Source organism: Phragmites australis, chromosome 12, assembly GCF_958298935.1.
Source record: "Phragmites australis chromosome 12, lpPhrAust1.1, whole genome shotgun sequence".
NCBI lineage: Eukaryota > Viridiplantae > Streptophyta > Magnoliopsida > Poales > Poaceae > Phragmites > Phragmites australis.
The window spans coordinates 27,451,855-27,523,943 of record NC_084932.1 but is presented as its reverse complement, the minus strand read 5'-3'; the positions used below and the strand labels follow the sequence as shown (position 1 = coordinate 27,523,943).

Here is a 72,089-nt window from a genome sequence, read left to right as displayed (position 1 = left end):
TCTGTTTAGTTTGTGACCTAGAGTTTGCAATTTTGTCCAGATTGCAGTTTCTCATACTTCTAAAGCATACTGCAGGGGAAAAGGCATTCTATTTGTTGCTATTGATAAAAAAGCGTCCACTGTCAGATCAAGGCCCATTTGACAATGTTCTACATAAGGTTAGATAATATGGAGTAATCTAATAGCTTTCTATATTACAAGTCTGGAGAATACTGAAAATTTGCCTAAATTGTTCTTGTCTAAGTTTTTCATTATTTCACTAACAACAATATGTTATAACTGTAATTTCTGCAGTTGACTGGAAAGGGATGGCAGCAATTGCTAGAGATCAGTAATCAAAAATGTGTTTAAACAACTCTTAAAATTTCTCTTTGGCAACATGTTTCATATATGTTTTTGAAATGACTGGTTCTTTTTCTGTTTAATGTTTTACCAATTACTTTTCCGCATTTCTATAGGAATATAGGGAGACACACCCAGAGGTTACTGTCCTTGATCCACCTGCTGCGATAGCACATTTGCTCCATCGCCGGTAACATGAGTTTTCGTATTTAGATTATAGCAAAATTTAATCTTTTTTTAAAAAACTAATTATTTAAACCAACATAAAATTAAAGAAGTATATATCTGAATATATATATATATATACATGTATATGTATATTCAAATATATTATTTTGGCTAAGTATTTCAAAGAGCACCAAATTAATTTCTAAATTAATCCCTGCAATAAAATTGATCATATGCATTTTTGGTTTATTTGTTTTTATGGTTCTTTGAGTGGAGATTTGAATTTGAATGTCTCTCAAATTCAAATCTAAATCCTTAGATTCAATTCAGTTGAAATCTAAATAAATTCAAATCCTTTGAATTCAAACCTCTCCCAAAAACCAGGGCTTCAAATCCAAATCCTAATTCAAGTAAACTTATTTGAATTAATACCAAATCCAAATCCAAATTCAAATATTTCTATTTGAATTTAATCCCAAATCCTTTTTCCTTTCCTTTTTTCTTCTCGGGCCTCCTTTCTCCTTTTCCTTTGTGTCGACCCAACCCGAGAGCCAGCCCAGCCAACCTCTCCCTCTCTCTCCCTCGCGCTATGGGCCGCAACGCTGCATGACCCAACACGTGCGTACAGATGCCAGCTCGGCTGCGCCACTCTAACTCACCGACGGACGGGACCCCGCCGTCCACAACCTTCTCCAACCTCCAGCGCATTGGCGTTGCACTGTGCTTAGTCGTCGCCATCGCTTTCCCTGCATTCAAAGCCGACAACTTTCTCGCCCTCTCTCTCCCTCTCAAAGCTCTCAGCGTGCGCATGCCAAGAGGTCTGACAACGCTGCAGAAATTTAGGTGGACACCGTCTTGCCACCCTTCTGCTAATCGGGAGGACAAATCCGACGCCACGTCCTACTTCCTCTCCCTCTATAAAATGGGCACGCTGGCCCATTTTTCCCCTTCTCCCCATCTGCATCCCACCACCGCCCAAATCCATCGCACCATCTCGCCATCGCCACCTCTCTCCCGTGGAGCTCGTCGTCCACCTTGTGCCGCCCTTCTTCGTCCAGACGCCAAGAGGGAGCATGAGGACGCGAAGAACAGCTTGCTGCCACCGTCGCGCATCCCTTCACCGCCGGCCACCACACCCTCTCTTCGCATGCCGATGAGCCTCCCCACTCCTTGATTCCCCCTCTCTGTAGCTTGTTAAGTTGTTGTGACCCGCCTTCGCGCGGTAGAGGATTGGCAGCGGAATTTTTCCCCGCCATCGCACTGTGGTCGCCGCCAGTGACCCTCGCCCCACTCTGTGTGCTAGCTGTCATTCCGTGTAGATGTAGGCTAGCCTAGGGAAGCTTGCAGGTAGCCTAGAGCATGCTAGAATAGGGGAGGTGCTGCCCTTTTTCTTTTCTGCCGCCGTCCCCATCTTCGGCCATCATCTGGGAGTGCTCCAACATATGCTTGTCATCAGTAAGCACCAAAATGGGTTCCCGACCCTTTGTAGACCCCCAGGCACCTAGTCTCAGCCAAATCTGTTGCCGTTGAGCCAACTCTTGCGAGTCTCTAGCAAGGTGCCACCGTAATCCCTCAGCGTTGGCCTTTATCTCTAATCTGCTCCGTCCAGTAGTATGCGCATGCGCCGCTGGCCTCTGGCCCTGCTATGGAGGCCCGGCCAAGCACAGCAAGGCCGTGGCTCAGCCTGCTAATGGGCCAGCCTGTTGGCGCAGCCCAGTGGCCGAGACCATTCCCCGATGGGCCAGCCTAGCTGCCTTAGCCCATTAGCTCGATTGGCTCAGTGCAATCCAACCCAAGGCCCAAACCTAAGGCCCAATCCAGCCTAACCTAGTACTATTTAGTGGGCCCCATAGGGCATTGTTCAATGGCCCCCACTTGTGGGCCTCACCCATGAATTTATCGATTTAATTTTAGATTAAATCTTCCGGGAGTCATAACTTCTCCATTCTAACTCCTATTCTAACAATTCTTTCACCTAAATTCATCTAAATTGAAGATCTATCTTTCTATCATAGTGTGGTATCCATTAGAACTCATTTGTTTTTCTATTTGGTGTTATTTTATTCTTCTATAGCATAGGTCATCTTTAATCGTAATCGTGTTTGCAGAACCGGAGGAATTAGTGGAGGAACCGAAGAATCCTGACTTCGACCAAGGACTAGAAGAAGACTTCGGAGAAGGCAAGTCCTATCTACTTGATCATTTTGAACCCGTGTTTTCAATAATCTAATTGATCAACTTAAGACTTAACTTATCATCGCATGTGCTGTATATTGTGCTATTTCAAACTGCTTGTAGTGATTAAAACCTATCAAACAATTGCCATACCTTAAATGTTATTATCCTAAATCCATGTCACCCTAGGATTACCTATCATTATCTATATTAACATTGGATGACGTCTTGATATCTAGCATGCTTAGGATTGAATACATCTCTTCGGAGATGTCGCTTACGAAATACATCTCTTCGGAGATATCGCTTTACTGAACATCAATTCAACTCGTATGCCATGAATCATGGGTGATTGTGGAATCCTTGATATCATGTGGGATATGGCGAGTGGTGTGTAAAAAGGGTAAAAACTATTTTGGTGGGGGCAAGTAGAGTAGTCCTCCTGTGAGGGTGCTCTTGGAGACTTGAGCTATTTGAGTGGTATTCATTGCCAGCTTGAAGAGCCTGCCCCGGTCGTATAAGCACCGAATAATTGTGCCGTCATGCTAAGCCATCCCAGTGCAACCATGGATCTTGTTATGGGTAAGACTTAACTTTTCTATCTCCCGACCAAGCTGGACATTTTACTAGGCCAGGGGAGCAATGAGAACTCAAGTGTCTTTCAGGTGCTTCGCTTGATGTTCATTGAACCAGACTCTTTACGAAGGTCCAGGTGGTACCCTAGCATCCCTTACATAGGCCTAGAGCACATGGGGTGTCTTGTAGTATAGTCCAACAAATGACGGTGATTGAAGTATCTCAATATAATTCACTCCTCTGCTTGCAACGGTTGGAGGTCGAAAATATTACATGGGTACATTGTACAACCTCTGCAGAGTGTAAATCTATTCGAATAGACGTATCCACAGTCATGGACATGCAAAGCAATGACCTTACTTGTTTAGAATTGGGACGTGTGTATCTTTGATGAGTGAGTGTGTGGACTAGATGTTTATATGTTCCTGGCTCAATCCGCTAGGAGCTGAGCGGTATTGGAGGTACACCAAACATATTGATAAGGACTGTGGAGTGAGGTGAAGCTCCTCTCAAGATCAAAACCCCCCAGATATGCCTTGTTACCTTGTTTAAATCGTTTCAAAGTTAACATTAGAGAATATAACTGGATATCTGCATGAAATTGCTTTACGCTTAAAACTAAACAATAAAGCATTATCTTTGAGTAATTCTTTATGCATCTAGCAAATCCCTTGCGATAGTATAAGACTTGATGAGTACCTCCTATCACTATGTAAGAAACGAACACAGGAGCCACATTAGTGATGGCCACTTAGAAACCGTCACCAAAGTTCTATTAGTGACGGGTCCAGTGATGACACGTCACTAATGTGACCCTGGGCTGTGACCCGGCCAAGTCCATATCATTAGTGATGGGAGAGGAAACCACCCGTCACTAAAGACAGCAGTGACAGCTCCCATGAAAGCCCGTCACTAATCACATCTGTCATTAGTGATAGGTAAACACGGCACATGTCACAAAAGATAGTCTCTGGCTGCATAGTGCCAGGGCCACTCATTAGTGATGGTTGAAAACTACACCTGTCACTGATGAGTGAGTCATTAGTGATGATTTTTTAGTTACCTGTCGCTAATGAGTAATTCCTATTTTAGGGTTTCTGCACTGAGCAGCTCGCCCAGACTGATTAGTGACGGGTAGAGATGGCACATGTCACTTATGACCTATGTATATATAACGGGCTTGGGAATCCTAGCCCCCGATTTTGCCTAAGTCAGGAGATGCCCGCCCCCTCCTCCAGGGATGCTTCACCTGCCCGCTGTGCGGTGCCGAACTGGCGGCCTCCCCGGTTGCCCATGTTTTGGTCGTCACGCCACCCACAGCCATCCCAATCCCTCCTAGCTGGGCGATGCAGCCCTCCAAGGTACTACCATTCACCCTCCTCCTCGAACTAGAACTGAAGCAAATTCATGCATCCGAGTTTACAATGAAGCTTGGACTAGAACTGAAGAATAAAAACACACTTAAAATGTGACCCATCTTAATCGGTACTCTCTAGCCGTCAGAGTTAATAACTCAAGTATTTTTTTATTGCAGAATATTATTATACTTGCTCATGTATTTTTTTATTGCGGAATATTATTATACTTGCTCATTTTATCACAATTTTATCTTTTATACACTCTTGATGTTCAATTCTTTCTTTACACATGATATTCAATGCTTATCTCTGTGAAATGTTATTAAATCATTGTAAGGTTATGCTTATCTGTTGCGTTATCCATTTTTGCTTTGATGATGAGATTTAGGAAATTAAAACTACATTTGTAAGAAAAATCATAAAAGTGAATTTAGTTTGCATCACTACGTCTCCAGTTTGAGAGTGTTTGATTGTAAATATGACTTGGCAACATGTCATATTTATAAGAAGATGCTCCCTAATTGTCCATGAATTTTGGACAGTTCAAGGATATGTAGCCCAGTAGGTTTCTGTGCTATTGTATGATTCTAGAGAGAATTTTGGTGGTAATCTCCATGTTGTTCTCTGGATACACACCTCTTGGCTCGTTGTCGAGATGTGTATTTGGAGAAAAGCGGGGAGATGCTGCTGAAATTTTCTCTAGAATCGTACAAGAGCATAGAAACCTACTCAGACCACATATCCTTGAATGGGATTAGGACCTATCTTTTCCTATATAGAAATTAGGATCATTGGCCATATATAACATGTATCATATTTTGATGTTAATTTATATTTATAAGAAAATCCTAAAAGTGAATATAGTTGCTAATTTTTGGATGTCAATTGTATCTGCTCTGTCTTTCTATTATATGTATGTCAACAAGTCTTCATCAGGATCCTCTGACGAAGGACAATCTCCCAGTCAGACGTCTACACAAGTAGGTGCTAGTGGTGCTCGAGTACAAAGGCCAAGGACACAAGCAAAGTGGTCGACAGACAAGGTTACCATTACGTAAATCGATGATGATTGCATGCCTACGGAGAAGAAGGCCCTGCAGAGGTTGTGGAAGCTTGCAGGCCTTAATGCTCGGGAGAGGGTATCATTGATCCTTTCGAAGTTCGATGGCCTCACTGTGGATCAACAGAACGCCTTGTTCAATGATGGCGTTAATACATTTCTGGAGTTCCCAGAGAATATAAAGGCGAAGAGGTTCAAGGTAGCTATGAAAATGATCACCAAAATTTAGAGAAGCCACAAGAGCAAGCTTGTGAACGAGTATATGGCAAAAGGGTTGCAACCCTTCAGCAAGTACCCATATAGATTGGGAAGCTTGTGTGGCATCGAAGAGCTCAGAGTCGTTTCAAAAGGAGAGTTCAGGAAAGAAGCAGCTTCAAGCAAAGAACAAGCAGAACCACAACATCAGCGCAACCGGGTACGTAGGGAAAAGCAGTGGCGGACCCAGGGATTTCAGGGAGCCTGGGCTGAGCGCAGGCCGTGCCTATACGAGCTAGATTTTGCCCAAAATTTGATCGGCTCAATTTACGAATTTCCTCATAACCTATATAGAAGTATAGAGGCGGGTTGAGACGGAGCCCGGGCGGGCGCCCAGGGTCGCCGGGCCCTGGGTCCGCCACTGGGGAAAAGGGAGAAATTGCAGGCGGAGGATGAAAAGATAGCCATTGAAGGCTGCGAGAATCCTTATTTGTAATTCCCGGAACGATCATGATTGTATTTGCGAGGGAGGGGTAACCTATCAAAAAGCAGATAAATCACCTTCAAAAGTTGCGAAACCCAGTCAGTCGCTGAAAATGTGAAAGAAATAGTAGCCCAATCTACTGAAGGTTCATTCATTGGGGTCAAGGAACATGATGAGCTCTCCACGACGTTGGAAAACCCTGAGCACCCAGGTCGCGTGCGAGGCGTGTCCAGTTTCCAGGGCTAGTATATAGGCTTCCCCCGGGATGTACAAGAAGAGGAAGAGGTCGGGTACAATTGATTTGCAAGCATTCACCCAGACAATCATGAAGAATGTTTATCAAGACCTCCTACAAAGGTTTACGGCACATGAAATCGTAATTCCAAGTGCACTAGCATCTGATAACCCCATTACTAAACTGAAGAGTAGTCAAGCCTCCAAGAAGGTCGAACAACCTGCCTTCTGTCCATCTATGGAGTCGGATACGATAGACCTTCTCGATGGACCCACGCCATGCTCACTGGTTATATGACCTGGTGGGTAACAAATTGTGGTTGCAAAGGTACAAGTGTATCCAAAGGTACAAGTGTTACATACGGTCCCGATATGTCATGGTTATGTCATGGTCTTTATGGATTCTATACATGATAATACCATAGACATAGATTTGCCCATCCTCCAATGATGAGATCTAAAAACTGGGTCAAGCTCATCTTCAAAGGATCCAATGGAAGAAGGGGGCTATCTTTGTGCACTCGGAACCATCTAGGAGCGATTCGTTTGGACGTTCAAGTGCACCGCGTTCCCTACCCCAACCTCAATCTTTAGATGAGCCAGTTGCGTCGCCTTTGCCAGCTCCGCCGTCTCCAGTTAGGCAACCTGAGGCCAGCACAGAGAAGAAGAAGAAGTCAAAGCCAGGGTCTAAGAAGCAGCTACCAAAGAAGTCCAAGCCCTCTGGTAAGGACCCAATCGTCGAGAAGCGCGAGGTAGGAGCAGTTTGGACTAAGGCTAACCCAAAATTCCAGCTTGGGAAGCCCTTGCAGCCAGCATATCCACTTCGGAGGGTGAGACAACATTGTGTCAAGTTGTATAATTACTACCTGCGAGGTTATAGAGCGAGGAAGACTTCCATTGTCGTCCAATACCAAAATCATCACTTCTTGAATGGGGACGATACTACTTCATTGTGGGCTTTAATGACTTATACAACCTCTTCAGCCTCGATGCTCTGGACGTGGGGTTATTACGATGCTTCACATTATAAGTCCTTTCAAACTAGACGTTCATTAATTATTACCACTAATTGTCTAATTGAACTAACTTCTTATCCGTAGACACTTGGTACAAGAAACGAGGAAGAAGGAGCCCTTCAGATTCCTTCACCTCCAAATTATGATGGTTTTGGTGATGGAACAAGATCGAAAATTCGTTGTGGGATATGTGGCTAGGGAAATGAGCCACTTTTTGAAAAAGGACTACCTAATGGCCACCCACAACATGGGTAACCATTAGATCTTACTAGTTATTTTCCTCAAGTGGAACTTGGTCTGGTACCTCGATTCAGCAATATCAGTTGTAGGACTTGACAGCAAATGGGGAGAACGTCACTATACTTTGGTCAAACGAATCCTCGACAAGTTTTTCATGACTTAGGTTTTATATTGAAATTTTCAAAACTTTTTTCAAATGTTGACTAATGGATTACTCTTTGCATGTAGGGCTTTTGACAGGTATATTCGTTGTGATCCTGAACATCTCTAACAGGTAGAAAAACATCTGTAATGGTACTGAACATCTCTAACAGGTAGAAAAACTAGCAATTGAATATTGAGTTCATGAAGCTCACAACATACTTTTTGGAATTTGGTGAACGACAAGAATATAATCACTACCGGAGACAGCTTCTTTGCCGAGTGCCTCAGGCACTCGGCAAAGGACGATATACACTCGGCAAAGGCTTTGCCGAGTGCTACACTCGGCAAAGGGCGCTCGGTAAAAAAATTGTCGGCAAAGACCTCTTTGCCGAGTGCACTTTATCGGGCACTCGGCAAAGGCTTTGCCGAGTGCTAAGCTGACACTCGGCAAAGGCCTCCGCTTTGCCGAGCGCCAGTGAATCAAACACTCGGCAAACAGGCCATCTTTGCCGAGTGCCTGGACCGTGGCTCTCGGCAAAGCATGTTGTCAATTTGCCGAGTGTCATGGCCATTGCACTCGGCAAAGTGACTAACAACAGCCTTTTTTATTTGTTTTTGACATCCCATCCAAACAAACAGATATATATATAACAAACATCACCAACATCACATATATATCATCAACAGCACATATATATCACCAACACCACATATATATCACAAACATCACATGTCTCACAATATATCACAAATAAGTTCACAAGTAATCCAAGTGCTCCATCATCTACAACCATAATTGCAAATAGAAGTACCATTAACAACCACAAGTATCATCACCAAGATGGTCAATGAAACTGATTTGGTGAATGATTCGCTGAAGCATGAGGATCGTTCGATGCCGCCGATTGATTCTGCACAAAGGAGAAGAGATTGCATGTGTGAGACAAGATAAATATATACCATACATGAATAAAACTTTCATACTCCACTAGGTTTGACCGTAAGCATGAACATACAAACTAAAATATTTATACTCACAGGAGTAGAATAGTGAGGAGGTGGAGGTGGAGGTGGAGCGAATAGCGAAGGTGGCGGAGCCACACCTGTAGCGGCGCCAATACTTTGCATGTACTGAAGAATCTCCACCATCCTCCGCTGCTCGGCCTCCATCGTCGCCTGCATTTGCTCCCGTATCCTCCTCTCTTGTTCCAGCTGGGCCTACAATATATTCACCCTAATGTTACAATAATGCAAAGGAAAGGTATGAAAAAACCAATGAACGACGAATAAACCAGGAATAACCTCGAGTGCCTCCACCCGGTGGTGTGAAGTGTCCTTCCGAGGTCGTATGGCCGGGCTCGTGCTCGTGTTGCTTGCTTGAATCTGGGAGAGACTGGGAGTAGCGGCCGAGTCGATTGCGCCGTCGCCAATCCAGTATCGCCCATGCTTCTTGCCTCCTCCCACCCTCATGACGACTTCTCCATCAAGGTCCTCGGTGCTCGGATCGTACTCTGGCCCATGGACCTCCCTTGCCATCGATGTGTACTCACTAAGGCGGTTGTGGATGGTCGCATTGCTGTACGCCTCGGGCCCGTCCTCCGGGTTGTAGTCGACGTCGGACGTCGCCTTGCCCTTGTGGGCCATAGCAAATGCCTTGAAGATGGAGCAAGGCTGGCCACCATGTGACGCCGACTGCGAGAAAAACAGCAAGATGATTAGAAATCATGCAGAATTGAGCGTTAGAATAAATAAATGAATTCGCGTACCCATGTTTGTGCGTATCCGTTGAGGTTGCGGCTGCCTTGATGGTGTGCTACACCTGGCATCATCAAACGCCGCTCCCGGCACAAGTTGTGCGTCTCCTCCCACTCGCGTGAGCACCACTTGTCCACCATCTGTTCCCAGCACTGGGGATGCGCGGCGCACCAATAAGGAATCATCTACAGGCCATCAAGTACATGACATATCAGAAGATGAAATTAAGCCTACTTAATCTCAAAAGGAATCAGTATTAATGTTCTGTATTTACCTGCAGGTACTGGTCCCGGGTCAGCGTCATGGTTCTTGCGTCCCTTTTGGTGACCTTCGTTCCAACAACGGTCCCGTGGTAAGTTACGACGGCCTGGATGCGCGCCTCGTAATGCATGTCCACGACGAGTTTTTTGCAGCATTTGGTAGCCACCGCATCCGCCCTGGCCTCATGTCCGTCCTGGCATCTAAAGAAATCCTGCATACAAACACGATGTATCCATTCATTATTTCAAGAATGTCCAATAAATACGATGTATTGAGCAATGTAGTGCGAGGAAGACTTACCCACAGCTCTTGCTTCACCCGCTCCGCCTTGTTGTTGAATACCCTGCGGGCCCGATCTGCAGCATCGGGGGCGGCGGCGTAGTGGTCAAACGAGTAGGCCGGCCCCGTCACTCCGGCGTACTCAACCAGGCCAGGGAAGTGCTCCTTGCACAGAAGACCGAGGATGCCATTGACTTGGCGTGTGTGAGCACCTCCACTTGCCACAATCGTCCAGTTCCTGCCCAAGTGATTAACAATCGTCCAATTTCTATTTTGATATTCAACATATCATATAAAGTAGTGATAACATCTAAAGTTACTTACTTTTCCCCCTCGGGTCGAATCAGCGGGCGTCTCTCACGAGGTATCGGTCGCTGAGGGAGGCTCGCGGGACCTCGCAAGTAGACGCTGGACGAACTAGAGGAAGCGGAACCCCCTGCTGTCGCCTCCTCCAGCGCGTCCTCCTGCGCCTCCTCCTGCGCGTCCTCCTGCGCCTCCTCCTGCGCGTCCTCCTGCGCCTCCTCGGCGTCCTCCTGGGGCACCTGCTCCTCCTCCTCCTCCTCATGCGACGGGGCGGCAGGCGACGACTCCCTCCTGCAGCTGCTCCTCCTTGTCCTTCGGTACAAGGACGTTAGCTTCCTCATCCCACCGCCCACCATCTTTGTTCAATCACCTGCAATTAAAAAGAGTAAACCAATAAGCACAGATAAACAAGAAGTACTTAGAAAGAGATGCAAAATAAACAAAACGTAATTACAAAATAACATAGTATTACATGTATTAGAAATAATCTTCATGATCGGGATTAGCTGGATCATAAGTCTCATCATCACTATCAATCATGTCGAAATAATCAACACTATCCGAATGAGCAATGTTGCCATTGTCATTGTCTAAATGTAATCGCTCAAGCATTTGTAAGTCCTTCACATTTTGCACCTCATCTCCAACGTCCTCTTCAATAACCGTTTCATTGTCTACTTCCATTCCGATCGCTTCGGTTAAGTCTATCTCAAACCTCCCTTCTAGTCCCTCTTCTTGAAAGAACTCTCCGTCATATGTGTTTGGGTCTAAGTTGTAATCTTCATCGTTTGGGACAGGCACTTTACCGTGTGGCGATACCCTGTGCACAATATCCCAACCCTTAAGATGCCTTATGGTTTGACACGCATATGGGAGATAATAAACTTGCGTGGCCTGTTGGGCCACAATATAGACATCGTCTCCTGGTAAGACGGAATCCTGTCGAATTTTGACTAGCCCAAGATTACAATATGTCCGTCTCGTTACTTCAGGATCAAACCAATGGCATTTAAATATGACGGGATTAAAAGGTTTGGAACCATGAAACTTGAGTTCGTATATTTCTTCAATTCTTCCATAATACTCGACCTCATCAACGCCGGGCGTAAAAACTCCAGAACTTGTGGTTCTTCGATTGGGCCGACTCTGCTCGTAGCTTGTTGTGCGAAAGCGATATCCATTCACGTCATAACCAGAAAATGACCTGACCCTATAGGCAAAGCCCGTGTACATCCACTCACGGTCCTCCATCCTCTAACATATATAGCGGCGAGTAATATAAACATCAATTGCATCTACACGACGTTCCTACTATCTAATAGGTGAGGATAGGTCCTAATCCCATGCGAGGATCCGTAGATGAGGTTAGTTTCCATGCTCTACTCCTATTCGAGACAGAATTTCGGCAGCACCTCCCCGCTGTTCTCCAAATACACGTCCTGCTAGGGAGAGTGTGTATCCGGAGAACAACAAGGAGATGATGCCGAACTCTGTCTCGGATCGGAGCAGACCATGGAAACTAACCCCACCTACGCATCCGCGGGCTGTCCAAAAAACGTGGACAATTCGAAACAGATACGGTTTTAGATATGGAAATATCTGCATATTTCCAACCGTATCTCTTTCGAACGGGAGACGCCTAACTGGGTTACGTGATCTACGACCATGATACGGAAAGAGGGGTTATACCTAGGGTGGCGGTGGAGTCAGGCTAGCGGGGCCGTGGCGGGTCGGTGCAGTGGCGAGGCGACGCGGTGCAGGCAGACCCGCAGCAGCAAGGAAGGCGATCGGGGTCGCCGAGGTACTCCGGCGCCGCTCCGACTGGCTCTTCTCTGCAAAAAAAGAAACATAAAACTGTCAATACAAAATTTCGGCAGCACCTCCCCTGCACGGTGAGGTTTCCAAAACCTGCAAGAAATCCAACGGCACGATGGCCGACATGCACATATATATGAACGGCACGATGGCCGACATGCACAAGATTATATCCAACCACATATATATAACAATGTCATCATTCTTTTTCCCTCTAACTATGGTTCTAGCTTTATCCACGATGTATTGCAAACTAGGAAGGTAATCACACTTCTTCCATGAGCAGTCTCCAACCAAAACTACCGACTACCAAGGTCTTTTTTTTATACAGCACCAAAGGTTTAAATTATGCATTAGGACAGCAGGACTCTATCGCCGTACCTGCGGCGGACGGAGGAGGCGAACGCCGAACCGGTCTAGGGCCCGAGCGGCAAGGCCCGAAGATCCGTCGGTGTCGCCGGTGAAGACGGCGCAGGGGAGGCCCGGGCGGAGCACCTGCACGGTGCGCACGGCGCACCAGGGCGTGGGCGGGCGCGGGCGTGGGCGGCCCGGGCGGAGCACCTCCACGGTGCGCACGGCGCACCAGGGCGCGGGCGCCGCGGGCGCGGGGCGGCGCTGGCGCGGGGTGGGCGGCGCGGGCGCGGGCGGCGCGGGCACGGGGTGGCGCTGGCGTGGGGTGGGCGGCGCGGGCGCAGGCGGCGCGGGTGCGGGGGCGGCTGGCGCGGGCGCGGGCGGCGGCGGGGCGTGTGTGCGTGTGTGCGGTGCGTGGGCCGGCCGGGGGTTAAATCCCCCCTTTGCCGAGTGCCCCCGATCTGGCACTCGGCAAAGAGGGGTTTTCTTAAAAAAAAATTAAAAATCTTTGCCGAGTGCCCCCGATCTGGCCCTCGGCAAAGAGGGGTTTTTTAAAAAAATTTTGAAATTCTTTGCCGAGTGCCAGACGTCCTGGCACTCGGCAAAGAGGCTCCTTTCCCGAGTGTCATTTTTTGACACTCGGCAAACCCTAATTTTTTTTTCACTTTTGACCTCCAAACTTTTTCTGCAGTCCTCATACAATACCTGGTACTCCATGTTCCAATGTGGCACATTTCTCGAACTTTTTCTATATTTCTTTAATTTATTTCAATTAATTGAATTTTCTTGGATAATTCAAATTATAACTGCTAGTCATTCGAATAATGAAAAAAAAATGAATGGAAAAATGATATTCATGTTATTTAGTATAATGTGAGGCCGTATCCAGGAACAGACCACAAATTGCGAACATCTTGTTCACGAAACATGACCACGAACTTGCGGTCGAGTTGTTTTTAAATTGTATAAAAAGCAAACGAAGTCCGAAAATCATGAAACTTGTCAAGATGTAATGATATCATATGTGGAGGCTGTGATAAAAATTTGAGAAGGTTTTGCGCAAGTTGTCATGTACGATGCTTGTAACCGTTGCAAACCGAAGAAGTTTACCCAGGTTTCTTCGTAGATTCTTCGGTTTGCAAGCATCGTACGTGACAACTTGTGCAAAACCTTCTCAAATTTTTATCACAGCCTCCATATATGATATCATGACATCTTGACAAGTTTCATGATTTTCGGACTTCGTTTGCTTTTTATACAATTTAAAAACAACTCGACCGCAAGTTCGTGGTCATGTTTCGTGAACAAGATGTTCGAAATTTGTGGTATGTTCCTGGATACGGCCTCACATTATACTAAATAACATGAATATCATTTTTCCATTCATTTTTTTCATTATTCGAATGACTAGCAGTTATAATTTGAATTATCCAAGAAAATTCAATTAATTGAAATAAATTAAAGAAATATAGAAAAAGTCCGAGAAATGTGCCACATTGGAACATGGAGTACCAGGTATTGTATGAGGACTGCAGAAAAAGTTTGGAGGTCAAAAGTGAAAAAAAAAATTAGGGTTTGCCGAGTGTCAAAAAATGACACTCGGGAAAGGAGCCTCTTTGCCGAGTGCCATATGTTTGCCGAGTTCTTTATATCTGGCACTCGGTAAATTGCCTCTTTGCCGAGTTCTTTCTCTGTGGCACTCGGCAAAGAGCCTCTTTGCCGAGTGCCAGATGTTTGCCGAGTTCTTTCTCGCTGGCACTCGGCAAAGAGGCTCTTTGCCGAGTGCCCGATAAAAAGCACGCGGCAAAGTCTGGGACACTCGGCAAAGAAGCCGTCTCCGGTAGTGAATATCGTTACCAGCTTTCTGTATGGCAATGATTTCATGAATTTTCAATGTAATATAAAGAATCTTCACCCACTTCCTGCTTTTGTACTTTAAAAAGATGGATGGGATGCTTAGAACTTTAAAGGCAGGCTTAAAATAGGTGTTACTTGTAGTCACACATTAAGATGGAGACATAAGAGCAGTTTAGAAAAGAAATGCATAGTATCAGCTCAGAAAAGAAATGCTTAATAATCGATTTTGTCATGACCTTATCATTTGTGCACATAAATGCTTGCCTCACCGATATTTTAATTGGAGGATTTTAGAGTATGCAAGATTTTCTGTGATACCTCTAATTTTATATGGTGTCATAATTTACATGATGAACTGAATCTATATTATTACGTTTTGAATTTTAGTTCTATAGGAAAAAAAATGAAGACTTAATGGATAGCTTTTCTTTGCTAGGGAAAATGGAGCGGCTGCAGTGGGCACAAGATTGGTCCTCCAAGCGTCATTTATTGGTGGCGGGAGAGGGGTGATATGCGACGTTGATATATAGATGATATGACTTTAGTGTAGAAGTATGGTAAACCATACATCTCCCTCACTATGACTTGCAACCCTAACCGAAAGAAATAACCAAGGAGCTTGAACCCAACCAAACATCATAAGACCGTCCTGATCTTGTTGTCTAAGTATTTAGAGCCAAACTAAAGGATCTCAAGTTTCAGCTCATTCATAATCACATCCTTGATGTCGTGGCAAACATGTCCATGTCATCGAGTTTAAGAACTTCCAAACATGTTTGTATTCATGTTATAATATTTGATACCAAATAATTTAATATTTTATTTGTAATCATTTTTATAGCAAAATAATTGAGAATATCACTATGATATATGTTATCTTTGACTAAAGTATATTTACAATCACATTCTTTTTTTAGTGATATGCTATTGTAATAGTACAATATGTGTTTGAAATATTTAGGTATCATTGCAACACACGGATATTGCACTAATCTATATCTATACCTCTATAAAATACACAAATTATAACAAAACTAGACAATCTTTATTATATATTTTACACAGTCAAACGATCCATAATCAAATATTCTTCCCGTCCCCTATCCTCCCCTCTGATCCCGATCCAAATAGCAACTACCCTGCTGATCCTGTATCTCCCATTCATCTATCGCCTCCTCATGCCGCCCGCCTGCCGCCTCCCGTTGATGTCAGATGATCTTCACACTTCAGTGGCATTGGCTGCTATTCCGAGCCACTAAAAGTTATGAATGATTTGTTGCAGGGGTGAAGCCATATCCAAAACGAGGGGTGACCGCACTCTTACTGTTCAAGGAATTACTGTTCATTATACCTATGCTTAGTGGTGGTTTTGGATGGGCCCCTCCCATAGCGTGGCATCACCACTGATTTGTTGCACACTCGTAAGGTAATGATGAACTCATGGAGATACAGTTTGAGCAGGAAAAGAAGCGGAAAAACGATTGAAATCTCTTTCTGTCTTAGATTGATTCATTCAAGTTATCATGAGGTAAGTGCAATGTTCTGTTAACACTGTCTAATTAATTTCAATATACATTATTGGCATGTATACAGCTTGTTCTGATGCATAACAAATTTGATTCGACCCGAGAGTTTCATTGTCACAACCTCTATATCATAGTGTATTAGTGTTTCAGGTTGGCCGTTGTAGGAAATCTGAGTTCGGTATAGTTAAAATATGATAGAGGCCTAACTTTCTGCCGTATTCAAGTTTGAATACAAAAAGGCATCCTCAGTTGAATAGCCAGATCAAGCGGCCCTTTAGAACTTCTAGATGATGAATATAGGGGGGGGGGGGGATGAAAAAAACTTATAGTAGCGATTGCTGCTTATGGGAATACAAGCTTTAAGCAGGGAATGCAATGCAGCTTAGAAACTTTTTTAGAAGTAATTTAGATTTTGGACTAGCTAATTCAATCCAATTCGGACACTTTCCTGAAGTTAAGCTGCTCTTTCAAGAATGAGCTTGTGTTATCAGGATCTGCAATAGCTGCACGGAAAAGCACTGAGATGAGCTTCCATCACTGAGGAGCTGACTTCATGTGTATGCTCTCATCGCAATATTATTAATTACACGTGTGTTACATGTGCACGAGTATGTATAAAACATAAGTTGGTTCATATGTCACTCCCTCCCTAACTCCCCTCCTATCGAATAAAACACCTAAAGTTTGAGTAATTTACATGCTTTTGCCATCCGCTCTTCTCCTGACTGCCCTGCTCTACTTTCCTGCACCTGACCGGCCCGTTTCTTCCTCTCTGTCGCTCTGTCTCTCCCTCCCCCTGCTTTCTCTCTTTCTCTCCCTAACTTTGGGGCATCTTTGTTGCCACATCTGCCGTCTTTACCATCCAATCATCATTTGCAATTCATCCACAATCACCTCATGAATCAGTTTTATCATTCAATCATTAAAAGAAACTCCAAATCTGCGCAGGAAGAAGTTTTACCTCGAGAGGTCCGGGTGACGTCAGGGTCAGGTCGGGCAGTGGATGGGTGACGAGCGGTGGCACGCTTAGGGTTTTATAGAGAGAGAGAGTAATATCGGGCGACGGAGGCGATCCAACTATGGATCGGGGCCAAATTCGACGGTGGAATAAAATCTCAGGACGGGGGAGTGTCGATCTGTGGCAAAAGCCCCTTGCCCAGGCGGATCTAATGGGGGCGAATTGGGATTTCATCGACGCCAGGGGAACCAAGGGTTTGCTCTTTCTGATATTTTTCCGAGTTTTGTTTCATTTAATTTTTGTTTTACTCATAGACATAATAACAATGATGTTCATGCACGTGCGAAGCAAGTTTCTTGCAATTTACTCCGATGTCTGTGGCTCAATGAGACACCGACATTCTTGCAAACCAATTGTAATCATGCTCAATTTTTTCTTTACTTGAACTAGCTAAGAGTTTCATTGCCTTCTTTGCGTGATGCAGCTTTCGATGTCCTAAAAGCTTTGTATGTTTGTTCCAACTTGTAGCTTATACATGTCGTGTGGAGAGCTTGTCCTTTGCTTGGTTGCGTCGTGTATGTTGTGTCTGTTATGCCATCTTGTTTTGGCGATGCGTTGGTTGCATTTTGCCTATGGCTAGACTTTCCTGTTGTGGTTGGACCATTGGGCGTGGAGTTCTTGTTTTTTAACCGTCCAGCTGACTGAAATTATCTGCCTTAAATTTATTTATTTTTCTTGAAGCTTTTTCCCCTCTTGTGACAGTGTTATTGATTCGTGTGTTTAAATCAAGACAAATGACTTCTTCTTTGCAAGGAATTTATTGCCTTTCTCATTTGTTTTTACTTCAATTCAACTAGGCTGTTTTTGTCTTTTACAAAAAAATGATTCAAAATACACATCTGAAATAGGATTATTTAGAAGTGTGGCTCAAAACACTACTGATGTAATTGTCATAGGGATTAAATATTATATACTGTTGTTGGCTTCTTGCTCTGTTTATTTTGTGAATGACTACTATAGCATATTGGTTACAATGGGGGAGTTGAGGCTCTCAAAAGTCTATGTTGCTTGTTGCAACACACGAGCAGCATGGACTTGGTATACAGTTACGCTCTCCAGCCGAGACTTGGAGGGCAATTATGATTGGCCAGGAGTGTTGAATATGTGCCGAATAATTGTACGGAGTTAGTTACGTATAAAGCTTTGAGTTGTATTAGTGGTAATAGTGAAATCCTAGTATGACTCTAGTGGAATTCTAGTAGGACTTCTGTATCCAGACCTCCTTATAAATATGAGAGGAGGGTTGTTGTTTATAACTATGACGGTATAGCGATAGGTTCGCAGGGGGCAGCAAGTCTGCGGGAACCCCGGGAAGCGGCCAGTGTTGCTAGTTGGGGAGGAGCGCCTGTAGTCATACCTTGAGGATGTAGGTTTCAGCTGAAGCTCGTTAACAAACATCGTGCCTCTAATGTCATTTGTGATCGTGTGCATCATCTCTATAGATCAATTCGTTGCTTCCGCTGATGGCTAATTTCCTAACAAGTGTTACCAGAGCTATGGTTGGATTGGATCTAGAGGCATTGCGTGAAAGATCACACATAGATGCAGGGATTATAATTTTACAAGGCGTCGTGCAATGCACAGATAGTGCGGGGACAGGCACGGCCCAAGGTGGAGCATGTCGGTGATCGATGCACATAGTTGGTGCGCGTACGACTGCGACGGATCGATGCAGGCGTAAGAACAGTGCAGCGTGGATGACGACGTGAGGCATCATGGACACGCAGAATGCACATACGTGTATGAGAGGGACGACGGCGGCTAGATTTTCTAGCTAGATGTCGTCGTTGAGGATGAAGCTAAGGAGGCCAGGTACGGTGGAAGGAGCTTTGGCGTGCGCAGCTCGTGCGGGAGGCGCGTCAACGGGACCTTGCTGGCGGCCGGCTGATGTCCGTGTGTGTCAACTGACGTGTAACAGCGATGCGGAGGAGGCTTGTGTAGCAAGTACGGAGTGCAGGGAAGTCACGTGGTGCATGCATGTTGTCTTGACGTGTGCATGCATGTTGGCTGAGTCTTATCACGCTCAGTTGGCTGGAAATAAAAAAGGGAAAAGCCGAGATGCGGGCGCTCGGGACTCAGCGGTTTAGACGTGTCCGACACGGCTTCAGTTGGACTCGGCAGGCACACGATTTCGTCACGACACAGAGGAGCTGAGGAGCATAGTCGGATGGCCAAGGAGCGTGTGACCTAGGGGCGCGAATGGCCTAGCGCGGGCGTGCTTAGCGAGCTGGTGGTGCATCAGGCGGGAGCGCCAGCTGGGCGTGGAGCACATGTGGGCTGGCAGGAGCTACGCGGCCCTGCTGCTGGTAGAGCACATGTAGCCCAGCGGCGGCTGGTGGGAGTGCTCAGAGCAGCAGGCCAGGAATGCTGGCTGGGGCGATTTGCTGATCAGTCCGAGCAGGCCGACGCATGGAGTTGGGAGGCCCAGCTCGAGGCTGGCCATGGGCACGCTCAGCCAGCGGGCCGAGGAGGCTAAGGCCGGAGCAGGTAGGCACTGGAGGAAGCAAGTTCATGTTGAGTTATTCAACGATGAAAGGCGGGTTCAGTGACGAATCCGATCAGACAATTCGTGACAAAGGTGATTAGTCTGGTGTTCGACAAGGTGAGACCGATGTTTTGGTTAGATGTCAGATGGATTGGCGTACATGTGGAAAGGTGTGTCGTTCGAACGTGCACGGGATGCGCAGGTGTTAGAGTGCGATAGGAGGTTGTAGACACGAGATGCGCAGGTGCTGGAGCATGACAGGATGTCACGGAGACACTGATGAATATTGCAACAGGCGAAGGAGGAGAGGCAGTCGACCAGTTGGCCAGACCTCAGACCGGTGTTGCGGTGCTTGGTAATGAGCATGAGCTGTCGATGGTGTTTGGTCGTGATGCACTTGGCGACTGATGAGAGTTCGACAGTGGTGGCCGGACAGTTTGCGGGTACATGGCAGACAATCCAGAGAAGGCTAGCGGACAGTTCACTTAGACAGTGAACATACTGTGGTGCAGGACGGACAGGCTAATGGCGACAGGCCAGTCATACCACGGGTAGCAGAAATGATGAGACTGGCAACAATGACATATGAGTGTGAGGGCCGGTGGTGGTTATTTCCTGTGGCGTGTCAACACATGGCGTGAGCTCAGGATGCAGGATGGCATCAGAGAGGGCTTGCATGTTTCCAAATTAGCAAGGGCGCGGATCAATTCAAGTTGTACATACGGGTCTCTGAAGTGTGGATCGACGGGCGTGAAGAAGCTTCAAGGGCTTAATTGGAAGGAAGTAAAGATTATGGAGATCTTTATTTGCAACTGGAGTAATCTAGTTGGTCTGGGACTGTAGGAGGCTACGGTGTAAGACGTCGGAGAATCGTAACCTAAACAGTCAGGTGAAAGAGTAATACTTTTGTGGCAATTTCTATGTGTGACTCGGAAAGCAAAAGTGAAGTTCTCAGTATCAAGAATTAATCATTTGTGACTATGGATGTTGGATTCAGTTGGTTTTTCCATGTGACACCCAACATGGAGCGGTTTTCTTAATTAAATCTGGTGATTCTGGTTGTATCTACTTATGTGACGATGTGGGTAGGGATGGCAATAGGTAGGAATTATCAGCGTACCCATGGATAAGAAAACCGACGGGTACGGATTTGGGTTTCAACGTTTCCCCATGGGTACGGGTACGGGTTTGATCATAAACCCGATGGGCAAAAGGTTACGGGCAAGAAAAATACATACCCGTGCCCGTAAACCCGTAAACCCACTCCAATCATCTTATATGTAGGCCCAAGTCATCATTAGGTATATAAAATCACTCTAATTACCCATAAACCCACTCCAATTACTCACAAATCGGCTCTAATTATCCTAGCAGACGGGTATATGGGTGCACCCGCGGATATGAGATGCCTGCGGGTGGCGGGCACGGGTAACATTTCTTACCCGTGACGGGTAACGGGCGCAGGCACGGGTTTAGAAATTCACTCGCGGGTACGGGTCTGGACATTATCTACCCACGGGTATTTTACCCATTGCCATCTAGATGCAGGCTACCGTGTTGTTGGAGTAAGGTACTATCAAAATCAAGATCTATATTGAAGTTGTGTGCTTTAGGGAGTCAGACATGTGTTAAAGCTAAGAAGGAATCTAATTTCGCTCAAAGAGGTTGTTTTGATAGAAGAGAAAGGTGCTCAGTTGTAGGTGGAGTCATGGTGTCTGAAGTTGCAGAAATAGCAGTGTCTCTGGAAGACAGTGAGTCTGAGTAAAACTCATCGGATAGCTCTTGTTGAGCGGCAAATGTGACAACTCAAGTCTGGTGTACATAGAGATTTGTGCATGATGGCTTCAAGGTGGTAAATTATTCATCAAGGTGGAGTTTGTTGGATATGTGTCGAATAATTGTACAGAGTTAGTTACATATAAGGCTTTGAGTTGTATTAGCGGTACATTGTGGAATCCTAGTAGGACTCTAGTGGAATCCTAGTAGATCTCCTGTATCCAGGCCTCCTTATAAATATAAGAGTATGACCGCTGTTTGTAACCATGATGACATAGCGACAGGTTCGCAGGGGGCAGCAAGTCTGCGGAAACCACGGGAAGCGGCCGGTGTTGTTAGTTGGGGAGGAGCACCCGTAGTCATGCCCCGGGGATGTAGGCTTCGGCTAAACCTTATTAACAAATATCGTGCCTCTGATGTCGTCTGTGATCGTGTGCATCATCTCTGTAGATCAATCCGTTGCTTCCGCTGATGATTAATTTCCTAACAATGAGGTTATAATTTTCAGTTCTATTATACATCTGAGAATGTTGTGACAAGAGTGCTGCAAAAAAGGCATTGCAGCAGAAGCTTGGATTACAACAAACTGATACCCCTGTTGTTGGAATCATCACTCGTCTAACAGTCCAGAAGGGAATCCATCTTATCAAGCATGCAATTTATTGAACTCTCGAACGCAATGGACAGGTCTCACATCTTGCTCACAGATACTGCTTGCAAGTTTGTGTTTCAGCTCCAGATCCTCGCATACAAGGTGACTTTACAAACTTAGCCAGTAAACTGCATGGTGAATATCTTGGTCGGGTGAAGCTTTGCTTAACCTATGGCAAGCCATTGTCCCATTTGATTAGTTTTAGATCCCCTGCCAGTATCCCCTTGTATTAGAATTGGAAAGTTGATGAGTACTGAATTTATGATCCTGTTGTAGATCTATGCTGGTGCAGACTTCATTCTTGTTCCTTCCCTCTTGAACCTTGTGGTTTAACCCATCTTATTGCTATGCGATATGGATCCATCCCAATTGTTCGAAAAACTGGAGGTGAGTATCTTGTTTAAAAACAACACAATGCCCTACCTACATGCATGCACGTATGCATTCTTGCATCGCTAGCGTATACAGCGTACATGTATACATATGTACATATACTAGATGGAGCTAAATTAAAAACTGCACGCATGGTTCGTCGCCGAGGATAGGTCGTGATCCTCTTCCCTCACCGCCTGTAGATTTTGCATAAAGACCCCTTTTATATCGCGATTAATAATTTAGATGTGACTATTAATCGCGATCCAATATTTTGCATAAGCACCTTATTTTGAATCAGGTTTATTAATCATGATCCAGTATTTTGCAAATAAGCCCTCTTCTTCTTTTATTCTTTTTTTGAAAAAAATCTTCCTCCTCCATTTAGCTTCTCGGTGATCGCTGCCGCCGCATCCTCTGTCCAGTGCAAGTGCAAGGTCCAACCCATCCACCTTAATCCTAGCTCCAGCTTTTCGCTCTTCCGGCCGCAGCTAGATGTAAAGCAAAGGCAATGAGCTGTCCATGACAAGACGCCCTTGCATCTGATGCCGACGGACATCGATCTGGAAGACGCGCCCGTGCGGCGAGAAGGTTGTCCCCGACAGGTCGTACCCCGTCACAACGCTGGTCATCTTCCAACGCGCCGGCTACCTAACCAAGACACCAAGACGATGAGGAGGAGGCACGCACGGTCACGAGGCGGTGGCCTGTGGGGGCTCTGTCCCAGTGTAAGTTACTTGGCCGGATCAGCGGCACACTCTCTAGTGCGGCAGCTTATGTCCATTGCATACAGATAGAAACTAATACAAATAAATAATTTCTCCGCTCATAAATACATGACATTTTAGACAAGATCTGATCAAATTTTTACTTTCAATAACCTTTAAATATTTAGTTTCAAAATATGAAAATTATACGCATTGATTTATCTTGAAAAATAATTTCATAATCTCATAAACTTATTTGGCTTTATAAATATAGTCCAGTAAAAAATAGTAATCAAAGGTACACATAGAAGACCGTGCTATATTCAAAACGTAAGTATTTTTAAATGGAGGAGTAATGCAGTCAAGCACATCTCTATCTATTTTGTGCGTAGAATTGACGTTTTCAGGATCACTCGTGCCGTGCGGGTACCGATTCTTGAGCGATCACCGTTGATTTGCAGAACAATCACCATTCTTCAGTATAGGATGTATAGCAGCATAGTTTAGTGAGCTGCTTATGTCCTTCAGAATGTTGTTGAAAAATGGCAGATGCAAAGAAATCTGATCGCGCCGGATAAATTAACAGTGCTAAACACTCATGAGCCAGAACATACACTGTCTCCGTGACAAGACTCTGAATTTTGAATGTTTCAGTGCAAGCTCGGGAGCTTACCTTCTGCTACCTTCAATTTAACTTACAGGGATACAATGTTTTTACTAATCTACACTTTCTGAATAGACATTGTAGCTATTATACGCGTATGGCTTGAATTATTTGTAAGACAGAGCTCCACAATGTTATAATACAGCATCATCTCCATGCTATTGCTCCTTTACGGTCAGGCTTTGCTGTACTGCTGGTTCAACTGAAATTTTGGTGCCCATGGGGAATTTCTTCACCCTTTTCTTACTTCTCGTTTGTGAAAACGTCATGCTCTTATTAATTGATGATCATGGTAACCAACCACATTAATCATGAATTTTATATCACTCATGAATTGCATTCTATGCCCTGTTTATTTAACTGAAGTTTTGGTTTTTTTTACTCTTTATACAATTCCTTCGGTTGGTCATCAGGCTATGACATGCCACTTTCTTTACTGAACTAATCTGAGCCTTGCCGACTGATCAGCTGAGGTTTTGTACAGTGGCAGATCCAGGATTTCAGCACAAGGGGTGCTAATTTGGAAGCACTAAATTTTTCACCAGATTTTAATATAAAGCTACCAAAAGGACAATACTGCCGATACAAATACATATATATATGAAACTAGACAAATGACATGAAAAAGTTGCATCGTATCTAGAAAAATAGTATGAAGGTAAAATCCACCAACCATTGTGACATGATTTCACGCTACATGGCAACCTGCATATGCAAACTAGCATGTATAAATAATAATTGCATCACAATTGACAAAAATATAAATGGTAAATTCAAAAAATACATAGCATACCATTATGTTCTAATAATGGGCTTTGGTAAACTATTTTGGTGAATGTATCATTATAACCTACTTTGGTGAATGTATCACTTCCAAAGTAGTCCATCCCTGATGGTTTGAAGAGATAACAATAAAACCAATAAGCGGCATCTTTATGCACACTATACTCTAACCAATCGAATCTTTCAAACCATCTTTTTACAAATGCCCTCATTTGTTCCCATTATCTTTCCTTGGAAAAAATCATGACCAATTGGTTGACATGGACCCATAGACAAAAATGCTCTTCTAGTTTCATCTCTAATATTAGAATCAAACTCTTCAATTTGCTTTTGTACTCCCGGATCAGCGGCAATGTCATCCATATTTAGCTCAACATGTGCTCTCTTTTGCTCAACACAGCTTATTTAGTTACTAAATTTTTCCAGACATCTTTTGAATAAAACCTCTCCATCTTTAAATCTCTACAAAAGTAGAAATTAATAGAACAGTGTATGGTTATCAAATTCGCTATGCGAGATTGTAAGGACCACCGCAGAATTGATGGCACGAGGGATAATGGATTTACCAATGGGAGGCAGGGAGAGACTGAGTGAGGGATTGAGGCCCGAGGGAGCAGCCTAGCGGGACAGGTGGGCGGCCAGCGGAGGGGGTAGTGGGGGTGGGTAGCCGTCGAGCGGTCGAGGGCTCCGGGACATGGGGCGGCTGGCCGGCGGAGGGGGGAGCGACGCTGTGGCAGACAGTCGTGGAGGGGGGAGTTAGCAGCCAGCGGGGGTGGGCAGCCGTCGAGATCAAGGGCCACGACCTACGGGGCGATAGGGCCGACTGACGAGGCCATGCAGGGGGTGGACCGACGGTAGCGGTAGCCGTGTTGGTAGCACGTGGCGGCATGGGAGTAGCTACTTGGGCCAAGCCAGTGCTAGAGCCTCCCTAGCACGGGTCGTAGGCCTGGCCCTGGTACTTTTGTAGGAAACTAAAAGAAGACTTTGCCAACGAACAACTGTAGATTGCATTTTAGAAAATTCAGTGTACCCGTGTTAAGGAGAGAAAGAAATATTCAGACTTTCTACACCTCTGAACCACCCATGTCAAATTGGTATATATAGAGATCAGTCATTACAAATAAGAGAGAGGATAGTGGCGGCGCTACCAAACTATCCTAACAATCAAGCTATAGACTCGACCTGAGCAATGACTTGGCTCGACCACTACCTGCATACATGCACGCCACTAACTGAATACAATTTACATTGCCTAACAACCCCCCCCCCCCTCAATCACAATGTAATCTTCATAAGTTGAGATTGCAGAAAATTGAGTTGAATGGAACTCTTGACAATGGCTTCGTGAAGATGTCTAATCCTTCAACGAAATAAACCGTACCTCCATAGCCTTGCGCGCCACTTGCTCTTGGACAAAGTGGAAATCTATCTCAATGTGCTTTGTCCTGGCGTGAAATATTGGATTAGCGGTGAGGTAGGTTGCTCTGAGATGATCACACCAAAGTAGAGGAGGTTTATGCTGAAAATTCCGAGCTCTTTGAGCAGGGACTGCATCCAAATGATTTCAGCAGTAACATTTGTAATTGCCCTGTACTCAACTTTTGTGCTTGAGCGGGAAATCGTTGGTTGTTTGCGTGAGCTCCAGGATACCAGATTTGATCCTAAGAAGACAACAAATCCATCAGTTGATCTACGATTGTCAGGGCATCCAGCCCAATTAGCATCTGAAAACTCACTAATGGTGAATGTGGTTGAGCTCTGAAATCTTAGTCCTTGATCCAGTGTGACTTTGATATATTTAAGCACTCGTTTTACTGCAGCCCAATGACAATTAGTGGGGGATTGAATGAACTGACAAACCCGGTTGTTTGCAAAAGAGATGTCAGGTCGAGTTTTGGTTAAGTATTGCAGACCTCTAATGATGCTTCAGTACTGAAGTTTCTATAATTCCTTCAATTCTTCTCCTTGTTCCCTTGACAATTTCTCACTTAACGACATGGGTGTTGAAATTGGCTTACACCACTCCATGTTTGCCCTCTTTAGGAGATCAAGAACATAACATTTTTGAGAGAGTAGAACAACACCTTCCTCCTCTGGCTTGACTTCTATCCCCAAAAAATATTCCAACTTACCAAGGTCCTTGACAGCAAGTCTTCTGTTAGTTGTTGAATCAGCTTCCTTGTGGTGCTAGGTGATGAGCTGAAGATGATTATGTCATCCACGTAGATAAGCATATACATGGTCACCCCTTCTCTACTGAATACGAATAGGGAAGCATTAGCTCTAGACGGTCTGAAATCGTGTTCCTGCAGCTTGCTGGTCAGCCGAGAATGCCAGGCTCCTCGAGGAGCCTGTTTCAACCCATACAAAGACTTATTGAGATGACAAATGTAATTGAATGGCTTGTGTGGATCTTTGTATCCCGGTGGTTGCTTCATATACACCTCTTCTTCAAGAACACCATGGAGGAAGACATTTTGAATGTCGATCTGGTGTATCGTCCATACTTTGGAGATTGCAAGGGACAAAATAATACGGACTGTTGTAGGTTTAACTACTGGACAATAGTTGTCAAGGTAATTGACACCATACCGCTGTTTGAAACCCTTGGCAACCAATCTAGCCTTGAACCTGTACACGGACATGTTTACTTTCTTCTTCAATTTAAACACCTGCCACTGTCGATCAGGTTAATCCCCCTTCTGTGTGGAACTAAGTCCCATGTATCATTTTTCAACAGTGTTGTGTACTCGTTGTCCATTGCCTGCCTTCACACTGGGTGATACATAGCCGTCTGGAGGGTGTCAGGTTCAGAAGCAGAAGAAGCAAAAAATGTTGTTGTCATGTAATGAATAGCAAATGAACCTGAGAAGCCGCATGTGCAATCTGAATAACATGCGGTGCCCTCTGTGTATGCCTTCGACTGTAGAATGTTATCACGAAGTCTGGTGCACATAGGGTGTTGGCTGGTTGTCACAAGTGGTGGATCTTCTTTAGATGGGCCATCATTCTTATTCTGATTAGGCTTGCAGGTTTCAGTCTATTCAAAATAGCTTGAACCTGAATGCACAGAGCGACCAACTGATGGGCCTGTAGGAGAAACACTATCACCAGAGAGACCAGTTGCATTAGGTGATGAGGTTAGACTATTACTCAAAGGAAAATCATTTAGTTCTGGTCCTATAAGAGTATGTTCATGGTAGATGAGTGGTTTGGACAGGCCAAGCAACAGTGAGGGATGGTGAGATGTTTGTGGTGGTTGTGTAGAATTGACAGATAGAGAGGCGAAAGGGGATATTTCTCATAAAAAACAACATCACTAGATATGTATATGCGGCCAGTGGATTGTCAAAACACTTATAACCTTTATGCGATGAACTATAACCTAAGAAAACACATTGCTTTGTTCCGAAGTTGAGCTTTCTTGAGTTGTAAGCACGAAAATTAGGCCAACATGCACAATTGAAAACCCTGAGTAGTGAGTAGTCAGGCTGAGTATCAAGAAGTCTATAGATAGGAGTTTCATACTATGTGGTACGGCTGGGTAACCTATTAATCAAGTAGCAGCCGATCTGAAACGCTTCATCCCAAAACCTAAGAGACATTTGAGATTGAGCAAGCAGAGTGAGCCCGATTTCTACAATATGATGATATTTTCTCTTGGCAACACCATTTTGCTGGTGTGTGTGTGGGCAGGAAACTCGGTGAGTGATCCCAGTTTGGTTGAAATGTCCATGAAGGCGATGATATTCACCTCCCCAGTTTGACTGAATAGAAAGTATATTGGCATTGAGAAGGTTCTCAACTTGTTTCTGAAATCGAAGAAAAATGGCCTCAACTTCAGATTTGTATTTCAGAAAATAGATCCAGACAAACTTGTTGTAATCATCAACAAAGGAAACATAGTGAATTATTCACTGATGGGAGAGCTGGTATCCAAACGCTAGTGTGAATTATTTCTAATGGAGCTGATGATACATGTTTAGAAAAAGAAAAAGGGAGTTGGTGTGCCTTTCCTTGTTGGCAGGCATCACAAACTAGATGAAAAGAGTTGTCTGAAGCTATAGAAATCTTGTTATTTTGCAGAATTCATCGGACGACTGGAAGAATTGGATGTCCAAGGCGTTGATGCCATTGTCTTGAGTCACCTTGGCCGAAAGTAGAACTTGGCTGGGTTGCTTATTGGGAAGCATGTAGAGACCGTTTCTACATCTTCCTTTGAGAAGAATGACCTTCGTGGTTTGATCCTCAACAAAGAAGGAATTTGGATGAAATTCAACAAATGCATTGTTATTAGTGGCTAGTTTGCGAATAGAAATCAAATGCCTATGAATTCTAGGAGTATGTAGGATTTGGTTCAGATAAAGTGGCCGTTCTAAACCAGCAATAAGTGAGTTTCCAATATGAGTAATAGACATACCTGCGCCATTTGTAACTTGAACTTGATCACCTCTGGCATAGTGTTCTTTGGTCGTCAATCGCTCGAGGTCATGCGTGATGTGGTTCATCGCGCGGATGTCGATGTACCCGTTAGGGTCGATGGAGTACCCATTGGAAACAACTGCAACAACTTTGGTAGAGTCATCGGCTTGATAGGTGTGGTCGATGCGATGCCAACAGCGAAGAGCATCATGCCCAAATTTGTGGCACACTTAATAGGGAGCTTCATCAGTCTGTCCACCTCGGCTGGGTTGCGATCCTGAGTTCTGGCAACCATTGTGACCGCTGGAAGATCGGCCACGGTTGCCACAACCACGCCCATTTCTTGCGCCACCACATCCAGGGTTCCTGCTAGCATTGTTAGCAGAGGAAACTTGCACAATTATGTTGTTTTGTTCAATGCGCAGCTCAAAGTTCAGCATGTGCGCATAGATGTCACCGATCATGATGAGGTTAGTGCACGTGGTGATTCTTGTCACCAGAGGATCATATTCAGAGCCGAGGCCATGTAGCATGTAGGAGATGATCTCCTCCTCCTCTTTAAGTGGCTTGTCAATCGACGAGAGAGTGTTGGTGAGGCTCCTTAGTTTGCAGAAATAATCGGTGATGCTGAGATCCTTCCTTTGAATTGTGGCGAGTTGCATACGAATTTGCATGATGCGCGCTGGCTAGCTCGACATAAACATGGTCTCTAGTGTGCGCCATACTTTGCACAACTTGGATAGGAGGACGACACTTGCGAGTACTTTCTCGGTGAGAGAGGATAGGAGTGCACTCATCACCAATTGATGTTGCTGGTACCAGAGAGCATACTCTAGGTTGGCGATGATCTGAGGACCAGTTTCGCCATCAATAGTGATGGTCTGATTGGGGCGCGCCACAGTGCCCACGATGATCCGAGAAGATGTCCCTCACAAACTTGCGCCGTCCATGCAACAGGTAATTGTCCTGCAAGAGTTTAACATTGATCAAGTGATTGAATGCTGGCATTGGCAGTAGGCCAGGTTGGACAGAAGTTGAGTGGAATGGTTTGTGAGGGATGCAGTGGATGAAATCGGGGTTGCCGGAGTGCCGGACATGATGATGAAGCAATGTGGTTTTGGATCTAGGCTCTGACACCATAAAAGAGGTTAAGAAGGTGTTTTGCCGAACGCACTGATCCCTCTAGCTCACAGTTGTATATATAAAGATCATCCATTACAGATCAAAGAGAGGATAGTGGCGGCGCTACCAAACTATCCTAACATTCAGGCTATAGACTCGACCATGATCCTATGGACTCGGCCGGAGCAATGACTTGGCTCGGCCACTACATGCATACACGCACACCACTAATTGAATACAATTAATATTATCTAACAGTTTGATTTTAGATAGGATCTAAAAAATTAGGATGAGATTTATCTGCTGATTTCTCTCTTAATTTTTTCATCTATTTTTATTAGTAAAACGAGTCTCATATCCATAGCCGGTAAGAAGCGGGGACAATAGAAATAGGGTGGATAAAAAAAGAGTACACTATTTGAATTTTAGGGTTTTTTATTAGATAGAGTGGAGTAGAGAAAAGATGTGACATGAAAACCAACTCTTATTTTATATAGTAAAGATTTTGTCTATGTCAATGAGTTACCGTTGATTTTGTTGGCGTACACGAAGATGCATGCGTGCTACGTGGACAGCTACCAAACGATCGACCATACATGCTTCCACAATCTGAGGACCAGTTTGATAGTGCTCCGGATTTTGATTCACCCTAGAAGTAATACAGATTTATCTTAAAATGTTTCCCTGATGACTTAGATTCATTTGTAAAATCGTTTAGCTATCTGATCATATTCTGATGCTGGAAAGAGAGGATGGTGTTTGAATTGACCATTATGCCCTTGCCAACTACAGTCTACATGTACATGCTTTTATGTTGCAAGACATGTCAGTATGTGATGTATCCCATTATACCTGTGCTCACTTATTTTATTGAAACTTTTTGTACAATTAAAAGCAAAAAAGAAATGCACGGATTTGATTGGATGATCAACACAATATGCATGCATGACCATACCTCAAAAAAATTAGCGCGTAGCATACTAGAAAACATGTATTTTGAAAGAAAGGGATGAGTTACCGTGGTACATGAACATGCTCTTTCAGATACAATTATTTGGTAGCACAAGTCACTGAAACTTCCATAAGCAATCTCACGAAGATACATGCATAAGTCACTGAAACTTCCATAAGCAATCTCATAAAGTTACATGGAAGTGTCTAGCTATCTATCTCCTAACTGCATGTCACCAATACACTTATTGAAGAAACTAATAGGCTCCAATTTCAGAGAACAATGTGAGCAGAAAACACACACATATTCAGAAAGTACATATTTTCAGAGAATTTGCATTCACATTTCACAACCCATTCACTATTTTTGCATCCACATCTCACATACTACGGCTAATCATCACAACTAGAGTGAAAATTATCCCTGCAAAATGTCATCCCTGGAGGAGAAGCAACAACATGCATTTCAGCAAGAGCTCTGACCATACATGGAATGAACTGAACAACAAATCTAGGAACAACCATTTCAATCCAAGACAGACCCGACCACATCAAAGCACAAATTAGTAAACCGTGGCACAAATGAGAAAAACTAAATTGTACCAAGTGAACAAGCACAGTGGATGGGGGCGAGACCACGCAACTTTGATCTAGCAGCGAGGGGGGTCCAAAAGCGGTCAGATGGACTTGGTGGCAGCGATATGGAGTTGGTCGGCAAAGATCAATTGGTGGCTGATGTCTGGAGGTGTGAGGGTCACAGCGCTACCTGTGTACTAAGCAGAGCAGAGAAAGGGGAACAAGAGGACTCACAATGTTGGCTTTCTTCTTGACCTAAGGATCTAGCTAAGAAGATCGTCCAGTTCGGCTTCCTTCTCAACCTGCAAGAAGCATCGAGACGACCGGAGACGCTACAACTCACGAGCTCAGTGGCGACCGACGTGGAGTACTTCCAGTTAAGGGCGGCGCCAACTGCCCTGCGCGCACGATGAGACACGACATCGGTGAAGATGGGCAACTAAGGGAAATATTCGGGCGTCCGAGGCGGTGTGGTTAGCTGGTGGCTCACGACACTCCAAACCCTAGAATCGCCATGGGAGAGAAATGTGAGAGGAGGGAGCGACAGAGGGATGCAAATCAGTCGAGGTCGAGAGGAGGGAGAGACAAGGGACACTGGTTTTGTTCCATGGCATTTGTGGGTAAATATTTACGAAGTAGAGAGGTGGGTAAATATTCATGAAGTAGGTCGGTTGGATTCGCCAGGGAAGCGAGGTTTTCACCGATTCGCCTCGATCGTGTAAAACGACGAATCACTTCGCTCTGATACACTGGTGGAGCTGGCCACGAATCACCTGTTTGGTAGGGATTCACCGATTTCTAGAGTGAATTAGTGAAAAAAATCCCTAGCAAATGGGGTCTGAGTGATGGGATGAAGTTTGGACGGCCAATATTTCCGTGAAATTTGTTGGTCCTGTTACGTTCTCAATTGATTATGAACAAATCAACACCAATACAAGAGGAACTCTTCAATCTCAAACACTGGATCAAGGTTTACAAAATCATTTGGAGCACGAAAATCGAGACCTAGTGGTAACAAAAAAATTGCAGTTATCACGATAACCGCTTGAAATTCAGCAAGAATTCACTCAAATTCACTCGTTCAAATTTAAAATTCGACAAGAATTCAGACCAAATTGACCGAACGGTAACCGCTCGGTTTGCATCGGTTACCGAGCGGTTTTTTCGATTTAACGAGTGCAATTTCCGCATGTTCCGTATTGTCGGTAACCGCTTGATTTTGTCGGTAACCGTTCGGTTTTAGCAATTTATCGAGTGGTTTTCTCGAATTTCAGTGATGTCTAACAAAAAATAAAAAAATAGTTCAATCTTGTAAAATCAATAACTAATTCATCTGAGCTTAAAATCAAGTGAACCAAATTTTTTTGGTTTCCTTATAACATGATCTACATGATAAAAGTATTTATACTCATAAAAAAGGTTGAATATGTTATGTGAGAAAATGTATTTGCTAAACCAAGTTAAATGCATAATTTACTCTTTGCTAATCCAAAAATCATGAAACCAATTTTTTTAGTCATCTTACATGATCTTAAGTCTTTTAAAAATACATAAACTCATGAAATAGTTATTGTAACATGCATGATTGTATAAATGTGTTGTAACTAGATTAATTCATAATTTACGTATCATACCTCCAAAATTAGTGAAGCCACTTTTATTAGTTTACTTATACTATTATTTATGTAGGAAAAATAATGATAGATATGAAAAAGTTAATTACAGTGTTGTTTCTTAACATATTCACTTTATGCTTCTGAACATTGTAAACATTATGGAGAAATTAATAAAGCTCTAACCGAAGTGAAAACAATTTTAAAGATCCTCTTAAGATACATCTAAAAAAATATGTGTTTGCATGTTAAGATTTTTCTTAACATGAGTTAATAAATGAGCTACGCGCTTCAAGTTTTTTCTTTTTTCTTCAAACTTCCTCCGTATAGAATATGATGCAAACGATATTATTTTTAATTTTTTTTCACAGAAGTTCTTAGAATTGTCTCTAGTTTTTTTAGATTTTTTCTGATTTTTTTTATTTTTAAAATTTTTTAATTTAAATTCGGTAACTGATCGGTTTATATTATCAGAGTGGAGCGGAGCACTAAGCTCGGTTACTGTGAATTTCGACGGTAATCGTGGAATTTGTTAACCCTGCACTAGATACATGTAGTGGAGGTACAAATTGGAGAGAATTAGAGGCATAGATCGGGGAAAACACTTGGATTGGGAGGAAGAAGTAGGGGTTGGGAACGGAAGAATTAGAGCATGGGGGAAGATAGCATGGGGAAGAAGAAGGGAGCCGTTCCGTGTGTCTGTTCATCGATATCTTCACGATAGTTCCTGTGTTTCTTTTTTAGCATGTCCCTTCTCTCGGCTTGGGCCAAGTGCCAGCCCAACTGTCCAGCTTGCAAGCCTACTCCAAAGGCTCATCAGTCATCACTGTTATGTACTAACAAAGCCTACTCCAGCATTATTTTCCTGCATAACCCAGCCATGATAGGTACTGAAGAATCGCATATGATTCCCTGGATCCCCGTCACATCTGACGACCAAATTAAATCACATCGATCAATCAAAAATTGAAAATGTCTGCGTTTGCACAAGTTTGCACCTAACAATAGCCTAGCTACCTAATCTTTGTTTGCAACTTTCCTGGCAAGAGAACAACGCGAACCATCCTCAAGAAAGAGAGAGAAAAAAAAAAAAGAGGAATCGAACAAGGACGTTGGGTCAAATTCTGGGTGGTTCAGGACCAAGACAAACTGCATATCGGTGCATCGTCTCCATCGCCCGAAGCTCCCAGTAGACGCCGCGGCGGCGGCCGGCAGCCATGTTCACGCAGACACTTGAGTCCATCTCACGTCAAAGCGCAGAGAACAAAGACGAAACAACTCGCGACGCATGTGTGCATGACGCCCCTACTGCTTACACACTTCTTGTTAACGACCAGTCGACTTGTCATCGCCCCAAAAGAAGACCGTTTCTAAAGGGTTAGGGCCTAATATGGTTCCGGATTCTCTCATAAATGTTCTAGTCCCAATTTCTCTCTTAAAATATTTCTGTGGTGAATCAAAATTATTTTGTATAATCATTTGGCTTGTTTGATGGATTCTGATTTTCTAGAGAGGATGACAGTTGTAAATGAAAAGGAGGTGATTTAAAAATAGGAGAAATCATATTTTATCTGTTTCTCCCTTGCAGTGTAAGAAAGAGAAATCTTTCTCCTGTTTTGGATTCGAATCATTTGTCAAAAGTACCGTTTGACAGTGATTTCACTAATTCTAGCCGGAATATGAAATATTCCTAACTGCCAAACGCACCCTTAGTCTATCCTCGCTAGTGATTCTATGGTTGAAAAAGCTCAATTCTGGGTCGGTGATCGAGACGCGCGATCGTTGCCCTCCTTGCTTTCTTCTTCCTCGAACCCTCACCTTGGCCACCAGATGCTCTTCCTCTCCCTCTTTCCCCCCACCGCCACACATGCTGCCGGCCCGCTGCACACGGAGTAGAGTCTTGCTTGCCGCCGCAAGCAATACACACTGTTGACGATTGATAAAGCCGATTATGCAAATACTTAATTAAAATAGGGATATATGGTAATCAACTGTGTGTCGAAGAAGAGGATACAAAATTTTATACAGGTTCAGGCCTCCTTTAAGATAATAGCCCTACATTATATTTTCACCTTGATTAATATCAGGAAAAGATAATTACAACAGGGTATATCTAGATCTAATCCTAAGGAGCTTGATGACTTCTCTCATGTTCTAAATTTTGAAGCCCTTATCAAATGAATCTAATCATAGCATGACTCTCTTGTGGATCTCAATGGTTTATTTCTGCTTCTATCTAACTAGCCTTGCTCTGTTTTGCTTGTTCGGCTTCTCACTTCCATTGGTTTGATGGCTTTCTCTCTCTAGCTTGGGGATTTTCTTTCTAGCTTGGAATTAGCTGCCTCTAAACATCATCCCTCCCCTCCTTCAGGTCAGGGAAACGTTTCGTACTCATAATCTCAAAGTGTAACCTTCTCAAATTGTTTTACTTCTGAATATCTATAATACTCCTTCCTAATCTGGGGATTATTTCTGTGTAGAGCACGATGCACTGCCCAAACTATAGACTCATGCCTTATCTACCTCATAGTGGTTATGAAACTTACCATATCGGATGAATGACACGTGTACAATGGTGATATATCTTTAGGATATACAACATTTTTGGTAAATTCTTAATTATTTATTTATCAATTTCTTGTCAACCGACCCCGCCCATTGCCCTCCTATCGCTCCCACATTACCACCGTCCCCACCGCTTGTCCAGCTATCGCCTCGGTCTCCCTCTAAACCCAGGGACATGGTGAACCCTGAGACCCTAACCATAACAGCTTGATGGAGAAGCTTCCCGCCACCGGAGAAGAAGGGATAGTCGGTCGGAGCACGAATATTTAGGTACGACTGTGAGGTCCAAAAATCATGTGTTCTTCCTCCCTACAACACTTTTTTTTTCGCGAATACGCAGCAGGACTACGTATTATTGTATTAAGAAGGAGAATAATAGGTTCAAGTACAAACACGGAGTGGGAGAATAAGCCCGCTTAGCGGTAAGAGCCACAACACATATGTGATTACTCGCAAAATAAATGACCTAAATGTCTTGCACCCGCTGCTATCCAAAGATGCGCGTCCAACTTGATCCGCTCGATAACTTGCTCCACCGAGGAAGAACGATGATCGAAGAGTCTTGCGTTGCGCTCCTTCCAAAGGTGCCAAGCAACGAGCATGATCATGGAGTTGGTGCCTTTTCCCATCGTCGTCGGCTGCAGAGAGGAGATGTGAGCCCACCAGTCTTGCAAGGAGGATCTCTGTAGGAAAGTGCACGGACGTCGTGCCCAGGCGAGGGACTCCCACCAAATGGACTTAGCGAAAGAGCATTCAACCAGGATGTGATCCGCAGTCTCAAGGTTCTGATCACAAAGCCAGCAAGTGGACTGTGCATCAAGGCCGTGTTTGAGGCGCCTGTCCGCCGTCCAGATGCGTTGATGAGGCGCGAGCCAGATGAAGAACTTGACCTTCAGGGCCACCCAAGCCTCCCAAATCCTTTTGGCACCTTGAAACAGAACTGCACCCTAGAGAGGGACGTTGTAGGCCAACCACGCTGAGTTGAGGTCGTCTGTGGTCCATCGCCAAACGAAGATGTCGTCCCTCTACTCATTCAACTGAACTTCCGAGAGGCGCTACCAGAGCAAGACGTATTGCACCAACGCTTGCACTGATAGCGCACCTTGGATGTCCCGAATCCATTGCCGGGCCTGGAGAGCTTTTGCGACCGTTCGAGTTTAAGCAGCACGACTGGATGTTCTTCCCGTCAAGCCAATTGTCGATCCAGAAAAGTGCACGGTCACCCCTGCCCAGGTTTACGTAGACAAAGGCGTTGAAGAGAGCTTGAACCTCTAGCTCCACATGCAGCTGAAGCGCGGACCAAGCACGTTCCCAATAGACCTTCTGCAACCATAACCAGCGGAGGCGAAGCGCAAAGGTGACAAGCTTGAGGTCGGGTACGCTGAGGCCACCAAACTTCAAAGGTCTACACACCGCACTCCAAGCAACCGCACATTTGACCCGCACTGATACATCGGTCCCAGACCAAAGGAACCTCCGATGAATGGCGTCGATTTCCTCTATCAACCAGGCGGGAAGATGTGCTGCCATGATTGTTTAGATCGGCATGGATGAAATGATGGATTTCACAAGGATGAGACGACCACTTTTCCGCAACAACGGCCCCTTCCAAGGCGGGAGCTTGTCGGCGATGCTCTCCACAAGCGGGCGAAGTTGGGATCTCAGGAGTTTCTTATTAGACAACGGAAGGCCAAGGTATTTGATCAGAAAATTCATAATGTGGCATCGGAAGATTTCCTGAACTCCTTGTAAGGTGGCCTCACATCCAAAGATTGGAGTAATAGAGCATTTGTCCAAGTTGGTCCTCAGGCCGGAGGCAAATTCGAAGATATCCAGAACTGACTTGATCACTGAGGCTTCATGGAGCATCAGAGAGGCAAACAAGATCACGTCATCCGCATACAAGCTACATTGGTGATGAATTGTCGGGTGACCAATCAGTTGCAAGAGGCCATCAGCGCTAACCTTGGCAAAGAGGCGACTGAGGATGTCCATAACCAAGATGAAGAGAAGGGGGGACAACGGATCACCCTGGCACAGAATGCGATGGTGACGGATGGGCTGGCTGGGCTGGCCATTAAGCATGACGCGCGTGGAAGAAGAAGACAACATGATCGCAATCCAGTTCCTCCAGCGCTACCCAAATCCCCACGTCTGTAGGACCTCCAGCACGAACACCCACACCATGGTGTCGAACGCTTTGGAGATGTCAAGCTTAAGCAAGAGTTTGGGAATTTTTCGAGTAAAGAGCAACCTCGCAGATAGTTGAATGAACATGAAATTCTCTTGGATCGATTGGCCCATAATGAAATCACTTTGGTTGAGGAGAATGAGGTTGCCCAGATGATGCGCGAGACAATTTGCCAGCATCTTCGAGATGAGCTTCGAAAAATTGTGGATCAGGCTAATCGGACGAAAATCCTTAAGACAACCTGCATCCGGCCTCTTGGGAAGCAGGGTTAAGAGAGAACCATTCAAGCAGTGGAAATGGCATCCGTTCTGAGCATAGAAAGCGTCGAGAGCCTTGATGACATCCGACTTGATGACCGGCCGCGCCGATTGAAAAATTGCGCCAAAGAACCCGTCAGGTCCAGGAGCCTTGTCTGGCGGCATCTCGCGGACAACACTTCAAACTTCGCCCTCGGTAAAAGGAGCCTCAAGTCCAAGGAGATGCCATGGAGGGATCCCCAACGAGTCCAAAGATCGTGAACATTATATCCACATCGTAATTCAGGAGCTGCTCAAAGTAGCTTTGGAGGACGATAGCTTTCTCCTCATGACTGAACACTGAACGATCACCATCACGCAGGCAGGCAATGTGGTTCTTTTGTCGTCGGTAGCGAGCATGTAGGTGAAAGAAGCGAGTATTTGCCGCGCCATGGTACACTCCAGGGAAGAAAGGCCAAGGCAGAGGCACTTAAGCTACATGCGGAGCTCAAATTCATCAGTAGAGAGCGACCAGCCTTCCTGCGCACAATCGATCCTGAAGATCACCTCCTTGGCCAGGAGGAGCTGAAGCTTGACATTCCCGACCTTCTTTGCCACCCAACTCTAGAGCTCTCTTGCCGAGTTCCGAAGAAGACAGTCAAGACGATGGAAGCGGTTATGGACAGAGTCTAGACAACGCCAGCCCCGATCGACGGCCTCGAGAAAATCATCGAACCTCAGCCAGAAAAGTTCATAGTGAAATCTTGGCATGACAAAGAGAGGCGTGTTACATTGTAGCAAGAGTGGGCAGTGATCTAAAATGTTGGACAAAAGCCCTTGCAGGAAGGAATAGGGGAAGATCTCCCAATCCAAAGAGGCCAAAGCGCGGTCAAGTTTGACGAGCGTCAGATTAGTGCGCTCATTACTCTAGGTGAAGGAATGGTCATGCAGATACAAATCCCAGAGTTCAAGATCATCGACAACCCAACGAAAATGCGCCATGCTGAGCCAGTTAATTCGCTCATTGTTCTTATCCGCCACATTTAAAATCAAGTTGAAGTCGCCCACAATGAACCAAGGGCCTAGGCTAGCGTCCCTAATGGCTTGAAACTCTTCCAGGAAGAGCACCTTCTCATTGTCCTCCTGAGGACCGTAAACTGAGGTGAGCCACCAAGGTTGATCACCGGAGAGGGGGGTGACCTTGGCAGTGATTGAGAAACAACTAATGTGCACATCAGACAAAGTAGCAACATCCGCACGACAAGAGATCAGAACGCCACCACGAGTGTGACTAGCCGGCAAATATGCGAAGTCACTAAAATTAGACCCAAGCATCAAGAGAACAACGCTATAAGAGATCACGTCGAGTTTAGTCTCTTGAAGGCATAGAATGGAAGCTTTGGTATCCTCCACAATGAGATGGACATCATCCCAACGAGCTGCGGAGTTCAATCCCTACACGTTCCAAGAAAGGATAGAGGTTTAAACCATCCGAACAAAGACAACACGACGAACTGCAGCGTAGCTCAGGGAACCGTGGACGCTATGTGGCCGACGGAAACACTGCAGCGTAGCTCAGGGAATCGTGGATGCTATGACTGCCAATTGTTGCCCGCGTAATCCACTTTTAAAGAGTTCATCGTAGGCCTTCCTCGCTTCTTTGTTGATCGACACAGACTCAGAGAGGATGCCCAAACGTCGCATGAGTACAATCTCGGCACGCTTAGCTGGTCTTATCTGTGACAACGCCTGACTTGCGATCCGTCGGCAACGCTTGGGCAAGGGAGAGGGCTGCGCAGTTATGTCGAGAGTGACATGAGCAGGTTTTGGTGCTAGAGGTGTCTGGATTTTCTTCTGAACACATGTAGCAAAGGACTGCAGAGGGTCCTCCGTGCTGGTGGCAGACGCAAGCTGAGGTGTAGCATTTGTAGCCGGATGATCAACCTATTGAGCAGGGGTGTCATCGAGTGGCGGGAAAGCCGTCGGCGAAGACGGTAGAGTCTCCAAAAAATTGTCAACAGGAGCACGGCACAACACTGCTTATCAACCGACAACGAGCGCGTTGGCGCACCCAGAGGCCCGGGCGCATCCTAGGAGAGCAGCAAAAGCGGCGCACGTTTGACCTTCCGCGAGATCCCGCAGCGGACGAGCAAACGCTCAGGCCCACAGGGCTAGCTGCCACTATGGCGTAGCACCTGGAATACACGAGAGAGATGCGTCGTGCAACAGCTGGTGTAACATTGGCTTTGTTGAAACTGAAAACACTGGCGTGAAGTTCCACCGTCATGGGTCAAAGGAACGTTGGCAGACATCATCACGGGCAGAGACGCATGCAGCAATAGGGTCATGTGCGCCTATGCTTTGCGCACCGAAAGGCGTCACGGACGCGCTGTAGCCCTGACACAGATGCATGGGCACAGGCAAAATCTCAGGTGGCGCGACAGGAAAGCATCCGAACTGGATAGGCATGAAAGCCGATGCGGATGAAAGGACACCATCTACCCAACGGACGCCACGGGCACCACTAATGACCGGTGCTGGAGGAAGCCTGACTGATGAGGAGCCAACTGGATAACCGCGGAGAGAGGCCTGAGGAGCTAAAGCCAAGCCAGGCGCCGTGGCTGGTAGAGGCATCCAAGACAACCTCCTCCTTGGGGGGAGTCCATCACGGCCCATACCATTGCCCCAGCTCCCATCAACGCCCCGGCGCCACCATTGGACGAAGCAGCATCGTCGCTGCTGGAGGATGACGGGATACGAAATTCCGCCAGGGAAACGATACGAATGAAAATGTTATACTTCAAGGACCTTTCCTCCAAGATGTAAGGATGAAGACTGCCGAAACGTTGTTGCTTCTCAGGGTTGTCGTAGCAGACGGTGCAAGCGGGCTCCGTGACCTCCAGGATCATCATGTCGGGGAAGGCTCCCAGACAATCGCACCAAGCGACAACGCGGAGGTCCACCAAATTAGCCTGGTCGGCTGGAGCAGATTCATCCTCGAGTTGTTCCACCCAACAGGAGGAGGCCAAGAGCTGTTGAACCGTAGAAATGGCCCAGGCATGGGACAGGATGCCGTGGAGAGAGATGAAAACACGGAAGGCCAAAACGCCGCCTTCTGTAAAGGACATCCTCGACCAGGGATGGAAGAACCAGAGGACGTCGAGCACAAGGGATCTACCGTTGAAACTAGGATGGCGTCACGCACTGATTGAGACCGACAGACGATCAGGAAATCTTGAGGGAAGAAGGTCTTGGCGGTGAATTCCTCTATAGGGACGCCAAGAGTGCCGGAGATGAATTTGGACAGGGCTCGGGCCTTGAATCCCGACCGAGCGCGATCCGCGTAGGTAATGAGCCCCCATCAAAGGCTACACTCTTCCACCAAAAACTTGTCAGTCCAGGGTACAATGCATCTTGCGGGCGGTGGAGCACAGCGGGTGACTGCCCCCTCCTAAACGGCGGTAGGCAGCGACGCAAGAACCACCAAAGCCGAAGGAGAGCCTGGAGGTGTAGGCCCAAATGTCGTAGAGCCAATGGGGGTGGAGCCAACACATGGTGGTTGTTGGGAGGCGCTAACGGATTGGGGTGGCGTAGTACTCCCAGCCGCAGAACCAACCGGAGTGGAGGAGGACGAGGAAAGGCGACGGATTTGCCGGCGCCCACCATAATCCTTTGAGCTGGAAGAAGAACCACGCGGACACTTACAATCCTGAGCATGATGGCGAAACCCCCTACAACGGAAGCATCTTGGCGGAAGATGATAATCCACACGGTGGTGCTTCGATGATAGACAGTTGAGACAACGCCCGTCCAAGGAAGCAGGCAAACTCTTTTTGCGTGGCGCAGATGAAGCAGGGAGCAGGCGGGTGTCTCCCTTAGTTGGGCGAAGACGGCGGCAGCCGGTGACGACAGTCCAACCATCATTGTCGCGTGGAGGCCAAAACGGCGCCCGTAGAGGCTGGCGTGATGAAGCTTGGGTGGGGAAGACCAGTGGAGCTCTCCATGCGGCCGCCATGAAGCCAGAGAGAACATGACCAGTGGGAGAACCCGGCAGAGAATCCTGGAGGGCAAGCTTACCTTTATCCACGCGGGACAAAGGAAGCGGCACAACAGTAGCCGGCATAGCAGGGGACAATGGCGACCCCTCGGCTGAGGAGATGGACAACAGAGTATCAGGGAGCCAGCGCTGAACCTTGGAACGTCCCGTGGAGGAGGCGCCAAGGCAAAACGGGCGAGCGAAGAGAGAAAGCGGGGAGGAGGTCACCTTGGGTAGGGCCGTTGGACTGAGCAGGTGCCTGGAGGACGGCGACAACGAAGGAGACAAAGGAGAAGGCGGGGGAGCGGAATCCATCTTCAATCGCCTGTGGTGACTGTGTTAACGTTAACGTTTCCCCTCCCTAAAACACTTGAGTGGTGTTTTAGAGTTCTCGTTTCTAAGCCGTAACAGGAGGACGAGCCATGTTTATCATCCTTTCTGAGATGGCCCATGAGCTGATCTGCTCACCAACACACAGAGCAAAACATGCACGTATACACTATCTTTTTCTCCACACGCATGCGTGCTGCGTGCGCAATTATTGTAGCATAGATGCATGGTGAGGGGCTCGGCACAACTCAAACTCATCAGTGCTGTCATCAACGCTGTCATCAGCGCGACGTCTTAGTATTGTAAAATCACACCTGGTTTGTGGTTGATGAGACTGAGACACCGAGCTGCACTCGCATAGATGCAGGAAACATTATCCAACTAACCGAGCATCCCATCCGGCCAACCCCAATGCTAGGTCTGTCAAAAAAAAAAAAACTTGAGGTTAATGAGCTACTCGAACTTGTCACTTTAAAAGCTCAATTCGAGATCAGCTCGTCTAAAATTCGATAGTGCTGTCAATCTGGTTGTGGTTGGTGAGACTAAGACACCGAGCAGTCCATCTAGCCATACCCTGTGGACAAATCGAGAGGACGTCGGCACCAAAATATGTGATCCCCGAGAGAAAACAACCGAAGCGGCGGTTGGACCTGAGAACTAAAACACCGCTCCATGCAGTCATGCCCAATATAGATGCAACTTTTGTATTAGATATTGGGTCGATCTAAAACTTAAAAAGTAAACTAAAGATTCATTTTCACTCAATTAAATTAAAAAATAATAAACTAAATAATGACCTAGAACAACCTACCCATTTGCCTCACTAACGCTGACGCTCCGCTCGTGCGTAATCATGACACCCCCTGATCTCACCATGATCACTCCATTATTGCCTCCGACCCTTATAAACCCCACCGCAACCCCAGCTTCGGATCATGTGCAACGAAACCGTGGGAAAACCACCCGAAAACCACCGGATGGAGATGGAGAACGGCAACGGCAACGGCTCGGCGCGCCCGCCGCACGTGGCCATGCTGGCGACGCCCGGGATGGGCCACCTGATCCCGCTCGCGGAGCTGGCCGGGCGCCTCGCCGCGCGGCACGGCGCGACGGCCACGATCGTCACGTTCGCGTCCGCGGCGTCCGCCACGCAGCGCGCGTTCCTCGCCTCGCTCCCGCCCGCCGTGGCGTACCTCTCGCTCCCGCCCGTAGACCTCTCCGACCTTCCCCGCGGCGCCGCCATCGAGACGCTCATGTCCGAGGAGTGCGCGCGCTCCGTCCCAGCCCTCACGGACATCCTCGCCGGGCTCAAGCGGACCACCCGCCTCGTCGCGTTCGTCGCCGACCTCTTCGGCGCGGACTCGTTCGACGCCGCGCGGGACGCCGGCGTGGCGCGGAGGTGCCTCTTCTTCCCGTCTAACCTTCACGTGTTCACCCTCATCTTCCACCTCCCCGAGCTCGACGCCTCCGTGCCCGGCGAGTTCCGGGACCTCGCCGAGCCGCTCCGGCTGCCGGGATGCGTGCCCATCCCGGGGCCCGACATCCTCATGCCGCTCCAGGACAAGTCCAACCCCTGCTACAGGTGGATGGTCCACCACGGCGAGAAATACCGCTCCTTCGACTCCATCCTCGTCAACTCCTTCGACGCAGTCGAGCCGGAGCCCGCCAGGTTGCTGCGCCAGCCGGAGCCCGGAAGGCCGATGGTCTACCCCATCGGCCCGCTCATACAGACCGACAGCAGCAGCAACACCGAGCGCGCGGCGTGCCTGGAGTGGCTCGACCGGCAGCCAGCCAAGTCGGTCATCTTCGTCTCCTTCGGCTCCGGCGGCTCCTTGCCGACGGAGCAGATGCGCGAGCTCGCGCTCGGCCTGGAGCTCAGCGGGCAACGCTTCCTGTGGGTGGTGCGGAGCCCGAGCGACGAAGGCGCCGTGAACGACAACTACTACGACGCCACGAGCAAGAAGGACCCCTTCGCGTACCTGCCGGAAGGGTTCGTCCAGCGGACCAAGGACGTGGGCCTCCTGGTGCCCTCATGGGCGCCGCAGATAAAGGTGCTGGCCCACGAGGCCACTGGCGGGTTCCTGACGCACTGCGGGTGGAACTCGGTGCTGGAGACCCTGGTGCACGGCGTGCCAATGGTGGCGTGGCCGCTCTTCGCCGAGCAGCGGCAGAACGCGGTGATGCTGTCGGAGGGGGTGGGCGCCGCGATACGGGTGCCCGAGGCGAAGGGGAGGGAGAAGATCGCGGCCGTGGTGCGAGAGCTGATGGTGGGGGAGGGGAAGGGCGCCGCGGTGCGGGCGAAGGTGGCCGAGCTGCAGAAGGCCGCGGCGGATAGCCTTGGCGAGGGTGGCAAGGGCACGACCGCGCTGGCCGAGGTGGTGGAGAAGTGGACAAACGGAGAGAACTAGATGCCGAGCCAGTACACCTAGCTATCAATCAACCCACCATGAAAAATTGCTTGTATACCATTAATTTAGTTGCGTTTCAAAAGTTTGTCATCCTCCTCAAATATCATCGACACAGGTAATCTCATTTGTCGATGATAGAGATATAGTATTTTATCAAAACACTAATGTAAATAGTAGTAACCAGACGAATCTCCATATAGCTAATTTGTGTGCTAAGCATGAGTGACATAAAATATTTTATTTGCCATTAGTAATTAAAATTTATGAGTAGGAAAACCATATGTGACATGTGCATTACATGCCATGCCATGCCATGCCAATATTTCCAAAGCTGCAGATTAAGAGTATATTAATTTGATGTCGTATTTGTAATGATCTGCAGAATAAGAGTGTATTAATTTGATGTCTTGTAAGCACAAATTTTTTTAAAGTGTTTTTCTTGTTCTTGTCCACACCAATATTTTCAAAGCTGTTGACATTTGCCTTGTGAGCACTTCTCCTGCGGTGTGGCCGCGGTTGGATTCTCTGTCGATCGAGTCGTGTGTGTCACTTCGCACTTCGGACGCCCTGCGGCAGCTTCTCGTGGTAGAATATTTAAAGTTTGGCAGCATGTCCTATCTAGATCTTGTTTTATTCCTCCAAATCTCTTGCCATTTCGCTTAAGAAAATCAAAGTACGTACAGCTACTACTGTTCTATCGGCCAGTCAAACTTGTGCGTAACTATAGATGTAGCATCATCACGAGACGAGAGCAAAATCCTTTTCTTGTTTGGAGTCGATCACGAGAGTACAGTTTTAGCTAAACCTTCATCGTTCATCAACTGCCGGACATGTTTCGAACATAAGGAATTTCGAGGAATTTTTACGGTAATTATGAGATTTCTGCCCAAATTTTACGTGGAACTCGAACGCCTCAAACAGAGTTGCGCCTAACAGTCCACCGCTGGACATACAACTCGCTAGTACTGCATGAATTAAACTCAAGGCTCTTTTGGAACATACTCCCTCTTCAGTCATAAAAACTTATCGTTTTAATCAAGATTTGATCAAAATTTTAATTATCAACAGTTTTTAAATATTTAGTTTGAAAATTTAAAAACCACACGTATAGATTTATCTAAAAACACTTTATAATATTATATTTTTATTAGATATTATAACTATATTTTATTAAATAATAATAATCAAAGTTGTAAATCGAAGACGGTAAAAAATCAAAATATTATGTATTTTTTACCCGATGGAGTAAGATTTTACCGTAAAGTTATTTTTCCCAAAATTCGCGTGAAATTTTCTTGTCCCCGATGAGGGGGTCCAGACCAATACAGCAGCTCATGTTAACATCGCCAGCGATGGTGCCGGATCCACGCATCGCTTTCAAGCATCTGCCATGGGCCTCGATTCTTCCCAACAGGACCAGCGTCCGTGAACACTTACACCGACGACAAAGGCGGGGGTGGGCACGGCGCACACACGAACAGGGAGGAAACGGCCGGCCGCAAAAGGTCACGGTCGGGGACTCTAGGTCTCTGCAGTAACGAAGAGAGGTACTGTGTAAAGTACTGTATCAACAGTGTTCGGTTTTAGTGTGAAACGAATTTTTGTACTGTATCACCTGTTGTTATAGCAGCCGATTGAATCCATCAAACTCCAACGATTCTCAACTCCACATAATATATTTTATTATACGCACAGCAGCTCTCTACATACAATCACATGTGAGGAAGATTTTTTATTAAAAGATTCTAATTTATACTATTTTTCTAATTTAACGACTGACACATATAATTAAAAATATATATATATATAACATACATAAAAAAATCTTCCTGTAAAACCAGTCTCATAAAACTTCTTCTCACGAACAAAGGGAAGCTTGAGCGTGTGGCAGCGCACGGGGATCATCTGCGTTCCCATTCCTGTTGACCCTTTTGCCACCCTGGGCCCTGTTGGGTAAATACGTCAGATAGGAGGTGAATTCGGATGCATGGTTTGGCTTTTGGGTTAAAAAAAAGCTGGGTATCTAGAATTTAATGGGTCCGTCTAGTACGTAGATGGTAACTTGGCTTTGTATTTATATATATACTATCCCCGTACAACCAAGTTATTCATATATGTTATTTGAGCTTTTAAAAAACTCTCAGTACCACGACCGTAGTGTGTGAAACGTCATGACAAAGCAGCATTGCATGCGAATATGGTATATCTGATTTGATGCCGACACTATATTAATTCTATAGATACATCGTAGGTTAATGAGTGTAGCTTTCCGGACTCCAAACATGTGACCATGAATACCTCCTTCATACGGTACAGAACAATGAATAGGACAGATTTTGTTTTGACGTATGCTAGAAAGCGCACACACGTGGGTATATGTGAGTGGAGGTGTAAGTATTGTTTGCAGTCTTACGTATACTCACAGGTCTACCGTACATTTCATTCTATTTGTTGTCTACTCTTGTGTCGCGCATGCATGCATGACAAAGACACCGAAACTGCATAGAAATTATTAAGATGCATGATGCATATATCTACTATCTAGACGCATAATTGGCACGGAGAGTTTATTTGGTTCAGAGCTCTAATATGTCTAAGCCAAATTTTGGCGATGCTCATGAAATTTTACATTATTCACTTGGTTTGGTGCCAAAATTTAGATATGCATAGACCAATTGCAAGCTAAAACGTTCCGCCGCCCCAACCTTGCCTCGTATCAATAAAAAAACACTAAAATCAAACCCAGCACCTAACTAAATTGTAAGATGAAATTACGAATCAACAATCACTGTAAGACAAAACATCATCACTGCCAATTCATATTATGAACAACCAGTGATACAATCTATCACTATCGATCCTTGATCTCATTCTGGTCGATTTGTATGGTTATCATTACCAGTTGTACCTATGAATCAACACTGATACTCAATCCAGGAAAAAAAATAAAAAATTAAATATTCATACATTAATTTAAAAGAGATTGGCATTATTAATGATCATATTAATATTGTTTATGCTAATTACAGCAAAAACTGTGTCATGCAGACTACAACACACAACCCTAACGCGCGTCTAACCTAGCTAACTAGCTAGCTAGTAGTCGTGCTCGGGTTGGAACTCGACCCACGAACGGAAGTCCACGGCCTCGTCATCATCATCGTCGTCGTCGTCGTTGTCCTTGTCCTCGTCGCCGTTGTCGCCGTCATCGTTGGTGTCGGTGTCCTCCTCCATTGAGCTCGTCTCAGCCTTCTTGGCCCTCGATGGCTCGTCGATGAACTTGTCCCATACCTCATCGTCCAACGAGAGGAATCTCGACGGCGAAGTGCTGGAATCAGACGAGGTAGGCGGCGCCTCATCCGGCAGGGCCTCCTCCTCCCCGAACGAGGACGTGGGTGTGGGAGGCATCCTCGCAGAAGGTGGTGGAGGCAGTAGCGGATCTATGTGGATCACGTGAGGGAGGTGGAGGTGGCTAGTGGTGGGCGAGAGAAAGACAAGAATGAGAGAGCACGTGAGCGCGCGTGGGAGAGAGATAGAGAGAGAGGGGGAGAGAGAGAGCAGAGTGAAAGAGTGAGCGAGGATCGCTCACATTTAAAATCGCATGTGTGAAGACGTATGGATTTTCAGGATCACTACCGGTTTGTAAATTCAACCGACAGTTATGGCTATTAGTACTATCAAATTGTTTGCATGTTTTTTGATGAGCTAATATCATTTTCGGTTAGTAATATGAACCGACAGTGATGTATCACTGCCAGTAGAGTTAATCACTATCATTGTTGGTTCTTGCTGGCGTAGCTTTTTATGTACGACTAAAGCTTACAAACTGGCAGTGATATGTTATCACTTTCGGTTATTTTTGAACCGGAATTGAAGAGGGTGCACGTATAATCCTTTCTATGATAGTGAATGATTGTGTCATGTATGCAGCGATGACGTCAGAGATTTTATGATAGGGTTTGAAGGTAAGATAAAAATGTTTTCAATCCATATAGAACTGCAAAATGCGGCATACTAGCTTATACATTAGATCAAGGTATTAATACTTATAGGTTGATTTAAAAAAAAAAGAAAGATCGTGGTTCAATTGAACCCCATGCCACCTCCTAAGTCCACCCCTGCACGTATGGTACACAAACAATATGGAAGAGAAATCACACGTGAGCACATGTCTAAAATTTTACCGAATAGCATCGATTTTAGTATTGCTCATCTCTTAATTTGCGAAACACGATATCTTACCGATATGAAAGGTGAGTATTTTCTTGAGGCTATATTTGGATATACCGCGCTCTACGTAAAATTGCTACCACATTTCAAACGGGACCTCTATGTTGTCGTTAGATCCATATGGCGACAACAGCTGTTTCTTTGGAAGATGCCAAAAAAAGGAGGATTCCACTGCTGACGCTGGTGCGCACGTATGCATGGCGTGGGCTCCGAGATAGATGAGGTGAGAAAAATTTGAAGTGTCTGGATTTCTTTTTCTTTTCTCTGTGGGATCGACTGAAGTGTTATTGATATGGTCATACAAGGTACTACGAATGTTGGGTTTGTGCTCTGTGTTTACTTTCTAATAAAAATGAGCCCAAAAGTCTTTGGCCTAAGTCAAGATAAGTGCTAGGTCCTAGAGATTGTAATTTTATTTCAAGAACCTGGCATTACTGATTTGTCAAAGGATGTGTTTGGATTCACTGATATTTATCAACCTTAAGACAAATGGAGTTATATTTGGGATCAGAGAAAGTACTCGCTAGGTCAATGCACACCGGTGTTTCTTACTCTACTGATAATTTTTGCTGATGTGTGTAAAGTTCTAAAAGGTTTGAAGGCACTTGCTCCTCATGGTTTGAAATTTGGATCCACAAGTAATGTAACTTTCAGATAAAAAAGTTATGGAACATTTTTTTTTAATAAGTCACGGAACATACAAAAAGAACTAGCATATTCATTATTTTCTTATTGTTCAATTGAACTACTTTTTTAATAATTGCATGTAAGCAAGTTTCGATACCATCTCGTTCAAAAAGAAAATTTATTCATCCCAACCACCAACCTCGATTATCATCGTAATCACTGTCGACGTAGAAACTCATATCGTGACAGCATAAGAAAATTTGATTGAAGAATGGACTACCTTATTATTTATCTAGAGTTTAGCGTTATTCGCGGTGGTTTGTTTGCTAGGATATCTTTCATCTCCTTTTTTTTTTTCTGAGATGGTTCTGAACTATATTTTTCTTAGTGCATAAGGGATTGTTGAGACAGGTTATATATCCTCTATCTCTGATGACTATTTCCATGGGAATAAATAAAAGACAGGGAATATTTCCATGGGAATAAATAAAAGAAAGGGAAAAGAAATTAAAGAGCGAGCCATCCCTATATTCCCATCAAGGTATGGCCAGTTTAGTTGGGAGGGGCATCTTTTTGGTTAACACTGCTGATTGAAATGACGATGAATTCCCACCCACAAATGGATAATGCTATTCCTGTCATTTCGTTGGCCAATTTCCATCCATCAATGTCACTCCTTTTCTTTTCTTCTTTTTGCGAGGAATTGTCACTCCTTTTCATTTCTAGAGAGAGGGGGACAGATGTCATTCTAGATCAGGGTTTACAAATGCGTTTAGACACCAAAATACGTTCCCAACGCATTCTTCGAATATCGTGAATATCGATTGAAATTCAAAGAATTTGGTGAGAATTCCGTTGAAGTTTGTATTTTTTTGAATTTAAATTCAAATTCGACCGATAAGCGTTGGTTTTTGTAATGCGACTAAGCGTGAATCGGTCCATATTCGTGAATTTCGTTCAAATTTGTGAACCCTGCTCTAGATGTTATCAGTTGTTATCCAGTAGTGGTACTTGTCTGCTGTGATCTGGCACGATCGTGCCTGACATCGTGCATCAGCAGCAAGCTTAGAGCACGCACACGTGTTCACCACATTAGTTCTAATCTGTTGCAAGCCGTAACACTTCCAAGTTGAATGACCCACGGGTCATCGACACATTAAGAGGATTCCCCAAAATTACAACGGCATAGGAGGAATCATCTCAATTCTGTACCCTGTTAGGGCTCAAGAGATTGTACAAGGTCCAGACCAGGCCCCAACACCTTGGAGAAGATTTGTCTAGCGAATAAGTGTCTGTTTGGCAATTTTCAGCTCCTATAATGATTCCATGAGAGTGATTCTTTAAAATAGACTAGATGCTAAAAACTAAAAAACTGATTTCCTTTAATTCACTCCTTCCACATAATTAAAAACTCTAAACAATTAATGGAGAATCATTACCTAAATAATTAGATAAGAGGAGCTCTACTAAATAGACGTAAGAGTGAAACTATTAGCTATAGACACGTGCAAAATCCTGGTACTCTATTGCACGGAGCTTTTTTTGTTTTTATATTTTTTCAATTAAAAATTTAAATAAATAGATTTCTCATGAAAAAATTATAAAACTAGATACCTACCGCTCTTTCACGAGGCGGTTAGGCCTTACCACCCTTAAAGAACGGTAACCCGTGGTGAACAGTAGTCCAAAGTTTAATTTCATCTCCTATTTTCTCTATTCAAAACAGTGATGTTATGTTGCTCCAAAACTCCTAAAACTTTTTGTGCGTGTTATATAATCCATGTGCAACCCATTTTAATTGAAGTCATACAAAAATCCTGTGTAGAATTTAAACTAAAATACTCCAAAAAGGCTACTTTTATAACTTCTAGCAATTCTTAGGGTCTCAAATAAATTTCTAAAAAACTGGTAAAATTCACTAATATTATTCTTATGTGATATTATAATTTCTAAAATTATTATCAGCCCTATATTATATGGTAAAAAAGTGGATTCCTTTGTAATGCACCATTTATATGTATTTTTATAATTTCATGTGATATTCTTCTTTTAACTTAATTTGAATTCAAACATATATAAACATAGTGCTAAAAATAATTTTAGAAATTATCACATCACATAAGAAGAATATTAGTAAATTTTACCAGTTTTTTATAAATATATTTGAGGCCCTAACAATTGCTAGAAATTATAAAAGTAGCTTTTTTTTGGAGAATTTTAGTTTAAATTCTACATAGTATTTTTGGGTGAATTTAATTAAAATAGGTTGCACATGGATTATGTAATACGTACAAAAAGTTTTAGAAGTTTTTGAGCAACGGAACATCACTGTTTTGAATAGAGAAGATAGGAGGAAAATTAAACTTCGGAGTACTGTTTACCATGGGTTACTGTTCATATACTGGCTTCAGAGGCGTGTGAGACTGCTTACCTCATTCTCAGGGATGTAGAGGCCTAACCACCTTATGAAAGGACGTTAGACGTCTAGTTTTAAATTTTTTTATGAGGAATTTATTTATTTAAATTTTTCATCGAAAAAATATAAAAATAAAAAACTCTATTGCACGCATGCCGTTTTACGATGGGCCACGTTTGATTTCATCGGCCCAGGATAGTAATGCATGGCCCATATAACTCCCAAACAGATGGCCCACATAAGCGGGCGAAGCCCAAACACAGAAGCTCTGTCAATGGCTAGTTCTAGTCTGTCTATAGCCCTATACGTTTATTTGTAGTCTAAAAAATTTACCTAAATTTTCTAACTTTTTTTAATACTCCTCTTTTATAGTACAGTTCTATCTACCATTGAAAATATTTAATCTATTTTCTTCTCTATTCATCGGATGACCGTGACGTCTGCATAATTTAGCTTCGCCTCAATACAAGTTTCATGATGTTGCCACGTACTCCTCCAGTCCTCATATAGTTTTAAAGTCAAATCGCAAAATTTTATCACGCTTTTTAAAACGTGACTAGTCGCTATTTGCTTCCACTAAAATGAGCACTCTAATAATAACACATATCATCATATTCCCTAAATTGAGGATCAAAGTAGTGACACGCATTACTCTGAAGACAATGTCCTTTCCCCACCTACCCTCAACAAGATACACTTGATGTCACGTGATAAATAACCTTCATATTCCATCTGCCACGATAACAGAATCATGGACTATCACCGAGAAACTGAAAAATCTCAGGGTGTTATGCATTTGCTACAAAAATGCCAATGTATTGATACCTTGCAATGCAAGTCTCCAGACTTTTTGCAGCTTTGCTACTTCCTTCTTCTGTCGCCGAGCCATTCCAGGAAGAGCTCGAGGAAGGTGTGCATCATTGCCATTGTTTGTACGTAGAACGGGTTGGTTCTTCTGTCAGTGAGTGGGGGCATTTACCGTGCGTTGACAACCGAGCATGCCACGTACCTTGGCACTTTGCTGCTGCTCCTTTGAAAAGGTTTGGTTTATCTTCTGATCGAAGACTTGAAAGTTGAAACCTTGCAAATCTATGTTATGTATAGATTTACGAGCTGGTCTTGTCTTGTTTAGACACCAGCCTACACACTCAAGCCCTCAGAAATAAGCTCATTACTGTAGAATCGGTTTTATATGCCGATCTATCACTGTCGGTTCACAAGCTGTACGAGAAGAATCAATCAATGTGGTTTATGAACCAGCAGTGATAATGGGCATCACTGTCGGTCGATGGCTCCTTCAATCTGAGCCAATTACCGATAGAAGATGGAGAGGTAATTTATTTATAGGTGATTGTAAAATCTTCTAGATATCTTGAATATAGATTTACAATAATCATATAATTGTAGATGGACAAAAGATGGATGTACGACGTGAGTCGTGTGAGCGCAGAGTATAAGAATGGCGTGAAATATTTCGTGGTAGCAGCCACGACGCACAAGTCAAATACACAGTCTCAACACATGTGTTGTTCATGCGTCAAACAGTTTTCCACCACCCAGGAGATATATTTCCACTTGATGCAAAGGGTCTCTATGCCTGGCTATATCAGTTGGACCGAGCACAGTGAAGCTGAGATCATATAGGAAGGGAAACACATTGCCAGAGAAAACGAAGACTTATGCACCGATTTACTGGCTGATGAATACACCGATATGTCGCCTGTCGGAGATACGTTGGCCGACAAAGATGATGATGATCTAGAGCACTGATATCTGGGATTCAGAAGATCCGAATTTGGGGATTCAAAAGGTCTGCATTTGAGAATTTAGAAGCTCAAATTTCTAATTTTCAGAAGGTCTGAATCTTGTTTTTCAGAATGTTCTTCGAGGTTTGCTTCGGTTCATTTATGTGCGTACTTAAGGGGTTCCTAACTTAGTTCCTAGATTCAGGAGCTCCATTCACCTACTATAGAACATGGTTTCACTATCGGTTTTTGAATCGGCAGTATGTAAGCGGCAGTGTAGCCATATTCGCTATCACTACCGGGCCTTTCCGACTAGTAGTGATGGTATTTTCGAAAAAAGAGAGAAAAAGACGACCGTTCCTCCACACCCAGGCGCCGCCGTACCCGCTCCTCGTCGCGGCCACTCCGCCGGTATGCCCTCGACGATGCTATTCCGTCGTGCCCACTCCAGCTCCCTACCATCGCCACCTCCTCCTCCCCCGCGGCGACGACACTGTTCCCGCTCGTGCTCGACCACCCTCGCCGGACGACGAGCTCACAGCTCACGCCGACCCCCCCCCTCGCAGCAGCAGCTCACGTCGACAGCCCCCATCCGGAACTCACACCAATGGCCTCGCCTGCAGCACCTCACCGTAGATTCGGCTACGCCCGCTGTGGATCCGCCCTCCTTCGTCAGTGATTTGGTGCTCAACATGGTGGCTGAGGGGGGGGGGGGGAGAGAGAGAGAGAGAGAGGGTGGTGGGGTGGGAGAGAGGGGGGGTGCGGAGGTCACTGCACTGAGGTGTGGGTGGGAGAAAGAGAGGCTGAGGCTGCGAGGACTTAGAAAAATCTAGAGCGCAGACCGAAGAGAGGGGTCAGATGCGAAGCTACGAACGCGAAATTGGATTTGATGAAAAATTTGGGTCTAGAGCCTAGGCTTCTCTGCCGGTATCATTACCGGTTTTAATACGAGCCCACTCATTACCGGTTCTTTTATAAAACCAGTAGTGATACTGTTTTCTTATGAACCAGCAGTGAAAAACGTATCGCTGTCAGTTTTAATTGATTCGACAGTGATGAGGTGACAACAAAGACGATTTATGTAGTAGTGATTGTGAGTGCGTGAACTTGACCAAGTGCTATAAGAGAGGTGCATTGGATTGAAATGAAGGGAAATGGCAATTGATTTTGAAAAATCTCTACTTGCCTTGCTCGGTCCTTCAATGGGCCTAAATCCAAACGGGCGATGATGTAAAATTTAATGACCCAAATATCTTGTAGTGTGTTAAACCATGTTTATTTCTATTATATTAAATTGTTAACTGGATGCAGAAATGATATAATAAAGGACAAGCCTGTATACATTACACGATGAAAAAGGCTGAAACTATTTTTCCATTATGAAAAAAAGGTGGCGAGGGCGAAAGGAGGTTTTCCACATGAGGCACAGACACTAGCAACCGCGCGATCTGTGCTGGTGCGATGGGTCAAGCTACAGTGCGGTCCAGTAAGTACTTTGCTGACTACACCTCGCTCGTGACAGGTTTAGAGAGCGAAAAGGTGTTACTTTTACAGACTATGCCTTGGCAGCTTGGCAAGACTAAAACGACGACTACAGAAGACTAGTAGCTTGGCTTAGGGTAAACAACTTTATTGCGTAACAATAACTATCTGCTAAACAACTCAGGATACAACAATTGCAATATCGACCTACGATCAAACTACTCTATCGATTGATTAGAAAATCGTAGGTGTTCGGTTTCTGGTTACTTATGGATCCGACGACGCAACAATATTCTACATGAAAAGGTACATTTCATTCTTAAGCTTGCGATTGTAAAATTGCGCGTATTTCACATCAGCAGTTGTCTCGTACAGATCAAGGCATAGAGCTTATAGACCAAATCATAATAATCATACATCAACTATCAGCAAATCAAGTCCGGGGAGCAAGTTCATTGACACGACATGCATGCACACAATAAGAATATTGGGAGCCACACTTGCCCATGGATCGTGCGATCTTGGGTGCGTACCAATATTAGTGCTTGCTAGCTCTTGGTGTGGAAATCCACGACAGCGTAGATGGTCTGCAGGAGTGTGGCGAAGAGAAGGATGGTAGCGGTTATGAGGGACATGAACACCCACGGGTTGTTCAGATACTTGTGCACAAAGATGGCCCGCCACCTGTTCCAAGGCTTCTTGCAGTGGGCATTCAGCTCCCTTCGCACGTCGTGCAGCTTGCTAGATGGACTCAACACTGCTCCCTTGCTCAGGATGTTGAACATGTTCGCCGCCTCCTTGTCGCTGCTCAACAGGTTTTTGATGATTCCTTTGGATCTCAGCAGGGCCACGTCCTTCTCCGAGTCGATGAGGTTGTCCATAAAGATCATATAGGCCGTCGCGTTGCTCCCGGCATCGCTGTGGAGCCGTTCGAATACCATCAAGTTGAGGAAGATCTTCTCGATGCTGTTGTGGACTGGGACCGCAGGCATACTGAGCACGCCGTTTTGGAAGACGACGTCGCAGACGTTTTGAGTTTTGCTCTTCTTGAACTGGATTCCTGCTTCTTTGAGCTCCACAGCGGAGGGCACGCTCCATTCCCACTGACCAGTTCCTTGGCAGTCTGAACGGCCACAAAAGCTTTTGTGGAAAACGTCCAGGGGGTGGAGACACAGTTCGTCGATGTGTTTATCGGAGATGCCAGCTCCCTCGAGAAAGATGCCTTTCTGGAGCGGTTGGCATAGAAAATCACGCACCAATCTGTTGATCTCGGCGGCGCTCTGTGCTCATGGTTGACAAAAGAGTAGTATAAGAGGCGAGATCTCGCTGTGATATTGAGAAACTAAATTAAAATGTGATTTGATTTATATGTAATAAGTAATTGATAATGATATTAATTTGATTTGATATTGAGATTGTATGGGTATGGTTATGTACTATAATTATGATTAGAACTAACTAAAGTTGTAGAAAAAATAGAGTTGACGTGTTTGTGACTGAGTCCAGAAAATTTGTACACGCCAGATGATCTGGCGTTGGGCATCAGTGAACACCAGAGTTTTTCTTGCAGAGAGGTTGCAAATTGACTATGGGTGGAATTGTATATGCCGAATGGTCTGGCGATGAGAAATGTGAACGTTGGATGCTTTGCTGGAGTAATTTTTTTAGAGAGGGTGCAAAACAGGTTCAGGCAAGAATGAAACACCGGATGGTCCGACGATGGGTATGAATACACGCTAGACTATTTCTTGCAGAGAGGATTTCAAACAGTCTGGTCTGCTGAGTTGAACAAGCTGGATGTTTGGGCGCTCAGGAGGAGTGAACACCGCATCATCCGGCGTTCACGAGTTTTCAGAGATGTGGCATTTCTGCAGAGATTTTGATTTCGACTAACTTGTGATGGAGTTAAATGGTGTTGGAGGTACGTGTTTGCTTGTCTCATGATGTGTAGGTGGTAGATGCAACTTGTTGGTCGATGACAGGAAGATTGGGGCTAAGCGGAGAGCTTGGTGGCAGATGATTGAGGGTGCTGGGCGGAGTTGTCATCGGGATGCTTGCATAAGGTGTATGCAAGTGGTTGTGAGGCACGCTTTGAGAAGCATGCAAGATAGTTTCTTGGTTTGGTCGCAAAAACAGCGCGATGATGTAGTGCATGTGACAACATCGTGAAGATTGGGTTGAGGCAAAGCTAAGTCATGAAGGCGCCACGGCCATCCGATGGATGAAGAAAAATTCGGACGAAACTACCCTCGATGGTGGGTGGGAGTGCATTATAAGTGAAGAACAGTTTAAGGACATGATTTCTTAAGGGTTAAGCAAGCCCCCTAAACCTATAAAAAGAGGGGTATGGCCGATGGAAATGGTAGAGGCTTTGTGAGTTTTTAGAGAGTTTTGAGATTCTTCTACTTATGTTGTGTGGAGAGGGAGAGAGGGGTGCTTAACCGCTTAGGTGAGAGATTTTGTGAGAAAAATATTTTATAATCTGCCAAAAGATAGCGTTCCTCTGAGCTTAATAAAGAGAGTGTTTTTGCATATACTTGAGTTCATCTCCTTCTAGTCTACTGCTTTTGGATCTCGTGTTTTCATGCAAGATCTTAATGTTTTCTTGTTATTTTTTGTTTTCTTTGAGAGCTGCTTCTCTTAGGTCATGTAAGAGGTGTTTTTGTTGTTAGAGGGTTAATCTTCTCATATGAGTTAGTCTTAACCATCCTAACCTTCTCATCCATCAACTTAAAGAATCTCTTCTTTTGGTGGCTAGTTCTCTTGTGTTTAGGAGTTTTTCTTCAAGTTGATTGCTTTCTTACGCTATGACTCTTGATATAGCCTTAAATTGAACCTAAAGTTCCCGTCCATCAAAGAGGAGAGTTTGTTTTGGAAGTTTTTCAATTTGTTTTTGTCTCTTTTACTTCTGTATGTGGTTTTGAGGTGCGTTGGGCTCAAGAATAAGAGAAGATCATCAATTTCGAAAGAAATTTGTTTATGCGCCTATAACTCCTCTAGTCGTCTATCTCGATCCTACATATATTCGTATTTGTGTATAGATACTTACCTTAACCTTTAAAGAAACATATTTTAGGCTAGCTTGCTAGCTATATCTTTTTATGTAATGTAGTGCTTTATGGGACTCTAAAAACCCTTATATGTACGAGGTAGAGGGCAGCCATTGTACCCATACCAAAGATATTAATTGATATTGGATAGGCTCTAGACTACATTTGCATCTACCTTTCTTGTTATTTGGATTGCTAGATCGCGTGAGACTATTGTTGAACTGCAATATACCAAAGAATTTTCATGCCGAGCCAGTGGAAAACCCGATATCTTTCAGTCAGATACCACTGAACATGCCTAGCTAGCGCGGAAAGGTTATTTGAACGTGAACTATTGTGCTTGGGCATTCTAATTTAAGGAGCCCTGGGAGCAGAAAACATTTGACTGTATTCGTTTCCTTTTTTATTTACAGCTATCTGGACAAGATCAGGGGCGTAACCTCCAAATTGTAATTACCTCAACCTCTTCTGGTTTTAAGAAAGAACTCAAATATATATCCAAATTGTGTAACGATACTAATAACAAGATATAGCGACATATGACACTAAATGAACCATATTAACCCTTAAATAATAAAATATTCTAGAGTTTATCTCATTAATCATGAAAAAAATGAAAACATATAGCGTTTGACTGGTCGAACTTAATTATAACGTTGCAGAATACTACATATACTAGAGGTGTTATAATATTACGAAGTGTGACTCATAAGTACTAGAGAGTTAATTGTATGACAGAAATCTAGCATTCTTGATATATATATATATATATATATATACACACACACAAACAAACAAAACACTTAATTAGCTTACCTAGTATATTGTATAGGAAATGAAAAGTAAGTACCGGATATGTTCCACGCCAAACAGCTTCTAGCCTTTGGAGAGCGAGCAGAGGCAGCTGGTTTCCTATGACGACCATGTCGGATTGGATGCCTACCCACAAATAAAGCATGCCGTGCACGCTGAAGATGGGGTCATTAGACGCGTAATCAGCGGGTGCCTTTTTTTCTGCAAGCCCCTTCATCACTTCCAGCAAGAAGCACCCATCGGCGACCATCATCTCCACGAAGCGACCTCTTTTCTCTCGGCGCCATTCGTCTGCGAGGCCATCGTAGGCGTCCAATAGCTCATCTGCCACCTTCTCAATGGCGGCGATGAACTCTTCGAGTGGCCTCTTCGATCGCTTAACAATGTGCAGCACCGCTCGTTGCTTGTGTTCTTCCATGGGACGCAGGGCACGCTCGCCATGGTGGAAGGGGCCAAGCGACACCACCTGCGGCTGGTAGGCCTCCTCGTGGGTCAAATTCATGACCCATTCCGGCACCCGGTAGATGGAGGGTTTCTCCCAACGCTTCTTCTCCTGTAACGGGTCGGTGTTCTCGAGCTTCTTTTTAATATCCACCACCCAGCTGTCGGAACTGGCCTTCTCAGACTCTCCCTCCATCAGATTCTCCTCAGGATATTGTGGTTAATTACCGAATGCGGTCGCACTCTCAACTCACGTTGCTGCTAAGCTTTATATAGAGAGCGAGTGAGCCGCGCGTATACGTTACTTCGTAACTATACAAGCACCATTTTTTCTTTCAGTGACACCTAGCTGTATAGCTTGAGCAATAATATTGTGGCTCCTTTGTACGATAGAAATATTTACATTTTGTGATGTGATGACACTATATGAAAAATAGATAAAAGAGACACTACATACTTATGATAAAAATGATGGGTCGTAATTATGACCCGTCATCAGTACCAGTCATTGGTGAAGGATGAAAACTTGACCCGTCACCAATGACTGACCTATAATGAACTGTGAGTGATGAGTCGTTATTGTTGACGGATCAAATTTTCACCCATCAACAATGACTAACTCATCGGTGATGGGTCTCATAAGCCTGTCATAAGTGACGGGTCATAACTTGACCTGTCACTAATGATGTTATTCAGAAATACAGAAAATGATCCAACATTGCAAAAAAAATTTATTTTATTTTATTTTTCTCTTATTTTTTCTCATTTTAGAAGTACTAAAATATGAATTATTGTATATTTCTGCTCAAGTTTGATGTTAGGGGTAATGACTATAGACACAAACGCTCGTTCTGAAAACGGTGCAGAAACTTTCAGAGACGAGAACTCAATTTTTCAAGCTATTTTAGGCCTCAAAAAATTCACCAAATTTGACAAAGTGGGGGAGAAATGGATGTAGCTTTTTCTGTAGATATTCGTAGAGTTAAAAAACGTCTAAATCAAAGTCCGTATACAAAAGTTATGACCATTTAACCGAAGGTACTCCGAGTCAACTGGTTTTTATGTCTATTGTAAAATTAACATTGGTGATAGGTCCCGTCATTTATGACCCTCAGTAAAATAGTTAAAAGGATATTTTATCCGATTTATTTTAGGATGCACGCGAGGTTGAGGTGGTTAGGCAGCTACGCACGCGAGGGACCGTCGCGAGTTCGATTCCCATAGAACGCATATTCTAAAAAGATACTAAAAAAATAGGTAGAGACAGGTGACGAGTGGTGATAGGTTTGAGTTGGATTGGCTTGGGTGAAAAATATTTTTTTGACTTTTTTTTAAAAAACACGAAAACCGTATATCAGTCATAAGTAACAGGTCAAAATTTGACACATTACCAATGATCTTATTGATGACGGATCCTTATCCGTCACTTATTACGTGTCATTAGTGACACGTTTAGGGTAACAGATGCGGACCCATCATCTATAATAGTTACAACCAGTCACCTTTATTTATTTTTTACGTAGAATGATCACCACCAGAGAAAGGTCATCAGTGTCGGACTAGAACTGAAATGAGTGTTAGATTTTGAAATGATAGAGTGACACCACTTCCTGTTTCAAACTGAAACGGACACTGATATTATTAGGGACACCACTGGACTAGAACCTCCGGTGGCAGAATTTTATTGTCGGTTCTTGGCTCCATCCTCATTATTGTCGGTGGTAGTTGATTCTTTATTAGTTTTGCGTGGCAGGTTTTTCTATTCTATTTCAGGGAATCGTGCTGGTTTTTTGGACCAAGTAGCTCCTCATTAGTAATTCAGTAGTATGAAGCAGGATTACAATAATCTCGCGTGCTCGCATTAAAAATTTCGCACGTGTTTCGTTCTCGCCGGCTGCAGGAGTACGTTGTTTCCACAGGCGTGGCACATACGACCAGCCTGCCGGCAACTTCTGACGGACATGCGCATGCCCAATTCAGAGGCCAAGAACAATACGGCCGGGGACGGGTGTTCAGTTTGATCGATACGCAGATATAACAATGAAGATAAGAATCAGGTGACAAACTTCGCATGAAGATAGGAATCAGATGAAAAGCTTCGTATGGAGATCTCGTCCACGTGATGGTGAACATGCATGCGTACAGGAGTCCTAGAGGAAAATGAGAATTCATTCATCTGATCGAGGACGCACGCACGCACATCTAGAATTATATTGGCATCCACGGGGCCATGCAAAAGGAAAAGAGCCATACAAGCATTGGGCTAAGACTATGCCAAGAATTCCCGTCGGTGAAATTCTCGTTGTGAAAGGTTTTTTTTTTCTTCAGTGTTTTAACGGTTTTTCTTTATGGTTTCGGTCACGAAGAGATTTTTAGAGTTATTCCCTTTAGAACGGGATTATCTCTTCTTTCCCTTTACGATTCTTCTCGAAAAAAAGCTGTTGGAGATAAGAGAAAATAAAAAGAACAGAAATAAAAAAGGAATCGGAAAGAGAACAAAATAAATAGAATATGGTTGGAGATAGTCGACGTGTGAGTTAGGCTGCCGGAGGGCGGGCGAGCGCGCAAGCAGAAAAGAACGAGATACGCGCCAGCCGTGCGCATATTAATCTTTGCGTCAGAGAATGCCAAAGGGAAATTCCAGTTTATCGATTCCAGAGTGTTCTTGAGCTTGCTTGGGATGTCGTCGGGTGGGTGGGTTGGGTTTTTGCGCCTCTAAACGGGAAATGCTATATATATATTACTCGCGCAGTTTTTTCTCATCTAACGCACATCCGTAGGAGGTACTTTAAGATTCGTTTTATGAGATAATATTATTAGTATCGTGATGATCACATTACCTGCACTAATCAATCAAGAACAACAGAGGAGAAACGCACAGAAAACACAAAGACGTTAAACTTTATTGATAAATGATATTCGTGTGTACAATTTATTAGGGTTTTATGGAGCTATGCGGTCTGCCCTTTATTCCTCTGCCTTATCTGTAGTGCTGCTCACAATACATATTGAAGCTAGAGATCAAGAACTTATTTATAGACCTTAATTATAGGCATTACAAATATTCCACCTATTCCCATTTACTTATATAGTACCTATTCCATATTGTCCTTGTCTTTCTAGTTGTTAACCGTGATAATTTTAGGTAGCTTATGCTTAGTTTTACACAAGGGTATGGTTAGGTTATTGTTTAAACATGACTAATGATTTATGCAACAATGAGTTGAGAATACTGATAATTGTGTAGCAACTTGGAACATAGGGATGTTGAGCAGAAGGTTAGATGATGATAGTGCGGGAATGCACACATGTGTGGAAGCACTATGGTTGGTGAAAGTGTCTGCTTGGTATCCTAAGTACCAGTTCGTGAAATAGGTAACCCCGATTAACAGTTCAACCATGCTTATATGGGTACGGTCTAGTAAAATAATTAGCAAATCCTTAATATAGTATAAGCCAATGGTAGTGTAGGAAGGAAAGAGTGATTCTTTCTAGAGCTACAAGGTGCAGGAGGGGGGCTTCTAGATGGTGCGACGCCACTTTGACGATGGTGAAATCTTAGCAAACTTATTCTTGTTGGGAGGATGCTTTGTAACACCCTTGTAGTGAAACCTAGCTGCACACCTTAGAAGTGTGTAAGTGTTGTGATGACACGAGCATACGGGAATTACGACTCATGGGTAAAGTTGGATGATCTTTGCAGAGTGTAAAACTGATATATCAGTCGTGTCTCGCGGTTAAGAGCGGTGTGGTCCCTTCACATGATTATTTTGGGTTGGTTGGTGGGGTGTTACCTGTGATGGGTAGCAATTGGATGGCTGGTTACCTATGATGGGTAATAGTAGTGGATGGTTCTTGGTTACCTGCGATGGATATCAAGTCAGTTGGTTTGGGAACCTGATGCACTTTTTCAGGTAGTTGGGGAAACATGTGAAGATGTTTCTAGAAGTTGAAAGTTTAATGATGATTCACATAGTTAAACAGGATGCTTTTATAACTCATACATTAGCATAGGTGGCATTTATGCAAATTATACATGTTATAGCATGTTCCTTTATTTAAGCCTGTATATCTTTACTTTACCACACTTGCTGAGTACGATATGTGGTTACCCTTGCTATTACTCTATGCCATATGACATGCGTTGTGCTGCTCAGTGATGAAGACATTCAAGACGAGGTTATGGCGTTTTAGGCACGTGTCTTCCGGTTAGTTGCCTGCTGTGTTGTTGGGCACCAATGTTTATGTTTTGCTGTAGATACCTTCTTGGAGGATAATATGTCATTCGATGTAAGAGCTAAATGTTTATTCTATAGAAGTATTGTTTCTGTTACTTCACCAATGATGTCCTTATGTATGTTAAACATCCTGGGTACATATAAGTTGTATCTAGTTTTATCCGTTAAAACTAGGTGTGACAAATATGGTATCAGAGCCGTACTGACCGTAGGATGCGAGCCTGGATAGAATGGTCATACCGTAAGGTCATATTTTAAAAGCCTATTTTGAAAAATCCATCCTTATGCTTTTCTGACATCGCAATTTCTTTCTCTACTTACCTATTTCATCCTATTGAGCAAAAATAGTTTTCCATATCTCCCTCATGTCAAACATATAGTCTGTTGACTAGTCTCAGTTACTATGCCCGAGGAAGATGCTCTTGACAATCTCGCCCATCTATCTCGCTTGAAGATTTAAAAAGTTGGAGTTGAAGACTCTTCACCAAAAGGAAGCATCGTCCACCACACGCACTACTGTCAGCTTTAGTTTTTCCCGAGTCATAGGAGTATTTCCCCTAGTTTTCAGAATCGTTAAAATAGAACGATGTTAGTAGTGTGTGTTTGTGTTGGTTTCCTTGTGTGATTTGGTTTATCTGTTTGAGTGCTGGTGTGCGCTGTGGGAGGCTTTAGCATCAAGTACACAACCACATCTCCTATAGGCTTACTATCTCTATAGTTAATAGTATAATGGTGTCTTCTCCTTCTAGTCCTTTCTCTTCTTGCCCCAACCTTCCTTCACATTCTCGATCAGATGTTGAACACAAAGAAAAGTCAGCTTGGCAAAGGTATCAACAACAACAACAACAATAACCAGCAGATGCCACCTCAATTCAACAAGGAACAACTTTTGGCGACACAAACTCATATCCTTCAAGGCATGACTCAAAATATGGAAAGTCTGCTATAGATCACAGAAGCTCTGCATGCAGAAGACGAGCATAGCCAGCAACACAGCAACGAGAAGAGGAAGAGAGCCCTCCAGTACCAACAGGCGGGTAGTAGACCTCGGCTATGTTCCACTCCAGAACAAGCACTGCATCCTATCAACTAGGAAATCCCTCAGATCAAGAGCAACGCTCAAAGTGCCTCTACAACAATGATGTGTTTTCACTACAAATAAGAAGGTCATTACACCAGCAAGTGTTCCAAGAGGTCTCTTGTTCCTGATACTAAGAGAATGTGTTTCTACTGTGAAGAACTAACATATTTTATCAGCTGATGTCTGAAGAATTACCTCACTCTGGACAAGTTCAATTTCAATACCCAGACGAAGTGCTTGATGTCAATGATAAAGTTCCTGACAATAAGCTCTCCTCTAGAAGAAATGAGAGCAAGCTTTGTATGCTCTAGCATAAACCTTTTTAAAGGGGGTAGAATTTTCAACCACCCTTATGGCTTTGAAAGCTAAGGATGAAGATGTTGTCCCTAGAATGGACTGGATGACAAAAGTTCAGTGAAATTGTGGAATGTGCCGAATGATAGTCAAGATTTCCGAGACAGTTGAAAGAGTCAATGGAAGCAAGGTGATCCCTATGTAAAAAATGCAATAAAGTCAGCATTCAGAAGATGAAGCTACTTGGAAGACAAAGGAAGAAGTTTCCCTCATCTCTTTTCTAGCCCTTCTGAATCTTGAGGGCAAGGTTCCTTTTTAAGGGGGGTGGGGGGCGGGTAGATTTGTAACACCCTAATTTTCATAATTTGCAATTTTTAAATTTTTTTCAATATTATTGAATAGCTTCACCGATAGAATAGGTTTAAAACCTATTTTTATAAACAATCAATCAATATGGTATAACGCCAAACTCATTGACCATGCCCCTTGGTCAGATCGAGTTGCTGGTCACGTTCGGCATGCCAGATAGCTTCCGCATGGAGAAGCTAACCTTTGATGTTGCGGACTTCAAGATGGTGTACAATATGATCCTAGACTGCCTAATGTTAGGGAAGTTCAAGGACGTGGTACATTATGCGTACTAGGCGCTCAAGGTCCCAGGTCCTAAAGGGGCAATAACTATCATGGGAGATCAACGCGCAGCGGTCAAGTGCGACAAGCAAAGCCTGAAGACGGTCCAATACTTCTACCACATGGTGGCTACCGCAAAAGACGAAGAGTCTAAATGACAAAGGCGACAAACCACCAGCAAGAGCAAGGATAGTGCCAAGGACTCCAAGCTCGTGAGTCTCACTAAAGCTTTCAACGACACCGCCATGGGTGAGACTGACGATAGTGCCAAGGACAAGAAGACTTATGGTGGTATCAAGGCAGTGCCCCTCAACCTGTTTGAGCCAGCCAGGACCATCAATATAGCCAACCAAAATAGGAACTCGAGCTCATCACTTTCCTTCGGACAAACCAAGATGTGTTTGCATGGAAACCATCCAATATGCTTGGAGTCCCTAGGGTGGTGATCAAGCATCGACTAGCTATGGAATCTGGCGCCAAACTTGTGGTGCAAAAGCAGCAAAGATTCATGAAGGACAAAAAAGCAAGCCATCCAGGAGGAGGTCGGCAAATTCCTAAAGGTGGGCTTCATTCGAGAGGTCCATCATCCTACATGGCTTGCAAATCCTGCCCTCGTGAAGAAAACCAACTGCAAGTGGAGGATGTGTGTTGACTTTATAGACCTCAATAAAGCTTGTCCCAAGGATTCATTTCCTCTTCCTCACATTGACCAGACTGTAGACTCTATGACGGGTTATGCACTGCTATGTTTTCTAGATACCTGTTCGGGGTATCAACAAATTAGCATGGGGATAGAGGATGAGTAGAAAATGGCTTTTATTACTCCCTTTGGTATATTTTGCTATGTAAAGATGCCCTTTGGTTTGAAGAGTTCTGGTGCTACTTATCAACAGTGCATTCAAAATTGTTTATCGCCCTAGATTGGGTGCAATGGTGAAGTTTTTGTCGATGAAATTGTAGTCAAATCTAGAACCAAAGATGCATTGATTGACGACCTCAAGGAAACATTCGACAACCTCAAGAAGTGCACATTCGGCATCCTGTCCGGCAAGCTTCTTGGTTTCCTAGTGTCAAGTCAGGGCATTGAGGCCAATCTTTGCAGAATCGAGGCCCTCGTCCAAATACAGTTGCCTTGGATGATAAAGGAAGTTCAAAAATTGACAGGATGCATAGTAGCCTTTAGACGATTCATCTCCAAGATGGGAGAACGAGGGATGCCTTTCTTCAAGCTGCTGAAGAAACATGACTGGTTCGAGTGGATGCAGAAGCGGAGCAAACTTTTCAAGACTTCTGCCCATGCGCTTTATCATTTCTGTTAATTCTAACCCCGCCTAACAACAAAGAGGAGCTTTTTTGTACATTGCAGCTACCCCGCAAGTGGTAAGCACTCTGGTTGTTGAATGGGAATGTCTCGAGAATAAGGCCAACGAGGGAGTAGACGCTGGTGGCGCCGATGAGCACCTCCAGCTACCCGTCGCTGATGTCGAGGTCATCCTGCATGAACTTCTGCCCATGCACTGACCTCGAAGGTATTAGAGGGGTGAATCTGGCGGCTGCAATGCGGGCAGCAAGTAGCTCGAGCTGGTGGAGATGGCTTCAGATCTGCCTTGCATATTGTTTTTAAATCCTTTTGCAACAAGTCTAGCTTGGTACCTGTCAATAGTTTCATCTGCCTTGCATTTTATTTTGTACACCCGCTTACAATCAATAACATTTCTTCCTTCTTTTGGTGGTACTAAGTGTCAAATTTGATTTTTAACTAGAGTTGTATACTCATGATCCATTGCATCTTTCCAAGAATTTTGACTCAATGCTTCTTGTAAATTCTAGCATTCCCCAGTCATGAGTAAACACTGGTACCTGATGGTGCCATCGGTATATACCTTAGACTTTCAGATGCCACTTTGAAGTATTGTTCTCAGTCATGTCGATGACTGAGGAGCGCCGACCGGCGCATAGCCATTAGCCATGCCAGAAGATTCCCCCACGGGCAAAGGAGCTGGCACAGAGCCCGACGAAGACACACCTGAGGAGCCCAACAGAGACACATCAGCTATGGATAGCCACGCGTCAGATGAAGGAAGCACCGTTGTAACCGGGCTGCGCGTGGTAGGTCAAGATGCACCGAGCGGAGACGAGGTGAATGCTAACTCCAAGAGGGAACCACCAGCAGTAGGGGACACATCAGAGGCTGTTTGCACAAGGAAAACCAGAGAGTCCACCTCGGGAGATGGTACACTGAGCGGATTGAAGCCCCCTGTAGTCCTGGCCACCTGGGCCGTGTCAATTGGGCCGGATCGAGGCACGACACTGTAGGCATGGCCAGGCATGTTACGGCTCGAGGGGTTGGTGGGTCAGGCCAGCACGGCATGGCTAGCAAGGCTGTGCCTATGCTGACACTACGGCACGGCCCAGCCCAACCACCGCTGCCACACCGTCCAGTCCCGGTCGCCCCCGCCCCGACCACTCCTGCCCCAGCAGCCCCCGTCCGTGCCACCTAGCCACCCCCGCCCCCGCCCCAACCTCCCTCGTCCTGCCGGCCGGCTGCCCGATCCCCTTGCCACCCCACCCCTACCTCTGCCCGACCAACAGCCCCCACTGCACCGTCCGGTCGCTCCTCCCCCTCCCGATCGGCCCACCGTGCCGTAACTGTGCCCGAGCCAGCCCAACACGGCACGATCAGCCATGGGCCGTGCCGTGGGCCACGCTTCCAGCACATGGGCTGGCATGGCACAACCTGTTTGCTTAGCTGAGCCTATCGTGTCGTGCCTTAGCCGAACCGTGTCTAGCTGGGCCGGCCCGATAGGCCCATTTGGACAGGTCTACCCCCTACATAAAATCATTCAAATTCTCTACATCCGGCTGATTTGTAGTTGCATGTTCATTGATATTATCATATATATTAGCATGAGTATTAACCATAGGGCTGCCTATTGACTCACCCCCAGTACTGGACGACAAGTTTTGAGGTACGAAAAGAATTTCATATCTAAGAATAGTGCCGGCAGTGGGATGAAGTTTAGAGAATAGAAAAACGGTCTCATCAAACACAACATCTCTAGAAATATAAACATGACCAACGAAAACATCGTGACACTTAAAACCCTTATGCAAGTTGCTATATGCAAGGAAGACACATTACTTGAATCGGAATTGAAGTTTGTGAGAGTTGTACAGACGAAGATTGGGCCAACACGCACAACAAAAGGTGTGAAGTAAAGAATAATTGGGTTTCTATGAAACAACCGCTCTAAAGGAGTATCAAACTGAATGACCTTGCTAGGTGTTCGATTGATCAAGTATGTAGTAGCAAGAAAGGATTCGCCCAAAACTTCAAAGGTGTAGATGCTTGAGCAAGGAGAGAGAGGCCGACCTCTACAATGTGTTGATGTTTGTATTCAGCTGAGACCTTCTGTTGATGAGAGTGAGGACATGATACAAGATGAGTGATGCCAGTCTTTTTGAAAAAAGAATTTAACTTCTCATATTCCACCCCCAGTCTGTCTGCATAGCAATGACTTTCTATTGAAAAATCGCTCAACAAGGTGCTGAAACTCATGAAATTTCTAGAAAACCTCATATTTATATTGAAGCAAATAAATCCAAGTAAATTTGTTTATAACCAGCATTATCATCAAGAAAACTAATTATTCTATGTCCTGAAGCATCATTACTTAACACAACGGCTATAGGCATAAAATATTCATCTTTAGGAGTAGCTTTATTCAAATCTCTAAAATCAATGCAAATTCAAAACTTACCGCTACTCTTCTTCTCAACCATGACGATATTGGAGATCAAATATGCATATTTGCATGGCCTAATAAACCCAGTTTTCAATTATCTGTCTATCTCTTCTTTAAACCCATAATACATTTAGGATTAAACCCCCTAGGTGGTTGTTTATAAGGTCTAAATCCCACTTTAATGGGCAACTGATGTTCTAGCAACTCTTGATCAAGTTCTGGCTTCTCGTGATACTCCCAAGCAAATCAATCGATGTATTCTCTAAGCAACTCGATTACTCTAGCTTTGTAATCGGCTTTTATATTTTTATTTAAAATGTCGGTCTTGGTTCAATACCATCACTTTTATCAACCTCCTCTAACAGATCAGCCGTTGAAAAACCTTGACCTAACTTTTCTAAATTATCTACAACTTCAATGGCTTCACAAATATTGTTCTTATTTAAACGATATTGTTCCATACACTTTTGCAGCCATTCTAAATTCCTATCTTCACTCATTAATACACCACATCATTTAACCGATTATCGCCAACTGGCTTTATGATCACGGGCACAAGACCATCTTTAGAGACACTAAGAAAGTCATAGTTCAAAAGATCAAGTCTCAACAAATACTTGGCAATGCCATATCTCCAATCGGCTGAAGCATCAGTCTAAACAACATAGGCCAAAGTATCCGCGTGCACCACTTCTACATTATCGTATACCTATTGAATCAAAAACTGATGCAAAGTAGAGGGAACACAACTATTTGCATGAATCCAATTCTGTCCAAGAATAACACTATAATTACCTTGCACCTCGACGACGAAGAAGGTAGTGGATAATGTCTTGCTTCCAATGGTAATTTCCATAGAAATAACACCTTTGGCCTCTTTAGAATCACCCGCGAACTTGTTGAGCACCAAGTTAGTCTTTATTAATTCATCATCATTTCTGCCAAGCTTCTTGAAAATTGAATATGGCTCCACCATCAACTAGCATCCTTGAAATCAACTTCCCATTAATATGGCCCTTCACATATAACGGCTTCAAGTGCCGATCCGTCTCCTTTGGCTTCTCAAAAATAGCTCCCTTTGGTCCCAAGTCCAAATGAGCCACTTCACCTTCATCTATAGCACAAAATTCTGAAGGTAACATAAAAACCATATTTATATCCATACCTTCGATGGTGGAGCATTATTAATGTGCACCAATGAAACACCATAATCAATCAATTCCTCATCTTCCTTATAATCTAACATAGGCGTCGTTGTTGTTGTTGGCCAGAGAGTTGATATTGGTACGGTTGTAGTACCTTTCTTTGGCTTCCAGATTTGGTTCATGGGTTGCATCCGTTTAACCTCATTGAAAGTAGCATCACATAACTTTTTGGCTTGTTGTTCCATCAATTATTGCCTGCGTAGCCACTGTAGCCTCCTCTTCTTCATGTGGGACAAGCCTGAGGGACACCACCTCGGCTGTAGGTACTTAGAAAGTGGCTTGCCGCTGCTTGCTTCATGATTATTAGCCTTTGGAGCAACTTGGACAGCAGTAAGTACATGTTTAGACTTGATTGAATTATTACCAAGTTCTTCAGCAACTACTCTCATTGAGTCAATCTCAATAACATCAGCAGCATTGGTCCTTGATTGATCAACATTAGACTTTGAATTTTGAGTAGAAACATTGATCTCTTTGGCCTGGTATATTTTCTTCACGATTTTAGCGCATTGAACATCACCAAACCGATTCATATCCTCCAATCGGTCATTGATGGGACACGATATTCTATCAATGTTAGCTTTTGCGGTGCTGCCCATCTTGGATGAAAAAGAGGAAACCGCATGGGAGTATAAGGCTTCCACATACCGTCATAACCCCATGTCGGGCAAGGAGGAAATGGCATAGGAGGGAGTGCCCATAGCAATGGCGCCAATTGCCCAAGTGGTGGGTGCATGGTAGTAGCACGGTCTTCTCATTGTCGATGATGATCATGCGCTCCCTGCCTTGAAGGTGATCATGGTCACTTAAACCCGCTTGGTAGGCTCATACGTGCTCGGATGGCCTTGCCTTTCACATATTTAGACAACAACTGGTCAAAGGTGGGCTTGAACTTCCTAGCTTTGTTATGTCTCCTCGCTTCATTGACCTTCAACTTGCCAACCTCCTGGCTTTTTGGTTTGATCATCCTTGGCTTAGCATTGTGATAATGCCCCCTGGTGATTGAAGTTTGCACCACAATCTTGATTGATTATTTACCTTCGTG

General features: G+C 44.5%; 2 protein-coding genes, 1 long non-coding RNA gene and 1 other non-coding gene across 4 annotated transcripts; 1 reads left to right on the top strand and 3 right to left on the bottom strand.

Annotated features, from left to right (window-relative positions):
• Nucleotides 1–8,689: 8,689 nt before the first annotated feature.
• Nucleotides 8,690–9,369, bottom strand: LOC133887041 (uncharacterized). Its single transcript, XR_009903502.1, has 2 exons — nucleotides 9,295–9,369; nucleotides 8,690–9,210 (listed from the first exon to the last, which is right to left on the bottom strand). It is a non-coding gene; the product is annotated as an uncharacterized LOC133887041 (long non-coding RNA).
• A 20,073-nt stretch (nucleotides 9,370–29,442) lies between these two features.
• On the bottom strand, nucleotides 29,443–29,584 carry LOC133887575 (small nucleolar RNA Z247). Its single transcript, XR_009903611.1, has one exon. It is a non-coding gene; the product is annotated as a small nucleolar RNA Z247 (small nucleolar RNA).
• A 13,992-nt stretch (nucleotides 29,585–43,576) lies between these two features.
• Nucleotides 43,577–45,476, top strand: LOC133887417 (hydroquinone glucosyltransferase-like). Its single transcript, XM_062327364.1, has one exon. It carries the CDS (start codon nucleotides 43,616–43,618, stop codon nucleotides 45,044–45,046), a length of 1,431 nt encoding a protein of 476 aa, XP_062183348.1. The 5' UTR covers nucleotides 43,577–43,615; the 3' UTR covers nucleotides 45,047–45,476.
• Nucleotides 45,477–56,008: 10,532 nt separating this feature from the next.
• LOC133887366 (UPF0481 protein At3g47200-like) lies at nucleotides 56,009–60,074 on the bottom strand. Its single transcript, XM_062327298.1, has 2 exons — nucleotides 59,447–60,074; nucleotides 56,009–56,826 (listed from the first exon to the last, which is right to left on the bottom strand). Exons 1-2 carry the CDS (start codon nucleotides 60,044–60,046, stop codon nucleotides 56,095–56,097), a joined length of 1,332 nt encoding a protein of 443 aa, XP_062183282.1. The 5' UTR covers nucleotides 60,047–60,074; the 3' UTR covers nucleotides 56,009–56,094.
• Between the last annotated feature and the right edge of the window lie 12,015 nt (nucleotides 60,075–72,089).

Coding starts and splice junctions, on each gene's coding strand:
- LOC133887417 (XM_062327364.1), top strand. CDS start 43,616: ATGGAGATGGAGAACGGCAACGGCAACGGCTCGGCGCGCCCGCCGCAC.
- LOC133887366 (XM_062327298.1), bottom strand. CDS start 60,046: ATGGAGGGAGAGTCTGAGAAGGCCAGTTCCGACAGCTGGGTGGTGGAT. Junction 56,827..59,446: donor TTTGGCGTGGAACATATCCG/GTACTTACTTTT, acceptor CCATGAGCACAG/AGCGCCGCCGAGATCAACAG.